Raw genomic sequence first — 72,089 nt, 5'->3', positions numbered from 1 at the left:
CAATGGAACAGAAGTTGACTTCGGAAGTTGTGGGAGCTTCATCACTGGAACCTTTCAACAAGAGACTGGACTACCACCTGTCAGAAATGGTGTAGGGTCTCCTGCTTGGGATGGGGGTGGGGGTTGGACTAGATGACCTACAGTACAAAGTCCCTTCCAACTCTCGTTAATCTGTTAATCATGTCAATGCTGAGTTTATAATTACATCTCCTCCACGAGATTGACTGGAGATAAGTAACAGGACAAAAGAAAAAAAAAAAGCAAGTATACACCAGTGAACTTGGATACTAATGATATATAAATACATGTAAGGGATCTTTCACTATCAAGGACTTTTTTCCCTTATGGATAATCTATTACAATCTGTGTACTTGTGATGGGCAGTGGGACATATTCAGCCATTTATCACTCTCGGTATAGATTTTTTTCTCCTTTGCTTATTCCTCTGCGCTGTAATGCTGACTTATTCTTTTCTATCATAGTGACGCCTGCCCAGATCATTGATAAGTCTCTTTTCCACCTCATCCATCTCGCAGATTGCCAATGACCTTTGTGTACTTTCCTTGTGCTGTTGAATGTTTTCTTCCCACACCTCTATCTGCTTGTGTTTTCTGATCTTTTTTCTCTTCTGATAGCTACTGACCAATCTGTCCACTGCCTCATGAGAAATGTCCATATTTCAATCTATTTTCATCCTTAGGTGAATTCTCTCTGACAAGTTGTTTTTCAGGCCTTACATTGTGAACATTTCTAGGATGGAGCAAGATTTCTCTTTTTCTCTCTCCCCGGTTCCTTCTGACACAAACAGATACACCCCAGACACGCAATATATTAACACAATGCCTTCCAAGCTTCTAGAATTGAAGAAAGAGCAGCAAAATAAGTTAGACAGAGAAGAAATAATTCAGGAAAGATAGCAGACATAATAAAATAGAAGAAAAACGTTGGATATATGATGGAGGCATGGGTGTCACAGCTAACAAAGTTCAAGGTCAGATTATCTATAGATCATATATTGCTCAGTTCTAGTTCACCTTCTACTTCATGGAGAAGCAAGTAAATAATATCTTTCCATCATGGGAAAACAAGACTGATGTCATCATACACAATCAGCTCAAGACTTTCTAGGTCTAGGAAAAAGCAAGATGATGCTTAAGTTACAACAAGGATGACAGAAATGTTGTTTCAAGACTGATCCAAGCAATAGCAATAGCACTTAAACCTATTTATGCTTGATACTGCTTCACATCCCTCTTTGAGTGGTTTACAGCATCAGCATATTGCCTCCAAAACTCGGGGTCCTCATTTGACCAACTTCCAAAGGATGGAAGGCAGAGTCAACCTTGAGCATGATATGATTGAACTCCAGACTGTGGGCAGAGTTAGCCTGTAATACTGCATTCTAACCACTGTGCCACCAGAAGACTTCTGCAATGAATAAAAGCACGAGATGAAATGTGGTTTTAGTTACCAAAGAAGGAGAATATTTCCACTGTTTACTAGCACTGATGATGTTACCTAGTTAGGATAGTGAAAAATCTGCAAGAAAACAAGTATGTTCAGTGGTTTTAGTTAGCCCACCTTGGCATGGTCTCCAAAACTGAGTAAATGAAGCTACAAGCTAACATAAAGGAAGACCTAGAAGTAGGCTCCATGGACAAAGGCAGTGCTGAGGACTTCCTTTGAATAGAAGAATAGTTTCTTTTTTCAGACGTACAATAAACCTTGAAACAACTGGCTTGGATGAGGACTGAAATGAGGAATTGATTGTACATCAGTATGAGACCATGCTCCATTCCATTGAGAACATCATGAGCTGTAAAGGGTTGTGACAATTATTCCCTGTTAACAAAAACTGAAATGGATACAGCTTCAATAACAGTTTATTATGGAATCTGCCAGAGAAGAATGAACTCCCTGATTAACGTAATGAACATTTAATAAAAAAGACATAAGATGACAGTCAGCCCCTGGAAATGCCTCTTCTGTCAGAGTATGCAACGTTAAGAAACAGATGCATAATCTCAGCTTTGAAATATTGGGAATGCATTCAAAATGAAGTAATTAATATCCTGTTCAACATGCAGCTTCCCCCCACCCTCCACCCAATAAGCACAATGCCAGCCATTATTCTGAATCTTGTCTTCAGTTTAAAACACATGTACAGGCAGAAGGCTCATCAGCAAGGACGCCTCCTCTCTGGTTTTGTGCAGAATTAGTTGTGGAAAAAGGGTTCAGGAAAAAAGTAATGTTCATTAGAAGTAAAATGAAGCATACAGCAGTTAGGTAATCCAGCTGATATGCATAAAGACAGTCTCAGCCATCTTATTTCTGAGAAGAATGAATATCATATACCAGGGGGTCCCTTCCTAACACCCTTGGGCATCAGTCTGCTCACAGACATATTGTCCTAGACCAAGTGTGTCAAATTCAAGGCCCAAAGGCCATATCTGGTCCACAAGGTGTTTAGATCTGGCACGTGGGGATAGTGAGGGGCCGGCTGTTGCCAACTTGGGCCGACCCAGCCCAGCCCACAACCAAAAGGAAACAGCTGACTCCAGGAAGCCAGAAGGAAGTTCAACCACTAAATCTCTCTGGTTCCTTTTCCTCAGCCCCAGGACCCAGATGCAGACTTTGTTCCTCACCATAGCTGGGGCTTTTTGTCCTGCAAAGTGGGGCTCACCTGGTGCCCTCACTCCAGCCTCACCCTGCCAAGGAAGGGGACAACAGCTGAGGCTATAACAAGTCTCTCCACCTGAAGTTCATTGGGTGACACCCTCCCCTCCGCCAGTGAGCCTGTTGCTGAATTTGTCAGGGATGCTCAAAGACTGCCCCAACTTTACCCTGGAATTTTAGGGTTGAAAAGCAGATGGACAGCATCATGTTTATAGGCATTAGTTGCACCTGCTGGAGAGCCTCCTCTCTCCACCCCCAGCTATCTCCTTTGGAGATTTCCTGATCCTGATGGCAGCCTCAGCAGAAATTTCATTTACGCCTCCATGTTCTCTAAACCACCAGTTTGCAACCGTTTTTTTAAAAAAATAATATAGTACTAGATGCAGATCCAGGGGTCATTCAGAAGTCTTCTCACTTAGCAATAGGTATATAGCGCTTAGACTTATATACCACTTCACGGTGCTTTATAGCACTCTCTAAGTGGCTATAGAGTCAGCATATTGTCCTCAACTGTCTCACTTTACCATCCTTGGAAGGATGGAAGGCTGTGTCAACTCTGAGTGGTGAGGACTGAACTGCTGGCACTCAGCAGAATTAGGCAATAACCACTGCACCACTCTTACCTAGAAAAAATGTTGAGATGATCAAAAGTATGAGAGAGAGATGAGAGAGAGAAATGAGAAGCAATGTCCCAAGTTAATTTTGTGTAAGTGTTTTGGTCTTCCCATGCTTGCTATGTCATGCTGGGAGCATGATCTTAAAATCCCATATTTTTCCACTAATCTAAATACAATTTGCAAAGCCATAACATACAACAACATTCAGTATCTCACTGACTTCTTTCTTATTTTCTCACTTCCTACATGTTTCCTTTTTTTAGGGCAGTGTGTCAAACAAAACAAAACAAAACAAAACCTTCATCTTTTTTTTCAAGAACTGGATTTCTTTAGGAAAGAAAGCACCCAACCTTTCCAATTTCATCTAATTATTATTTATCTGTTTTAATTTGCTGTCGTTGTTTTCAAATCTCTTAAGACATTGGAGACTTATGTCAGGGAAGAAGGAATATAAAATACTCTTAGCATGACTCTGTCTCAGCCTACATTGCAGACAATCAAATTTACCTAAAATAGTCTGTTGCTTTTAGTAATTTGGTCTCCATATCCTTAGCTGTTGAAGAAAATTCTAATTCCTTTTCAATCTTTGCCTTTGACCAGCTTTTCCCCCTTAAAAACAGTACTCTTTCTCTCTCCCCCTTCCTCCCCCCACTTTCTCTTCTTCTTCTCCCCCTCCCTCCCTCTTCATCCCTTTCTCTCTCTCCCTCTCCCCCCTGTCTCTGTGCCAGTGGTGGGATTCAATTTTTTTTACTACCAATTCTGTGGGCATGGCTTGATGGGTGTGGCGGGGGAAGATGCTGTAAAATCTCCAGTCAGAGGGGGAATTTGCTGGTTCTCCGAACTACTCAAAATTTCTGCAACCAGTTCTACAGAACTGGTCAGAATTTGCTGAATACCACCTCTGATGTGTGTGCGCGCAATGGTTTAATAAAGATGCTGGATCTGTCAGCTTTCCAGGTGACAAGTCTGGGTTTGAGCTCTGCGCTATAGGCTGAGCACCCATTCTTGCTCCAGCTCCTGCCCACCTATCAGTTCAAAAACATGTAAATATAACTAGATAAATAGTACCTCTTTGGTAACACTACTTCATGTGCCTTGGCATATACTCGTGCTGGCTACATGACCACAGAAATGGTCTTCAGATAATGCTGACTCCCTAGGTTAAAAAAATGAAGATGAGCACAGCCCCCTAGAATCAGAATATGACCAGCTACGGGAAACCTTTAGTTTTACCTTTTAAAAAACTTTTATATATCTTTCATTCATTGAAATGCTTTAAAAATCAATTTAAATAATTGTATAATATTAAATTTATCAAGACGTTAGAGTCGGCCACTCATTTATTTGGAGACTGTTCTAGAGACAACAGTAATGGATTTTCAAAGATAGTTCTACAGTGACTCAAATGCACATCTGGTGTTTCCTTTACAGGTCCCCATGGTTACTATTAGTCAACTTTGAAAACGAGGCAATCCAGGTTAAAAAACAAAACAGGAGCAGAGCAAGAACATGGTAAAATATGATTAGGAGTGGAAGGAGTTGATTGCTACTTTGAAAAAAGTCTTTGGTCATTTTCCAGTATGTTGGGTGAAGACGAAGCATATCGATCCCACCTTTTAGTAGGGACATGTAACTTTAGTTGGTCTGGAATTAATGCTAAGTTTTCAGAATTAGAAAAGATTCCTTCTGCAGCCAGAAGATTTTAAGCACCCTTTTTACTTTTTGATGCTCCCAGTCATCCTGGGGGTTGGAGCAGACAAGGGGTATTGGTAAGCCATAAGTAGTATAAAGAACATTGTGCATGCTACATATCTCCAATGTGAGACTAATAGAATAACAGAGTTGGAAGGTACCTTGGAGGTCTTCTAATCCAATCCACTGATCAAGCAAAAAGCTCTATACCATTCCAGACAAGTGGCTGTCCAGTCTTTTACTAAAAACCTCCATTGATGGAGCACCCACAATTTCTGGAGGCAAGCCAATCCATTGGTTGATTGTTTTCACCATTAGGAAATTTATCCTTAGGTCTAGATTGTTTCTCTCCTTGATTAGTTTCTATCCATTGTTTCTTGTCTTGCCTTCTGATGCTTTGGAAAATAGGTTCTTCTTTTTGGCAGTCCCTCAAACATGGGAACACTGCTATCCTGCCACCCTTAGTCCTTCTATTCATTAGTTTAAACATACCCAGTTCCCGAACTCTTTTAAGTCCAACCTTTTTATTCAATCTTCTTAGTTCAACGTTACCCATCCAGTAATCCCTCCATGTTCTGATATAAAAATGGAAATGATCCTTGTATCACTGATTCTGTTGATCTTTTTATCTCCTCATGTTGCTTTTTTTCCTTTTCCTTTTGGAATAAATGCTTTTTGATGGCTGCATTAATGTCTGTTTTATACATGTCTCAGGTATATTTATAATTTCATATATTTTAGATACTGTATGTTGTTTCATTTTCCCCCCATCCATCCTCTGACAAAAAGTTAGTTTCTTAAAATGAGTTGGGACTTTTGAAGTAATATTCCCCTCACCCTCATTTTATCTTTATTTAATTGGTTCATCTTATTGCTATTGTTTTGATTTTTGTATCTCTCCGTCCTTACGTTTGGTTGACTCCGAGACTCTTTTGAAGCCTTGCGTGGGTTTTAAGGCATTTAATTTATTCTGCACTGCTTCTTTCAATCTTCATTCAGTTATCATCAGGGGTGGATTTCTACCAGTTCTGTCCACCTCTGAAGAGCAGCAGACATAGAACTGGTTCTATGTCTGCGGATGGTTTTGCTCACCCACCCACCTGGGCTCTTACCTGACCTTTATTTCCTGATTTTTTCAACTTCAGCTGCCGTGCGAGGCACAGCTGCAGTTAGAAAAGCAGGAAAAAAGGCCTTTTTGAAAGGCTGCTTCTCTGCACGCAGCATGCTGATCACGATTTACAGGCATGCTCCGGCAGCGTGCAGTGAAGCACATCGTAAATGACTGAACCTCGTAAATGACTGAACTGGTAGTTAACCCTGTCGGATCCCACCCCTGGTTCTGAGGTAAGTCTTATCATGTTGCTTGCCTGTTAATGCTCCGAAGAGCTAACCATCAGCATGAACAAATGAATTAGAGCTTAACATCTTGTTAAAAAATACAAAAAGGAAAAAAAAAGCATTTAAGCAGTGACTGCAAGTGAAAGGAGGAGGCAAGGAACAATATGTAAACAATATCTGCGTTGAGTTTTGTTTTGTTCAATCCTGATCTTGAGATTTTCCTCAGTGAGGAATTCTGTACCGCACGTGGATCTTTCTCAGCAACAAAGAAGATCTCTCAAAGCACTAAATTGCTTCACTGTTGTTGACACCACATGATGGGCTTCTTCTGGACTGAAATTCAGTCTAGAAGAAAGATGTTTGCTAATTTACAGCCCTCCCTCTCCCAGGGAAACAATAACATCCAGACAGATATTCAGATAAAACAGATTTTAAAAATGACAAGAGCCATAGAGTATGTGGGTGGTTTGCCTCAAAGATACAAGACCAGGTAGATAAACTACATTTTTGGCTTTTGGACCAGTTTCAAGGAAACAAATATAATGAGGGGGAGGGAATGAAAAACCCAGAAAATACTTGATGTTACATTAATGCTGTGCAAACTTATGATTCTGAGAATATATGAATATGGAGTATGGAGAAAGATAGGCTTAAGTTTAGTGGGAAAAGCATGGACTGAACTTTCTTTCTTTCTTTTCTGTTCTTTTCTTTTCTTTCTTTCTTTCTTTCTTTCTTTCTTTCTTTCTTTCTTTCTTTCTTTCTTTCTTTCTTTCTTTCCTTCCTTCCTTCCTTCCTTCCTTCCTTCCTTCCTTCCTTCCTTCCTTCCTTCCTTCCTTCCATCCTTCCTGGTGATTGCAAAGTTTAGAAATATTTGAGCTCATCCACAAATCCATCTATCTTTCTTGGGAGCTTTGATAATATTGCATAAATTCCTGTGGTTCCTATTCTACTTAGAGGCTTCGGGAGACAAGTGGATGTTCCTCATAGTCGTTGCAATCAGGGCTTAGAAGAGCTGACAGCTGCAGTGAATTTCAGCCTTTTCCTCATCTTGGTTTAAATTTGTGATTTATTAATTTCATCATTTCCACCCTTCGAATGAATCCCATTCTATATGTTTCTTGAACAAGGAAAAACTCAAGGTCTCCAACCATATTGTACATTTTTAAAACTAGATACATTGTCCACAACCCATCTAGTAATGAACTAACAAATTTGACTTTGTGCTATAATTTGGGACACAAAGCTATGTCAGAATGGAAGTCCACCCTGCTAAACAGGCATTAAAGTACATTGGATTGGGCATATAAACTTCCTTAGAAAGCATATTGTGTAAACTTCCAAAATTACTGGGAAAAGAAACAGAAGACATTTCTCCGTCACAAAAAAATAAATAAATAAATCTGTTTCTTTTTTTCTTATAAATTAACTCTAAGTCTAACCTCATTATATAATTCCGCTGTGTTCAGCTGACTAATACTGGTGATGTTCTAAAGCACCTTTACAATATTTCAATGTTGTGGTTATGCCTTTCCTGTCTAGTGCCCTTTTCCCCTTGTGTGAGTTGCAGATGTGCCAAAAGGATGTTGCTAACCTGTGATTCCCTTTCTTTCTTTAACAAAAGAGCTCCCTGTGCCAGCTGGCAAATCTAGATGCTAGATATTACATCTAATTTAAGAGAAAAATCACACTTGAATAAGAGGAGCTGCCTGTGTGCTTGTAGCACCAATTCTCACACCAGGAAAGCTTTCTCTCTCCCTCTCTTTCTCTCGTGCATGTATAAAGCCTTTTCTTTCCACTATAATAATCTCTTCTGTGAGGTCTGCTAGTCAGAGTCCTTCTTGCCAAAAACTGGAGCAGAAAGGTAGAGGTTGGTTTTCATTCTCAAACAAGTTCTTTCTCACTCATGTCGACAGCTTTTCTCTGAGCTTGCTTTCTCTCTTGACCCTTCCTTGGCTAATTAAGACAAGAGAAACAGCATTTTGCAAGTGTTATTTTTTAATTGTGGGAAGTAAGAAACTCCTGTTGCTATATGGAAACTCATTCAAAGATCTCCACGAAATCTCACTCTCTGCTCTGCCAGCTCCTTGTCTAGTTCTACCCTGTTTCTAGCAGGAGAAGGGAATGAACGGTTACAACAGTTTCTTCCAAAAGGTTTTTGCAACAAAAAGCTCTTAGAAATGTTAAATAAAATATTTCATCTCAGAATGCATTGTGACTTACTTCTTAAAGAGTAGCTGGGAATGTTAATTGTCCAACAACACTTTGCTTCTTGCTAAACTGGTTGCTAGCAAACAACATATTATCATTTCTATAAGTGTGGTGTTTTTTTAAAAAAACAAACCACTCTAGACAGGAGGGAGAGAAAGTGATCATCAGAACAATGGTCTATTTGAAGTCCAGAAAAAGTAATTTTCTTTTATAAACCATGAATATTTTAGGATAGATTGATCGTGATGAAGTCTTTGGACTGGTCCACCATAATTCTTCTTCCTCTCTGTCAACAACAAGCCCACTCTCTTCCAGGAAAACTGCCCAAAAAAGTAATAATAAGAATACTCAGATGGTTTGGGAATGAACTTGGAAAAAAGTCCCCTCACCAATAGGAAGATGTAGTTCCTGGTGGATGGATGAATCATCTCACAGCCATTGGTTCTCTTGATCTAGGGATTGGATTAATATATTAATGTGGAGTCTGAGACCTTCAATCTTTCAATTGAAGGGGAGCATTGAGTTCAACCCCTACCTGATTCAAAAACCCTAATTAAACATCTCCCACATTCATGTGAATGCTTTCAGCAATTGAAAATCCATCACTTAGAATAGACTAAGAGAGTTGGAAGGGAGCTTAAAGGGTTTCTAACCCAACCCCCTGCTAAGGCAGGAAACCCTATACCATTTCAGACAAATGAATATCCAATCTCTTCTTAAAAACTTCCAGTGTTGGAGCATTTACAACTTCTGGAGACAGGTTGTTCCACTGATTAATTGTACTAACTGTGAGGAAATTTCTTCTTAATTCTAAGTTGCTTCTCTCCTTGATTAGTTTCTACCCATTGCTTTTTGTCCCGCTGTCGGGTGCTTTTGGAGAATAGATGGACTGTCTCTTCTTTGTGGCAGCCCCTGAGATATTGGAACACTGCTATCATTTCTTTCCTAGTCCTTATTTTCATCAAACTAGACATACCCAGTTCCAGCAACCATTCTCTATATGTTTTAGGCTCTAATTCCCTAACCATCTTTGTTGCTCTATTTAGGACATTCACTGTGATAATTTTTTTCCCATTTTTTTTTTTTTTGTAATCTGTCTTCCTAATGTAATTCTTCTGAATTGAGTGAGGTCTTCTAAAATTAGAAAGAAAACAAGACTTTAGCTTTTTTTTTTTTACCTGATATGATGTTAGACCATAGAATAATAGACTTGGAGGGACCAAATCTATTATTATAATCCACCCACCCCACCCCCCGGGGCTATTTCATCCTTCCTGTTATAGGACTAAAACTGAGATGATGGAATGACCTGTGAAAATAATGAGAAAGGATGTCATTGTGCATTACACCTTATGATGTGCCATATTCTCTATTCCATTATGGAATCCTGGTTGGAGCTGGTCACTTCCAGTCACCTTTTCCAAATCTTGTCTTTATCTTCTGGACAAAATAAGACATCTGCCAATTTCGTGTCCATGCCTTATATTAAGGTTCTCAGTTGCACCTTCAAATCCAGGCTAGTCTCTTTTTAGTCTTAAATTAATCATATTCAGAAGAACTATCCTTTATCTTTCAATTGTAATATCCAACCTTCTCACAAAACTTTCGACTTCTTCATTCTTACCTCATTTCCTTTTACACGGGAAACAAAGTTCTTCAGCATTCTCCAGCATTCTTAATCTGTTCCCATCTTGGGTGAATTTGTCTCCAGCAATCTGTTCTTGAGTAGGGAGAGAGAGAAAAATAACACAAAGAAATGAGTAAAAATGTGGTGAACTGATCAAGATCCGGCGCCAACAATATTTTTTAATTATTTGCACTTATAAAGTTCCTATGTTATAATTAACACATTGGCATTCATTTTATCTGTGATGGCACTACTAATAGCTACTAATTGGATTCAAAAAGTCTCTGCTGGTCAATTAGTTTTCTTTATGGCAGGTTGCAAATGCTGAACAGAAATGTTTTTTTTCTACCTTTTCCATCCCCTGCTGATCCATCAGACCAACTGTGCTTCCTTGAGTGGCCATTACAGTAAAAAAAAAAATATTTTCTTTTTGTGGAAAGTAGAGATCAAATGTTGGCTTAATCTACTGACAAAAGTATTTCTTCTCTTTATATCCATTTAGTCTATTTTCCCAAAACAATTTTTTCTTTGCATTCTGATTGCCTCTAAGTTTTGGATGGCATGTTTGAAATTGGCTGCTATCAGCACTAAAATTTCTGCTCCGCTGAACAAATCTCCAGTGGCCAATAGCATAGAGGTGACCACAATGACCACAATGAAGCCCAATATTTCTGTAACTAAATGAGACATTTACTCAGTGGGTTTTGCTCCATTTTACAACTTTTCTTGCCTCAGTTGTTAAGTGGATCACTACAATTGTTAATTTAGTAACATGGTTGTTAAGTGAATCTTCCCCATTGACTTTGCTTCCCAGAAGGTAACAAAAGGGGAACACAGTCATAAATATGAATCAGTTGACAAGGGGTCTGAATTTTTATCACATGATGATGGGGATACTGCAGTGGTAGTAAGTGTGAAAAATTGGCCCTAAGTCACTTTTTTCAGTCCTGTTGTAACCTTCAAATGGTCACTAAGCCAGCTGTTATAAGTCGAGGAACTGCCTGTAATTCAGGTGCAGGATCTTCTTTCAATCTAAAAGTTCTACATGAAGGGAAAATTTGGCAATATATTTTGTTCTTAAGAGCTCCTATATAGAAATAGCAATAGCACTTAGACTTATATACCACTTCACAGTGCTTTATAGCCCCCTCTAAGCAGTTTATAGAGTCAGCCTCTTGCCCCCAACAGTTTGGGTCCTCATTTTACCCACCTTGAAAGGATGGAAGGCTGAGTCAACCTTGAGCCTGATGAGATCTGAACTGCCAAATTGCAGGCAGCTGGCAGGCAGCAGAAGTAGTCTGCAGTACTCTAACCACTGCACCACCGTGGTTCTTAGCTACTATGAAGAGTATAGGCCCAATGAGTTGTTTCCTCTGATATTATTTGTTGAAGAACAATAGCTTTGTGATTTTGACTTAACCAGCCAAGATACAATGCCATCACTTAAAAATCTCAAAATTAATTTAAATGAGTGCTCTCTAGACCAAGAGACACGACCAATTTCTTAGCATTTTAAATTGATTTGTCTTGCAATGACCACTTATAATGCTACATTCTGTATACATAAGAAAGATAATATAATATAGTACCTGAACTATATTAATATCCAAACTTAGCTATGAGACCTATTGGATTGCTTTGAGTCAGCCTTTATCTCAAATTTCATACTAACTTCAATGGATGGAAAATATAGAAAGAAGTACCATGTAACAGGGGTGGTATTGTACAAGTTTGGCCTGGTTCAGGCAAACCGGTAGCTCCGACTATCATCTGTGAGCGAACTGATTTGCTCCGATGATCAGCTGCTGGGGCCTCCCACCTGCCCTGGCTCTATACTATACTGACCTTTATTTCCTGCTTTTCAACCTCAGTTGCTTCATGCGGCACAGTGAATTGCCGCACGTCAGCTGTTGAAGACACAGGGAGAGTGCAGGATTGCAGGAGGAGGTTAGTAGGAAACCCCCTGCATGTGCACAAAGTGTGTCCACCGAGCCCCACCCACAGAACCAGTGGTAAAAAAATTTGAAACCCACTACTGCCATGTAAGTTAACCTGAATGTGTGAAAGAAAGATAGTATGAATCAATAAATCATTAATTATTTTTTTCCCCAGGGTTAAAACACTGGAAGCTTTAAGTAAAAAGAAGATCAAGTGGTCTTTATAACATTATATATAACAAATATATAACATATATGAGCCTCAGTGGCACAGTGGTTAGAGTGCAGTACTGCAACCTACTCCTACTTCAATTTGACAGATCAAATCCCACCAGGCTCAAGGTTGACTCAGCCTTCCATCCTTCCGAGGTGGGTAAAATGAGGACCCAGATTGTTGGGAGCAATATGTTAACTCTATAAACCACTTTGAGAAGGCTGGAAAGCACTATAAAGCTGTATATAAGTCTAAGTGCTATTGCTATATTGATAAATTGGAAATTTTCATTGCAGTGTTGTCAGATGGAAGCAGTATGAGTGTTAATAGAGCCAGTCTATTTTAAGGGCTTCTTGATGGAGAGGCCAAATCCATTATGAGTCCACTACGTACTAGGGCCATTGGCTTGGATCTAGCTGCTTTTCTACTCTGTGAAAGCTATTTCCAAGTGAAATAAAGAGGCATACTGACAAGGAATTTGACGTGGTCTTTTTTCTCTCTCTCCAGAGGACATGAGTAGAGTCAAGGGAGTAAAAATACAGGATGGAAATTGAGAAACTTCCTGCATGACCTGTGAAGAAATAGACCAAGTTGTCCCATAAAGTGAAGAGTTTTCCTTTGCTAAGAGCTTCAAACAAAGGCTGGGTGGCCATCTACCAAAGATGCTATATTGTGAGCAGGAGGTTAGACTAGATGTCATCTTAGGTACCTTCCAACTCTATGATTCAAAGAAAGATTTGTCTCAGTGGGGCAGTTCATTTGTCATCTGCCTTTGCAATGTCATTGCATTTTATTGTTCTTTCATGGATTCCATATTTTCAACAGTGTATAATTTAAAACCTCACAGAAAATACAAAGGTTAGAGTTGTATTCCCAGATTTTAATAGAGAATTTACCTCTTCCATACAAAACCTCTTGCATTCTGACCCCCTAGATTTTTCTGTCCATTTCCAAACTGAAACTGCATCATCTTAGGGTGTTCACAGGTGTGACTCTTTACATAGACTTATATAACACCTTAAGCCACATTATGGCTGCTAAGATTCTGGTCCAGGAATTTTTTGTGTTCCAGTAGCTCTGGAACTCTAAAAAGTCACATCACTGAAAGTTCAACCTTGGAAACAAGGGGAGTGAGTAATCTTATTGTGCTGTGACCTATTTGATTCTTAAAAAGATAGTGGAATTTTTCCTCTCGATTGCAAAAGGCTCCTTGCAATTGTTAAGTGTGATGCATGAACCCAAACATGTGTTAACCATGATTTATACTACACTATGATGTATGACAGCCAAGAAGTGAAGGTGGAGTTATTTTTGTTTCCTTGGGCTGCAGGATAGATAAAGATAAATAAAGATGGACAGTGTGTTTGAGAAGTAAATAGGAGATTAATCTTAGGGAGGAAAGCAATGACATTCTTAGACAAGGTCGTGAAGGATATTTCTATCACAATAAGGATCGGAATCATTAAAGCATTTTAATGGAAACACATGACTATGAAAGATGGGCATTGAGAAAGAATAGGAGAGAGAGAGAGAGAAAAATGTCATCTTTTAATTATGTGTTTGGAGATGGTTGCTAAGAATCCCACGAAATTCCAGAACATGCAGGTTGATCTTTGATGAAATAAAGACTTATTGAAGTTTGAATAAACAAGCATCTTGGGCATATGTATCTTGGGCATATGGTAGGAGTGGATTATGGGGGGCAAATAAAGATGTTCTCAGAAGGGAAATACTGTAGAAGAACATAACGAGAATGGGTAAGAAAGATGAACAGATGGCTTATGTTGACTACTCAATGGTACCTAACTGACATCTAACTGATGATGAGTGAATTAGTTCATTCTGGCTTATTCAATCAGTTGTAGTTTAGCATAATGTTCAAACTCAGACAAAATATAGCAAGTCCAGGTATTTCAATTATTTCATTTTTTCCTATTATTTATATGGATTTTCTTTAGTGGCTGCTCCTGGTTGGAAACTTCTGCTTCACAGGAGTAAACTCATTTCTGTCAGAAGCAAATTCTGGTATAATTCTAGTAGATGTTTATGGAATTTACATGGAGCCCTCACATCTGGATTTTCTAGAGATGTGAAGATACAGCTTATTATAAGAATGATTTTAAAAAAAGATGTCCTACTGGCGAGAGACGGATGGAAGAAACATTTTATCTATCTCAGCCGCATCTTGAGGTGACGTACTTAATCACCACATTGCTCAAAAGAATGAAAGTTTAATGAAATGGAATGAAATAGGATGCTAACCAAGGCAAGATGATTCCAGTAAAACTCCCTGGCACACACACACACGTGTGTGTGTGTGTGCGCGCGTGCGCGCGCGCGTTCATTCTATGTTGTGGCCTGACAGCAGCCAGTGGAGCTGGCAGCAGATTTGGACAGTGAGGAGGTTGGGGAGGAGCATGGGCCAGTCCTGGAGTTTGGGGAAGGCTCTGATGAGTGCTCAGAGTCAGAGGCAGCGATGGGGCCTGGGCCATCTGACAGTTATCAACTGCCTTCAGAGTCAGACATCAGTGAGGCAGAAGAACAGCTAGAGCCTGTTCCCAGTGTGTGCATGCGCAGAGCTGTCAGGAGAAGGGAACAACTGAGGAACAAGGGCCGACTTGGGAGGAAAGACACAGGTGGGCTGTGAATGGCCCCTAGAGTATAAAAGAGGAATGGAAGGAGCGTGGAGCTTTGCAGGAACCAATCAATTCATTTGAGCATGTTTGCCAAGTATTGTGGCATCTGTGAGATATAGGCCTGGCCCCTCTGCAAGCCTGATAAAGGTTTATAATTGGGAACTATCTTAAAAGACTGTTGCCCAGGTTCTTTGTTGGAGAGGAAATTCATTGAAAATCCAATAAAAGAGGTTTATCGGGATGAGGACTCAGCTTCGTGTTGTTGGGGAAGGTCAGAACATTCTCAGATAATGCAGTCAGAACTACCCATGAGACCATTTTAGAGCTGGCATCAACACTCAAGAGCCCTTTAGTGGGTTCTGATTGGACTTAAATCAATTCAATTCAGGTTGAAATTGTCAATTCAGACCTGACTTGGATAAGAAAATCAAATCACTTGAACAAAACGGACAAAGAGCCATTTGTGAAACATTAAATTCTTTCAGTTGGGCAGTCCATTTCAAACTCGGGAAATTGATTCAATTAGGCATCAATTTTTTGAGGGGACAAGTTCTACTTTGCAGTTTTGATTAATATTTGTTATTTTCAAGGGAGGTCAAGGGTTGCTCCAAATCATTCCAAAGTCTTCTTGTGATCTGTGAACAGTTTGTTAACATTCTCTGCTGAAAGGAGAAACTTCAAGATGGGATTTTTATAATGCAGACTGATAGTGCCTAGAATGGCAGTAGCTTTGTTCTTTTCCAGGTCATGAATCATGTTATAAAAAACAGAAGTTGGTGTTGGCAAATGCTTCACTACTTGGATAATAACAGAGCTGATCAGCTACAAGTGCTACAAGGCAATTCTTCACAAAAATCTCTCTTTTTACCAAATACTGGAAATTAGCCAAACAGTAGTCCGTATAGCTTTTCATTGATTTCTGTGATAGCTTGTGCATGTTAGCCACAGTTCATATATTTTAAAAAATGGAAATTAGATATTCAATTATGAATGCACATTTTATGGAACTTATTTGTTTGACCAAATTGCTTTCTAAAAGCTTTCGTTTCTGAATCAACAGAGAGAATTATAGGTTGATTCAAAATATATGCGAGCAGTTTTTATGCCAATGTAAGGCAGTGTTTGGTTGAATATTCTAGTTTTACCCTAATAGAAATCCCTACTGCATGCATACACAATAGTGTTTTCTATGGAATGCACTGTATTTTTCTATGGAGTGTCCTATTTTCTTCCAGAAATTGCTCCTTTTCGGGGGGGAGTAGGTAGATGAGGGGATTGAGAAAGGTAGAAGATAGCTAAGACTAATCGATGATCTGGATAGACCAATTTCAAAACATGTTCTGAAGTTTACAAGTGGAATTATTTCCTTTAAGGTAAATTCCCCAATCACTGGCTGTAATCTATTTAGATATATTACTTCATGTACCAGAGGATGGAAACAGGGGAGCTGACATTTTTCCAGCATTGAAAACTTCAATATTTTATTTGCTTGTTTTGTCAAATGTAAATGATGTAAATTGTCCCTGTTCTTTACTACTAAGTTAGCAGTGCTCAACAAACGGATGTGTGGTTACTTTTATATTTTCTAACTTTTAAACAATAACCGAGGGTGATCTTTCGCTGTTTTTATAAGTACTGTAATGGGAAGAGATTTGGGGTAAATAACTTTCATTGTTTAAACAGGTAATTATCAGGCTTCTTAGTGATGTGATCCATTAATTAAATTTGTCCTGTTGACACTTTCTTTTCAAGGAGATTTGCTGTGTTTTGGGACATGCAGCAATCTTATTTCTTCCTAGTATTTTCCCACAAGGGCAAGGTCTGCTTTTGGGGAATCAATTCTAACACATTTGAAAAATTCTTCTTCAATTCACACACAAGCCTGTTTGTCATATTAATGTTCAGCATAGATACCATGTTCCTAAATGAATGGTTGTAATTCAAGAACTACCTGTATATAGAGTGACCTTGCAATAGAAACCAAGACAGAAATGAAGGAAAAGGAAAGGAATCAAGAACAACTAGTAGCTTCCAATATCTTTTCATAGGTTAGATAAATGAACACTGAAAACATGACAAGGAATGTTGGTTACATTAATCATCCACTTTTTTTTTTTCATTTCAGGACAGAAAAAAATGTTTTGCTTTCTGAAAATGCCAATTTAGCACATTCTGGTCTATGACTTAGTAGATGTATAAAAGTAAATCTTTTGGACAGAAAGTGGACTATAGAATTCCAGGTGTTGGCTGGTCCCAAATGGAGCTATTGAACCAGTGGTGGGATTCAGCCAGTTTGCATCACTTTGGGAGAACCGGTAGTTAACTTTCTGAGCAGATTGGTGAACTGGTTGTTGGAAGAACTCATTTGGACTGAGAACTGGTTGTTAAATGATTTGAATCCCACCACTATATGGAACACCAGAGAGTTCTATTTCCAGTACAGTGAGCTTTGTGTAACCCTATACTACTACTAACTATAATAAAAGATTGTGCCCTATAAAATTTGTTGCTCATATTGATTAAATGAGATGTGAATTTCTGATTTATTGTTAAGTGAAGCCCATGATCTGGAATGGTGATAGCTAGATGAAGGAACAATGTCCATTCTATCAAATTTAATTTTTATGTAAATGGAAAAAATGGGAATCATGTTTGTAGTTAAATTTAATAAAAAGGGGGTAAATCTATCTGTCTGTCTATCTATCTATCTATCTATCTATCTATCTATCTATCTATCTATCTATCTATCTATCTATCTATCTATATCTCTATCTATCTATCTATCTAGAAATCTGTTCCAAATGCAAAACTCAAGCAGAGGAGAGGAGTTTCAGTTTTAGTTTCCGAGCAGCAACCAGCTATAGTACAGAACAGTTGAGCTAAGCCATGCCCAGGCTCCTTGCTGTCTCCTTCTTGCTCACACAGCAAATACTGTTTCAGTTTCTATGTTTCATTCCAAATAGCTCTCAACTCTCTTATATACTGACAGGACACTAGCCAGATGAATACTGACGGATGCTGGTAGGCAGAGGCACAATTTGTTTTTCCTTATTTTCCTCCCAAAAACTAAGCCCAATCACATAGTTTCATCACAAAGCACGGGTGTAGAGCTAGTTTCTAAATATAACGGAAGATGTTTTAATATTAAATAATTAAATTAAATCAAATATTATTGAATTGAAGTATTAAATACTCAAAGAGAGATTCACAAACTGTGCAATAATGTTCTGAAGTTATAAATATTCCATAACACAGTAGGAAAACTGACCACTTTTGTACCTGATTTAAAACTTAATTAATTGGGTTTAACTTGGCACCAGAAAAATAATCAAAGCAAATTTAAAAATACTCACCCTATAGAAGAAAACATTTACAGTAAGTCTACACTGAAAATGTTATCAGAATATATATATATGGATCTTTGGTTGTTCGGGTTTTCTCCCGCGTAAGATTCGAAGTATCTAGGCAACGTTTCAATGAAGTCTCATTTATCATCTTCAGGCTTCTGTCTCCGGCTCTGTGCTTCTCAGAGTAATGTGAGATTGCAGCTGCTTCCTCCTTTTAACTGCCAGTGGGGTGGGACTTGATTGGGTGGGGGCTTGGCTGTGTTCTGATTGGGTGGGGTGTGTTCTCATTGGTAGGGGGTTTGGCTGTGTTCTGATTGGTTGGTGGGTTAGCCGTGTTCTGATTGGTTGGAGGCGTGTTCTGTTCAGGTGGGGGCTTGGTTGTGCTCAGGTTAGTCTTAGTTGCTGGGGATTTGAGCTGGTGAGTTGTGATCTTGCTGTTTGGCTTCTAGTTCGTGGTCCTGCTGCATCTTCATAGTGGGTGTCGGTTTGCTTCATGTATGGCTCAGAGGGGTTTGAAGTGGGTAGTGATGCAGCTGCAGTGCAGCTTTTGGTCCATGGTCGTGTCTCATTTTCTGAATGGGTGGGAGTCTGTTTTCTATATGGAAGTGTGGTGGTGGCATCTTGTGTGGCTCTCATGGGTGTGGGTCTGGTGTCCTTCTTCATGTTAGGTACTCGTCTGTTCATGAGGGCGGGTTTCCAAATGGCTGGAAGGCGGGAGGTGTCATCTCGTTTGTTCATGCTGTGTGGGCGTTTTTCTATCTCTATGGCTTCTCTGATTATTCTGCTGTTGAAGTGTTCGGTTTTGGCGATAGTTCTGGTATTTTTAAAATCAATTTCATGTCCTGTGGCTTTGAGGTGTTGGATCAGAGAAGAGGTCGTTTCTTCTTTTTTGATTGAGTTCTTATGTTCTTCAATGCGTGCACTTATTCTTCTGTTAGTTTGTCCAATGTATGTGGTAGGGCAGGCAGTGCAGGGGATTTCGTATACTCCTTGGTTTTCTAATTCGATTTTGTCTTTGGGGTTTCTTAGGATGGTGGATATTTTTCTGTTTGTGCAGAATGCTGTTTTGATGTTGTGTTTTTGGAGGATCTTGCTAATTTTGTCTGTATATATATATGTGTGTGTGTGTGTGTGTGTGTGTGTGTGTGTGTGTGTGTGTAATGGGCAACCCCCTATATTAGGGTTCAGCAACCCATGGCTCTGGAGCCGCATGTGACTCTTTCATCCCTCTGCTGCAGCTCCCTGCCATACAAAATATGTATCACAACCACCAATGTGCGACACCCTCCGGCACATGATTTATTGAGCTTTTCAAACCCGGTAGGCCAACCATGGATAAATCCAAGAAAATAAAAGTTTCAGAAGAAAACAGAATGTTTTATTCAACTACATATTTTGTTTTGTGGCTGTTCAGGAAACAGTCAAGCATAGGAAGAGTTTTGTGGCTCTTGGTGGGTTTTTTTTTTCCCTGTGGGAAATGGGTCCAAATGGCTCTTTGAGTGTTTAAGATTGCCAACCCCTGTCCTATAAGTTAAATGTTTTGGAATATGCATATCAGTTAGTTTCTGTTGGTGCCAAACATTTCTCTGGTTGCTTTTTTTTTTTTTTAGATATTTTTAAATGGCTAGTAGAGTACACAAGAAATACAACATAACCACATTTATTCACATAATGAAAGTTGTTGACTACTCTTTTTGCCTATATACAAATACAACTTTTGCAAATATTACCTTTTTCCATATCCCAAGGGCCCAAAATCATATAGTCTTACAATTAAATGAAGTAAGTACGGTTATATAGATTGGAGAAAAAAGAAATCCAATTTAAGTGATAATTGCTCCCATATATAATGTTATGTGGATCTTGTTACATATCTATAACAAAAATTACTTTCTTGCAGATGAAAGGGGAAAAAAATATACATCGACACTGTTGGAGGGGGGGATATTGGCAGGATCATTTTACTTGAATTGGTATTTGAGCTTGTTGTTCTGCAAATGCCGCTGTTAAGACTATTTTTCATCATTTTTGTCTTCTGCTGTAACTCTGATAAACACTCAGACTAACACCTAGGAATATTTTTATGTCCCTACTTCTCCAAATTGCATAGGTGTTCTTTTTCTTAAATTAAAAGGGGATTTTAATATTTTGTTAAGTGTGTGAAATATGCAGAGTTAATAATATTACTTAAATAGCTCTTTAAGATGTAAACTTTTAGTTTGGATTGCCATATATTTCGACACTATCTCCACCTTCACCTCTATATTAGAAAGGTAGATGGAAATTCATGCTAATTCAATATCAACATCAAATGCAGCTCCTGGCAGTGATAGTCATGGACTGCAACATAGTGTTGTTGTTTTTTTAAGAATAGACTCTCCAAAATTACTAAGATAGCAATAACAATAGCCCTTAGACTTATATATTGTTTCACAGTGCTTTTACAGCCTTCTCTAAGCAGTTTACAGAGTCAGCATATTGCCCCCAACAATCTGAGTCCTCATTTTACCAACCTCAAAAAGATGGAGGGCTGAGTCAACCTTGAGCCTGGTGAGATTCAAACTATCAAACTGCAGGCAGCCGGCAGGCAGCAGAAGTAAACTGCAGTACAGCATTCTAACCACTGTGCCACCATGGCCCTTGATACAGCAAATATTTCATAACATTTCTTTGGAAAAGGGAATTTTCCATAGGCCCCCTTCAACTGCAGTCTATTTCTGTAGGCTAAAAGTCCCTCCAGCCAAAATGTTAATTGCCATTAGTGTTTTGCACTCTCAGTCTTTCTCTCTGAGTCACATGGATTGAAAACTATGGAAGCACCACCAGATTTTGGGGTAGAAGATAGAATGAGAAGGTAGCACAGGAGAAATCTCTACCTTGATTTTTGGCTCTTGATAAGACTGATGATCAAGGAACTGATCTAAAAGTTTCTATCCATTTTTTTTCCCTCTCCAAAGCACCAGAAGGCAAGAGAAGAAATAATAGATGACAACTAATCAAGGAGAAAACTGATCTAGAAGTAAAGAAAATTTCCTAACAGTGATAACAGTTAACCAGCCTTGCCTTCAGAAGTTGTAAGCGCTCCATCACTGGAAGCTTTTAAGAAGAAACTAGACTGCCACTTGTCTGGAATGTTATAGGGCTGAGATGGCGAACCTATAGCATGCGTGCCAGAGGTGGCACACAGAGCCCTCTCTATGGCCATGTGAGCCATCACCAGCTACTCTTTCTGGTGCCAGCTGGTCTTCGTGGGTGCTGGAGTGCCAGAAAACAGCCTGAAAATGCCCCCCAAAACAGCCTGAAAATGGACCTAAAAAACAGTCCAAAAAATGGCCTGGAAAAGGCTGAAAGGTGGTCTGAAAATGCTTGAAAAACAGCCTGAAAATAGCCCTAAAAATGGCCAAAACAACAGCCCAAAATGACCCAAAAATGGTAAACAAAAAATTTGGTGCCATTTTTTGGGCCCAAAACAGCCTGAAAATGGTCCCCCCCACCCCCCTACCCCCAACAACAACAAAAAAAAAACAGGCATCAGATAGCTGATCTTTGGGTTTCTGGCACTCCAGAATGCATGCACATCAGTGGTGGGGTTCATTTTTTTTTTACTACCAGTTCTGTGGGCATAGTTTGGGGGCATGGCAGGGAAGGGTACTGTAAAATCTGCAGTCAGAGGTGATATTTGCTGGTTCTCTGAACTACTCAAAATTTCTGCTACCAGTTCTCCAGAACTAGGCAGAACCTGCTGAACTACCACCTCTGATACACATGAATGTGTGTTCCGCTTTGGGCACTCAGTGCCAAAAAGGTCCACCATCCCTGATATAGGGTCTCCTTCTTAAACAGGGGATTGGACTAGAAGATCTTCAAAATTCCTTCTGACCCTGTTATTCTGTTAAAAGGCACAAAGCATTGAGAGATCAGGATTATTATTTTTTTTGCATTACATCTTAATTAGCAGATATGCTGGAAAATGTTCAAGTAGATTTAGTAGGGTTAACAAAGAACATGCTTCTTCCAGCCTCCAGGAGCAGATATTGAGTGAGGCTGCACATATTGTATGTTGTTTCTCTTGGATCAAAGGGTAATTCCTCAGTGCTACAATAGCAACACCTGTTACCTATATTTCATTCTCCATCTTTGTGATTTTTGTACGGAAAAAAAAAAAACCTATATGAAAGCAATATTATAACTGCTAGAGTTTAGTTGGGTTAGCAAATCTCTTACAGATCAGGATAACAAGCCTCTTCACAAACTCGCAGGGGAGACCATTCATTTTGATCTACCTTAAAATATACTGTATGTATGTATGTATGTATGTATGTATGTGTGTGTATATATATACAATCAGAACACAGCCAAGCCCCACCCAATCAAGTCCCACCCCACTGGCATTAAAGGAGGAAGCAGCTGCATATTATATAGAAGCACAGAGCGGAGAAGAGCCTAAGATGATGAATGAGACTATATATATTTGAATACGAGAAACCCAACAACCAAGATATATATATATATATATATATATATATATATATATATATATATATATATATATATATATTCTTTCACGGATTATGGCATTCGATCTTTGTTTGGGTATTTTCCACGTCATTGTAGTTGTGCTTTTAAAGTTGTTAGCAACGTTTCGGTAGAATCTCATCTGCCATCATCAGGCTTCTGTATGAGTCGGGCTTCTGATTCATCTGTGAGTCAGACCACTGTAAAAGTCTGACTCACGGATGAACACTATACAGAAGCCTGATGATGGCAGATGAGATTCTGCCGAAATGTTGCTACAACTTTAAAAGCACAACTACAATGACGTGGGAAAATACCCGAACAAGCCGAATGCCATATATATATATATATGGATTTATTTTGCACCCTCTTGGGGGTGAGTCTCATTTGTAGATATCACAAATTATGTTGGTGATGTCTAACCCCTCCTCCCATTTAACAGGGACCTATGAAGATCATCTTCCAAGTAAAAAGCTAATATTCTTTCAAAAAAACAAAGAGGTCCATAGAGATTACTCCATTCACTCACTGTGACGTCTACAGCAGAGATGGTCCTAAAACTGATATATGGAATGCATCATCCAAGGTTGAAATTGGATTGATATCCTGGGATTTGAAAGGGGGGAACCTCAAGAATATTTCCTTGGAGGTAAATCCCACTGACCGATGTAAAATTTGCTTGTCACAGAATTAAGAAATAATATTTTGTTGAGGAGGAAATGTTGGATCATTGCTTCTTACTCTCTATCACACACACATTGCCGAGATTTAGTTTGAAACTATTACCTTTATGATTTGCTTAGTTTTATTGAATCAACAGGTTTCTGTAGCCTTCTTCGTGGGCTGGAGAAGCCTCACAAGATTTGGTATACTCGGCTGGGGTGATTTGGTAGCAAGCAGCTCTTTTGCTATTTACCTTTCTGTGAAAACACTGGTGACAATTGAGTTAATTCGTCTGACTTTTCCAAAGAGAGACCTCTATTAGCTCATGTCCTTTCTGAAGAAGTGCAGCTTGTAAATGTAGTGGTAAATACCAGGTCATCTGAGAATTGCACCTGAATAGGTGTGCCAAATAACCAATCATATATTTATTGAAAAGTCCGACAATGGAAATGGTTTTGGATTATTTCCCTTGATGATTGGCAGAATTCAATCATTGAGTCCAGGGAGGGGGGAAAAAAGAATGTTTTCCGGCCAGACTCCAACAGTGCCATAAGATAATGAAAGCTATTTGCCAGAGAGAATATGCAGATAATTTCTTTAGCTAACCAGTAATCATACTCTGATTCATAGGCAAAAAAAAAAAAAAAATGCTAGTGACAAGACTCAAAAGAGGTTTCTATCGAAGCAGAATGTTATATTCTTGCTAGAATATTCTGTCTTCTTCAAAAACTGAGCCATAACCCACTAGAAAGTTAAACATATTTAAAATAAGATATCGCCATGGGCTTAAGCAAGCTTGGACTGCTCTGCAGAATTATGCAACCAAATTCAAATAGTTAGGTTTGCCACCATGCCTATCCAAGGCCAATATTTCTTTGGGGAAATGACTGTATCAGCAAAACTATTCTGAAGAAATTCTGGATGCAAGAAATTGTGGGTGCTCCATTATTGGAGACAACCGTTTGTCTGAAATGATATAGGATCTTGTAGGAAGAAAAAAATTGGTCCAGTTCTAAACCAGAAGAAAGACTCTGGAAATGGAAATAGAGGCCTGGCTGGTTGGCTGGAAAGAAAGTCTATTTGGTTTCCAGAAATTTCAGTGACAGAAGCATGTTTCTGGGATGGCTGACAAAATGGCTGAGTGAGTGGGTGGATCTTTATAGGTTTCTGGGATTATGTGATTGAGATGTTTCAGGGGTTATGTAATGTAGTGAGCTTTGTGACTTTTATTATTTCAATTGTGATGGGTTAATCCTATTACGTCCTAAAGGTGTCCTGGCCTTAGAATTTGAGCAGGGGGAATATAAATTCTTAATCCCATCAACTGGACCTGTGACTGAAGTTGTTTTGTTTATGGATTGTCCCAGTCTTTCTGAATGGATACAAAATCTGCACGCCTAAAGTTTATGCTTCTTAGTTTGAAGCTGTTTTCTTATGGCGGGAAGACTGGGGCAGCATTCTGCCTTTGTTAAAAATTTTCACCATTTCTACTTTGGGGTAGTATTGTATCTTTTAATATCCCCTAAAATATTTCATTCTCGGGGGCAGGTCGGCTTCCTTGAGCCTGTTTGCTTGGATGGAGAATTGGACTGGAGGACCTCCAGGCTCCCTTCCAACTCTATTATTCTGTTGTGTTTTTTTTTTCTTTCTATCATTAAGTATATCTATCTATCAAGCCACAAGAAAGTTTGGAAGGGTATAAGATCTCCTTCCATGGGTATGCATATTCCAAAACATTTAACTTATAGGACAGGGGTTGGCAATCTTAAACACTCAAAGATCCCTTCCCATCCTCTTATTCTATGTTCTAAATCAGCGGTCTCCAATTTGTGGGCCGTGGCCCACTGGTGGGCCACTGGAAAATTTTGGTGGGCCGCAGAGAAATCTCACCCCCAGAGCACCACCCCCCCCAAAGCAGTTAATCCAGGCTGTGCAGAAACACAAGGCGGCACCACCCACATGGCCCACAGGAGCCCTCCCCGCCCACTCACTCCTTACCTGGTAAACTTGCCTACTAAGTTGCTATTTTTCCTTTTTCTGACCATCATCTGTTCTGTTGTGCCGGGAGATTTAGATTAGCTAGGAAGCAGGAAATGGTTGGATTTCTTTCTTTCTAGCTAGTCTTTAGATCTTTGGCTCTGCTTTTAAGCACTGCCAAACCTCCCTTAAGACTGAAGGTTCTATTATTCACGTCAAGTAACTTTTATGTGGCAGACTGAGCTAGCCGATGGCAGATAGATAGATCACTGAATGATTCTGTGAGCAACTCAATCTGCCTGCCAGCTTTGCCTGATTTTGGATAAAAAATGCTCTTTTTTATATTAAAAATTCAAGATTTACACACATGGTGTGTTGTGAGTTAATTTTGTAAGTTTGCTTGCAAGCCAGTTTTATGTGACAGACTGAGCTAGCCAATGGCAGATAGATAGATCTCTGAATGAATCTGTGATTCTGTGAGCAACTCAATCTACCTGCCTGCTTTGCCTGATTTTGGGTAAAATATGCTCTTTTTATATAAAAAAATCAATATATATATAAAAATATTTATAATATTTACGTACAAACCATGCCCAGCCAGTCATATGACTATCAAGCCACACCCACAAATTAGGCCATGTCCACAGAACTGATTAGTGGGCCCTGGGATTTAAAATTAAGAGTTTGGTGGTCCCTGAGGTTCAAAAGGTTGGAGATCCCTGTTCTAAATCATGTTCTAAATATTTGTATAACGGTCAGATCTCAGAGTTGAGCCTTTTACTTTGCAAGAAGGTTACTCCGAGCCATTTTTAGAAAGAAAACACAGATCTAAACTAAAGGTTTAGGATTGACTGAGAAGTTTCTTTGGTTCTGCTTTCATAAAGACCTTTCCTAAACAGAGATGGCCACAGAATGATCCCAAAAGGACCATCATCTCCCAAATCTTTTTGTTTGTTTTACAAATGCCTTTGTGACATCATAAAGAACATATATTTGGATGGAGCTTGCTTTCAACACTTGCCTCCTAGAGCTTGCTTTCAACACTTGCCTCCTAGAGAAACTTGTATCCAAACTTTGCAAACATTTTCATAAAGGGCCTCAAAAGCATTTTTATAATTTAAAAAAAAATGAAATGAGGGAGAAGGCAAAGCAAATGCATTTAGTTCTATAGTAAAAGCATTTGGGGGTACAGCATAAAAATGGCACAGAATAGCTTATAGAGAAAAAATAATATATCTGATATTGTAATTACCATAGTTTAGTGGAGATTTTATTTGAATGATAGGACCACTTTCAAGCTGAAATCCTTGTGTGTGTTTTTTTTGTTCTATCCAATTTATTTCTGCAAGATTATTTTGAGGATAAAAGTTTCCCTCTCTTTTTTTTTTTCATTTGTAAATGTGTAGAAAGAATTTCTAAACTCCTTAGGGGATGTAGAAGTGTAAATCAATAATAAAAAAACTCAATATGTTGCTGAAAATGTAAAGTCATATAAATTACACAATTACCCTACAGAGGAGATTAAAACTAAAAGATGTTATTAAAAGAATGGGCAGCTAAAAAGGGTCAATTTTTTCATTCAGAGTAAGCCCTACAATTCACGCATGCTAAGCGCTCTATCATAGTAGCACAGGAATAACTTGGAAGGCATGAAGATACAGAGTCTAAATCAGTGTTGGTATGCTGCTGTCAGTTTGCACCGGTTCTAGCGATCTGGTAGCACTGGTCAGCAGTTGGCCACATCCACCTGCCCGCACCCTTTTCTATCCTATATTTCCTTTGTTTGTAGCTTAGCTGATAGGCACAGCAAACCGGTAGTAAAATATTTTGAATTCCACCACTAGTCTAAATGAAACTTTGAGACTGAAGTAGTAATTGTGTGTCTGTGTGTGATGGATACACACATGGTTTGGCCTCCCACTGGAAGTCTAAATATACAAGACTATGTGACAGTTGCAGTTCCTGATAAACACAACAACTCATTTCCAATTCATGGGTTCACTCAAATGTGTCTTTAACATGTCATCTGTGGTACGAATGTGTCCTGTTCTGCTTGACAAGTAATGCATTTTGGTACTTAGATAAAGTACTATCTAAGTTGTTCCTTTACCACAAACATTAAAAAAAAAAAAGATAGCATCTATAAAAATGATAAAAAAAATAACAAAGCGAGTATTATTTCCTACAATATGTATTTAGATTTTTTTTCTTCTGTTAATGCATGCAAATATAATAGCAATACTTAATATTTATTTAACACATTTATTTATTAAAGTTGTAGCTGAATTAATTTGGGAGGAGGAAGGGGGGATACAGGACAGGGATATTGGCAGTAGAAGAAACAGGGATATTGGTTAGACGGTAAGATATCAACTGGGTATCTAATAGCAATACTTAATATTTACTTAACACATATTTATTAAAGTTGTAGCTGAATTAATTTGGGAGGAAGGGGGAGGTGGAGAAGGAGGAGAAGGTTATAGGAGACAGGACAGGGATATTGGCAGTAGAAGAAACAGGGTTATTGGGTGGACGGTCAGATGTCAACTTGGCATCCATTTATGCATAATGTATATTCAGTTCTTTCAGCAATATTCAGTGATTATTCTTAAGGGAGAGAGGATGTTGGGAACCACAGTCTGATATTTTTCATGTCAAGATCCAGCCCATTTATATATGTCTCCAGCTTTTATTCTAATGGCAAGATAAAGTATGCAATTTCTGTATCATGTGATGGACAATTCATTCTTTGATGTCTTCATACTTGGATGGGGAAAAAAGTCTGATTAGACTGTTGGGACCAATACGTTACGATCAGCAAGAAGGTTTATGTGTTTTGAATCGGCAGTTCCCTTTATAGCATCTACACACATTTATGAAAATAATTTGCAAACCTTCAAGTGACCTTTCTTAAGAGGAAGTTCTTTCCAGGTTAAAAAAAAAAAAGTTCATACTCTAATGTACAGTGGTGGGATTCAAATAATTTAACAACCAGTTCTCTGCCCTAATGATCAGCAGCATTAGGCCTCCTGCAGCATCTTGGGAACAAAAATCCCCGTGACCCATTTTGAGCCTAGTAAGCCTCCCTGCACTTACATGGGAGCCAAAATAGGGCATGTGGGGACTCCTGGAAGGGGAATAGGAAAGCCCAATGGAAAGCCTACCAATTAATGTTACTTTCAGAAGTTCAGGAGGTATCAGATCACTACCACAGGCTTTCCAGTTGTTTAATTGATTGATTAATTTAAGAGTTTCCAGGTGAAGACTGGTCGCCAGAGAGGTGGGGAGGGGTGGAGCCAGCCAGAGGTGGTATTTTCCAGTTCTCTGAACCAGTCAAAATTTCCACTACCAGTATGCCAGAACCGGTCTGAACCAGTTGAGTACCATCTCTGATAATGTAGCTTTTCAAATAGACTCGGCACAGAATGTCTAAATGATAACGATAGATTTGGGTTTCTTTCTTTTTAACGTTAACCTTTGTTGGCTCTCTGCTAATTTTTAGCATGCTTTCAATAGAAATGTTAAACACCACTTGATAGAAATGGGAAGGTAATTATTCTACTGAGATTGGACAAGCGATAACAAGTCACGAAAGGTGAAAAATGTGCAGAGTTGCCATTTGTGAGAGTTGGGGGTGGGGTCTTCCCTGCCATCTTGTAAAGCAGCGAATTGCAGCTGAGAGAAAAGGAATGAGATGGCTTGTTAGGATTGCTCCAAAGAAAGTTCAGCTGAGTCAGTGAGAACCCTCAACAGCTGCCAGATGTTTCTACACAGAAAGGGGAAAAAGGCTGAAGTGTATTTCAAATGTTGTTTTAGAAAAGATCTAGTGGCAATCTAATAATAGGAGCCTTAGTTTATGAGGATTTTTCTCACTCTATTTAGAGGAATAACAGAGTTGGAAGGGACCTGGGAGGTCTTCTAGTCCAGGCGTCACCAACCTTTTGGACCTCAGGGACCACCAAACTCATAATTTTAACTCCCACAGACCACTAATATGAATTTTGACTGAGGGTGGCTTGCTTACGTTGGTGGGAAAGTTGGTCCCATACTCCAGAGCTGCTGTAGTCACAGGATTGGCCCTTTGGTCATCCTGGAGCAGCTGCTCCAGTCCCTGGCAGGACAGTGTACCCGGGTGGAGGAGCAGCTGCTCCGGGATGACCAAAGGGCCAATCCTGTGACTACGGCAGCTCTGGAGTATGGGACCAACTTTCCCACCAACGTCAGCAACCCATTGCCATTGGTCTTAACATCCAGTTCCAGCTCACATGGCCAAAGGGTGGAGGCCCGCAGGTGGGCAGGCCATCTGGGTGACACAGGCTTGTGTTCCTGTGCAGCCTGGATTAATTGCTTTGGGAGGAATGCTTTGAAGGGGGAACAGTTCTCTGCGGACCACCAAAATTTTCTCACGGACCACCAGTGGTCCCCCAGACCCCTGGTTGGTGACCACTGTTCTAGTCCAAACACCCGCACAAGCAGGAGTACCTATACCAATTTTGATAAGTGGCTGTCCAGTCTCTTCTTGAAAGCCTCCAATGATGGGGCACCCACGAGTTCTGAAGATAAGCTGTTCATTTTGTATTTGTTGAAATGTCCACAGTGTGTTGGCCAAGGCAAGATGTCCTGTGGTGAGTTGGCCATGGTGAGTTGACCACAGCAAGTTGTCACATTGCATTCTGCAGGAACAAAGCAAGTAGTTCAATCCACCTTCTGGGATTCATTCTAATGGACAAATGTGAGTTTTGATGAGCAGACATGTTTTGTTTTTCTTGGTCTTGCAGAGCCTTTAAAAGGCTGTCCAGCCATGAAATCTTGGACATTTTGTGTTTCTGTTTGTTTTGTTTTCTGGTTCAGTTATTGAAGATGAAATCCTGACTATTGCTTTGGCTTTAACTAAGCACAATTGACAGCTCTACTAAGTTTGCCTTTCTAGACAAAATGATCTAAAGAATTCTAAAACTGTTTCTTCCTAGTACAAGTTCAGAAAGAAAAAGGGAAGAATTTATGAATCACAGAGGGTGATTTCATCTTCTGAACAAAAGATCTTATTACCACTGTGGTGAAAGCAGAGGAAGAGGTTGAAATCCATAAACATTTGAGCTAATGAATCCATAAATGATTCAGCTATTGAAGCTGAAATCAGGGCTTTCTATCTCCTAGAATTTAAGTTTTCCTACTAGAGAACCACAAGAAAAATAGTTCAAAGTGTAGCCATGACTGTACAGAGACAGTGCATCTTGACAACTTCTGTAATTGATAGTTTTCTATGTGCCATTCCTTTCCAATTGAAGATATTCAGGCTTTTCTTAGATAATCATAATCATAATAGAAATCTGAAAATTGAAGTTGAGTGATCATGAAGGAAGAAATCAATGGTTGTACCAATAGTAATAGGAGCTCTTTGAGCAATACCCAAAGGCTTGCCTAGATACATGGAAATTTTGAATTTATCAGACCTGAATATTCTGACTTTGAAAACAACAACAACAACAAATAAAAACACCTTACTTGCATTGGTGGGCTGCTACCAGTTTGGACTGGTTCTAGTCCAAACTAGTCCTAGTTTCAGTGAGCAGTTGGCTCTGCCCACCTGCCATTGCTCTTTCCTATCCTATATATCCTTGTTTTTTTAGTTCAGCTGTTTCGCACTTCTCAGCGGATTGCCACGCCTCAGCTGTTTTACTCACCAGCACTGACATAGAAGGTAAGTTTTTAAGCTTAAAATGAGTGCTCACCAAACCGGTTGTGAAACTTGTTGCAGCCCACCATTGCTTTCTTGGAACTGCCTATATACTCAGACATTACCTTAACAGCTCTTAGGTCCTTGGTTAGGACTTGGAACTGTTAAGCTTTTACCAGTCCCAGACTGTGAATCAAATTAAAGATTAAATCTATAAATAGCAATAACAATAACAGGAAGGAGTAAACATTTTCTGCTATTGCTTTTTGTTATTTTTTAAGAGCCACAACTTAAAAAAAAATGGGGAAAAAAACACACCAAGAAATTCTGATGAATAAAAGATAAAAAATGTAAAGAAATGGACTTCGGTCAATCTTCATGTATTATTCAATGCTCTTGTGTGTGCACGCAAGTATCTAGATATGCCTTAATTAGCTACCTTGGGCAGGAAAGACCTGGTTTAGAATGCTGAAAATAATAGCTTTCAGAGAGGTAAATATGGGATCAGATTGGTGAGTGCAAGGTGACAAACACCTGGTTTCATTTCAGACACATTCCTATATATTATTTAATTGCACATGGTGAAACAAGTCAATAACAGCTGAGCATTTTGAAATCCCATTGCACTTTACTAATTCATTTACACAAAGAAGGCAGTTAATCTCTTCCTGGAGTGCACTGAAGAAAAACCTGTTTTTCCATATCAGTATCTGCATCTCTCTCTCTCTCTCTCTCTGAAAAAAAACCCTCTTAGAATTCTTTCACATTCGGCCATTTTAATCTTTGCTGAATTGGGAATGAAGTGATGTGTTCTGTATGCATTGCTCCACAATGGGACAACTCAACATGGATGATCTGCTCTGGCTAACTCACCTCCACCGTATTGACAACCACTAGCCCTGCCTCACTTACCATTGCCAATTTGCCACAGGGCAATTCAACGTGGAATAACTCAAGAGAGGGGCAAGTAGAATTGCAGCTCACCCCAGCCTTGAGGACTTCTAATCTGAGAAGTTTCAAATCTAAAGCAAGACAAAACCTTCTGCAATTCATCTGTCCCTCTCTTCAGTTATCCTGCATTGAAATGTCCTGTGGTGAATTGTCTCTTGGCAAGTTGGCCAGGGAAAGATGTCCTAGACACCACTGTTTCAACTAATTCAAGGTTACAAACAAACAATACAAGAATTTTAAGATGATAGATAGATGATGGATAGATAGATAGATAGATAGATAGATAGATAGATAGATAGATAGATAGATAGATAGACAGACAGACAGACAGACAGATAGTATTGGGAGAAATATCCATCTGGTTCAGTTCCAAGCGAGGAGGAAGGCACTAAAACATGGAGGCTGATTGGAAAGATGGTTTAATGATGAAGCAGAAGCCTTGAGCACATGGTTCTCTAGTGCAACTGAACACATGGAGTTGAAAGTATTTTTATACCTTCTTTTGGGCTTTGAACTTGAGTTTCCTGTTCCTGTGCAAGAACATGTATTCTATTGGCTGTTGTCAGACTCCCATGGGCCCCTGTAGGGATGTTTGTTTGAGCTTAAGTTTGGTTGAAGTTTAGACTGATGTGATGTCCCCAGGTGATTGTGCAATGTAGTGAGCTCTGCTACTAAGTGGGTTAATCCTATTGTGTCTTGGAGGGTCATGTCTTAACCCCATCACCCTGAAGCTGTAGGTCTTTTGTAGATAAGCTGGATCAGTCTTTAATGGGCACAAAATATCTGCTGAGGGAAAGGAGCTGAGGCTCTGAGTTTCTGTCTCCCTTAAGATTTTTATTTCTTTTTAGGAAATAAAGTTTCTTTTTAGGAAATAAACTTGCCAAGAGACAACTCACCACAGGACAATTCAATGCAGGATAACTGAAGAGAGGGACAGATGAATTACAGAAGGTCTTGTCTTGCTTTAGATTTTTATCCTGCCTTTTTAATATTTCTCAAAATATTCATTCTTCTAGGAGTGGGGTAGCTTCCCACAATAGATGGATGGATGGATAGATGGATGGATGGATAGAGATACAATTGCATAACACACATATACATACATACATATATACACATAAAAACAAACTAAACAACCACCTTTGTTTTCTTGTCTCTTTATTTAACTATGAGCTAACATTCAAGCTTTCCAGAAGCAGAAAAGGAATGTGCTGTTATTATGTATTGTAGCATTACATTAGGCAGGGGTGGGATTCTTCCAGTTCGCACCTATTCACTAGAACCGGGTGTTAACATTGTAAGCAGTTCGCAGAACCGGTTGTTAGAAGAAATTACTGGCCCAATCCTGTAAGGAAGACAGGAAGGAAACATTCTGGTGTTGCTTACAGGAACTGCCTCTCCATTAACCCTTATTACATTCTTGGCAGGACTAGACTTCCTGTCTCTGGAACTTCTCTGGAGTTTTTTCCCCCTTCCTTTGCTGGTACTTTGCTTGTGTGGAGTGTCCATTTAAAGTTACAATGGCACTGAAAAAAAGTGACTTATGACCATTTTTCACACTTATGACTGTTGCAGCATACCCACAGTCATGAGAAGCCAGGCGAGGAAATGTGTGCCTCAATATGAGCGATATTAAGTTGGCCACACCCAGCCAATAACATGACTACCAAGCCACACCCACCAACTAAGCCACACCCACAGAACCGGTTGTTAAAAAATTTTGAATCCCACCCCTGACATTAGGCCTTTCATGTCAAATATCTAATGATAAATATTTAGGCAAGTGAAACTGAAGTTTCAGCTCACTTCGCAAAGAATAGATAAACTTTTGATTTAACAGAAGTTTGACTTAGTATTTTACTTCCAGAGTTGGACCAAAATTTATGTAAAAAATATACTTCAATGAAATCATTTGTTTCTCTTATTTAAAACATTCATCAAAACAGCATCCATCAACATTTATTCCATGATATTTTTAACAATATATTTCAGGGACCCCTTTGACTTTATATTTTAACTTCAAACCTTTATGTTTTAACCAAATGTTTAAACTTCAAATCCTTCTGAACCTTCATATTTATTTTTTGTAGTAAGAAAAAAATTCACAAAAGTTATAAAAGTTACTTTATGTTTTAATACCCCCTGTGTTATGGTTTAGAACTTGTGGTGTTATGAAAAGATGTCATTCTTTTCAAACTGTTAAATAACTAAAGCATCTTGGTTTTCTGGACTTTATGTATTGATCTACTGATCTTTATAAGGATTTTGAGATGGTTGACTGTAATTTAATATCTGTTCATGGTTATTTTCTTACCATGCTGCTCTATATGATGTTGCCACTATGTGTGATGTTTGAAATGTTTGAAAGTTTATATTTCTTGACAAAAGTAGGGGGTGGGAATGGATGGAAACTATTGATTTTTGTAATGTTGTTCCCAGAATTATTTAACTTTTGAGATAAATTGATGTCAAAAGTATAACACACTGTACAAGGTGGACAAGATGGTATACTAAGAAACAACTACCATAATTAAACATATATATAGTGAAATATTAAATGATGACATTCTGCCAATACACATTGCCATATTGATAGAAAACAATGTTTTGAAGGTATGGAATTTCTAATTTGGGGGAGGTTAACAGGTTATTAAAAGAATATTTGTAGATCTTCTCTAAGTATAGAATTTAAGATTATGTTCTTTTGATATGCTATTGCACTTATTCTAATATGTAAATATTTTCCATTAACTCTCATTTTGTAAAAAAAATAAAGATTACAAAAGAAATAAAAACTAATACAACTTGCAGAATAAAAATAAAACATAGTGCATAAAATAAAAACAAAAATTAAAATGAGGGAAAAAAAAAGAGAAAATATATAAAGAAATATATTTCCTCCATCACAACAAGCAGAAACAGTTTTGATAACTTATCAGCTCTTAACTATAAACAAAATCTTAAAAGTGTTTTCATTCATTCCTAGTTAGCACAAGCCCATTAAGGACTACCAGGGATAACTACATTGTATTAAACTTGATCAAATGAGCCAGCTCTTTATTATTTCCATATACTTTTAAAATTTTTGATTTCTGATCCCTTTAAACAACGTCCTTGAGCTTAATTTCTTTCCATCTTATCTTTTTTATTTACTTCCAGCAAATCCTTCAAAGCTTTTCTTTTATAAATTCATTTTAAAAAAAGGTTATCCGATTTTTTTCTGGTTTGATTCCTATATGTTTTTCAAACATTGAGACATCAACTGGTTTCATTTGTATATTCACATATCAGATTTTATTATATCTTTCTGATAACTTATGTTTAAATCCACATTCAAATTAATTTCTTATCTGATATAACTTGTTCCTGTTCTGTAATAACATTAACAAACCATCCACTAGACATTCAATCTGTCGGGCATTCTTAAAATTAATTTCTGAGTTCATAGTTCATAAAGCTCCAAAAAAAAAATATCAACTGTTACAATGTTTTGCTTCATTCTGTACTAAGCATGTCAAATCTAAGTAGTCTATTCCTTTAATTGTAAACTTTGGTTTCTTCTGGTTCCCTCTGGTGGTCCAAAATTCAAAATTACACTTTAACATCCCCCCCCCCCCCAAAAAAAAAGAACAAAACAACCATAGTTTTCTCTGGGAAGGTGTATTAAAATTAATTTCAAATTCTTATTTGAAATCTGTCTGGATAATATTTATGTTTCCAAAAACACCCCTTGGCCATTTAATAATATTTTTTTCCAAAATTCTTAAACTCATAGTTAAAGCTTCTTTCATGAGTAAAGACACTTATCTAGTAAATATGATATGTGTCTTTATAGTCAAAAGCAGTAAAAATAAAGTGATTAAGAATTGAAACTTGGTCAAGCTTTATTTCCCATAAAGGTTGTATTACAGCTGTAAATGTCAATGGAATTCCTTGACTCTCAGCAGCTCATAAATCAACCACAAAAACCTTGATTTCTGTAGCCTACTCATGCAAAGCAGATGTTCGAAATGCATATGTGCTATCTCACAATCACTCCTGCCTCTGGAGAGATTTTGCCAGCCACAATTCAATATCTGACCACAACCTCTGTACTAAATGTCATCCCATTCAGAAAAGGTATGTGTAGCCTGTAAAAAGCCTCATCTGAAATTGCTGGTTCCATTAACTTTCAGAAAGTTACAAACCTAGACATGTGACAACAGCACTTTAATAAGTCCATTTCTATTCTTCCATTCTGGGGGGGAAATTGCTAATCTTTAAAGCTTTGAATGTAAAGCTTAGAATAACTCAAGGAAAGTGGCTTTAAATGTGATAAATATTTTCTCTGATATTGATTGATACATTTACCGTGTTTCTCCAACAATACGGCCTCCACCAATAGGAAGGCCCAGCATGATTTACAGACATGAAGTGAAATTAAGCCCCGACCCCAAAATTTAGGCCTATTCAAACCATGCTTTTCCTCGCCATTTCTCACATTGTTTGTTAGAACTACACGAGGTGAAGAGAAATGGGAGGAGGAGGGGGGGGAATGGGGAGAAAACTTGCCTTTAGGAGTGCCCTGCATGTAGCCTAGGCTAGAATACCCTGATAGCCGATAGAAGCTCTCTGAAGACAGAGTCCCCAGCCACTTCAGGGCATATCGTGGCTACCTGTATCCCCTCGCCTTTAGGGCAGTCTCTTTTGGAAAATGGAAGCTCCCCAAATGCAGTCACCAGCCACTTTGATTGGCTGGTAGAAGCGGCCTCGGGGCAAGCGCACACAAACACACTCCCCTCACTGCAAGGCCACTTCTTTCAGCAGACGAAAGCTCCCTTGAAGGCAGAGTCCCCAGCCACTTCAGGGCAAGGCGTGGCACACACATACTCCCCTCACTGCGAGGCCGCTTCTACTGGCCGATTGAAGTAGCTGGTGACTGCATTTGGGGAGCTTACATTGCCCGAAAGAGACTGCCTAATGGCAAGGGTACACGGGCAGCCACGCCTCGCCCCGAAGTTGGTATGCCTTGGCTGCATGGAAATCCAAACTAGTTTTCACATAAAGCTATTTATCATCTCTTTCCCTTCAGGTTTAGCTGCCCTTAGAAATAACATGGTTAGAATTAAGTGGATGGTCAGGGATCTAAGCAGCATGGTTGAATGAACTCACCTGCTTCCTGGTTCCTTGCTTGCAACTAAACTGTAAGAGGCTGGAGGCTAAAACGTATGAAGAATGGTTGCAAGAATTGAGTATGTCTAGTTTAATGAAAGGAGGGACTAGGGTAACGTGGTAGCAATATTCCAATATATCAGGGACTGCCACAAAGAAAGGAGGGGAGTCAACCTCCAGGACTCACTGGAGAAGAGCTGGGAATGATTGAGGGCAAAAGAAAAAGGGGACGTCAGAGAATGAGGTGGCTGGATGGAGTCACTGAAGCAGTGGGAGTGAGCTTAAATAGACTCCGGGGGAATGGTAGAAGGCCTGGAGGAATGTTGTCCATGGGGTCGTGATGGGTCGGATACCACTTTGTGACTAACAACAACAGCAAATGGTCCTGTAATGAGAAGAATCTGTTCCATCTAAATTTGGGAATTGGCCTTTATGCCAAGAATGGATTCTTATAGAAATTGTGTACAAATTATTATGATTCTGTTCCTTGGATAGTTAATCCTCAGACCATTCAGGCAATGAAAAACCACTTCTGTCCTATTGCAAAGGAATCCATCGCATGGAAGCCTTGTAGTTATCCTGAGTCGTGTTTGACTATTGGACACGTTACTATTTACCATTAAAGTATTTCCAGGTAGTCAAATCTGATAATGGAGCTTCTTTGATATTCATTTATATTGTCTGCCTAAAGGTCAAATCTGTCACAATGATGAATAGAGAGGGCTAATTATCTTCATCTATAACACCTGGTTCTCATATCAACATCTTTGCAATGGAGGTCAAGTAAACAATCCAGCCATTCTTGAGAGACAAGACACAATCCTACTACTACGGTACACACATTCTTTGAATGCAATGTTTTTTTACAAGATAACTTAGCTTCCAAATCCAAATGGGGTCTACGCCGTCATACCTTTATCTGAAAATTTCTATGAATGCATACATTCACCCCCGCAGTGCTACTGTTCATCTGGAAAATATTATTTGGATCACTGTCTCAAAGTTGGAAACATGTAAGCAAAATCGATGTGAATAAACAAAGGATCCTTAAAAATGAGATACCAAATCTATCAGCTCAATTAAGTATTAAGTATCCTGCCATTAAAGAGATTCATATGAAGATCAATGCATTGATTAACCAGCCATCTGTGCAAACTTTTCAATAGGCAAAAATGATCAAATCATCCCCTTTTCAGGAGCTTGCTGGCAGTGAAATTTTTCAGCAGCTGGATCTCTCTAAAAGAGCTTGTAGGGAAGGCAGCCAATCAATAACAGAAATTATCCAGTTTTGAAAGATTAGTATGTATGAATAACTATTTCAAGGTCTGTCTAAGAAAGATATTGAAACAAGAGGGGAAGCATCTGCCTGAAAGTTGCACTTGGCTCTTTCTCTCTCACACACTCTCTTCCCCCTCCCTGTGTGTGTGTGTGTGTGTGTGTAGAGAGAGAGAGCACTAAGGCTTATTAAGAAGCTCTGCTTATCAGAGCTTAGCTTTTTACAAGTTTCATTAAAAATGCTAATGAAGAATCTAAAAGAAAAATAATATGATGCCAATCTTGTGGCATATCTTGAATTCGTTTTGAAAGACGTAAGTGGAATGAAAGAGTTAAAAGTGTTACCATGTAATACACTGAAGGAGTTAGAAAAGAGAAATATTAACAACCCTGCATTGTATATTATACGTAGATCTCTGTATCTATGTCTGTATCTATATATGATATGGTTTTCCAGATCTAATCTATAGTGTATCTAAGAGGAGAATGGTGTACAATACTTATTATATAGAATGGGATAACTTTCTGTGGACACCCCGTTATAGCCGCCTCATCACGGGGACATTTTGCTGCAAGCCTGGGCTTTCCACTCTAGTTTCCAAACCTGGTCAGGCTTAACCGGGGGCAAAAGGCCAGTCTGCACTTTCCAGTACTCCCTTCCCCTGCGAAAGGCAGAGTAAATGGGAGTTGGCCAATGCAAAGTGTCCAGCGACAAGGTGGCCATGGCGAGATAGCCACAGTAAGTTGCATTAGAAGTGTTGATGAATCAGGATAGGGATCCATAGAACTGTAGCAATTTCAGCAAAGTTGGTTCTCTATTAGTCCTGCAAAAACCTGTAGCATACTGACCAAAAGTAGTGGCTTCCTTGAAACTGCTGCTAATTGAACAACCCTTTAACACAGGGGTGTCAAACTCGAGGCCCACAGACTGAATCTGGCTTGTGGAGGTGCTCAGATCTGGTCTGCAGGGCTGCCTTGGAAATAGTGAAGCCCACAGTGCCTCTGCCAGAGAAAATGGAGCTCGTGAGGGCCATGTGTAGACCTCTGGCCTCCATTTTTGGCTGTGATGGCCTCCTGCAGGTCTCTTCCAGCAAAAATGGAGCCCAGGACTTCCTGGGCTCTGTTTTTGCTGGCAGAGGACTGCAGGATGTCAAGATAGCCATGCCCACCCTGGCCATGCCCACCCCAGCCACACCCACTCACCCCCTTCCCGAGGTCAAACACAACCCTGATGTGGCCCTCAATGATATCAAGTTTGACACCCCTGCTTTAACATGATGCAGGCAACTGTCCTTAGGTACAAGATGTTAGGTCTCATAATGTTTGCTTGCCTGCCTTTTCAAAATGAAACTCTGAAAAATTAAGGGGCTGGACTGGTGCCTTTCTGTGTGAATCACTTCAGAAGGCCTCTCATCACTGGGTGTAGGGACTGCTAGAAAGAAACTTTTAAAAACACGTTGTCTTCTCCATCTTGATGTCACAGAAGAGGCAGCTTAGTCTTCAAGAGATGGCATTGAATTGAACGGGTAGGAAAATGGAACGCCAACATCAGCACAAATGCATGCCCTTTGTCTTTAAAGAAACTGGTGGATGGAATGATAGCTTCAGTGAGTTTCACAGAAGAAGGGTTTTACTGCTTTGAAGTCACAAGTTAAAATTAGGAAGGGAGAAAAGAGCAAAAAGAGAGAAAGAGTTCTGCATGACGTATTTCCCCAAATCCAGCACCATTTTGCTTGCTTACTACACACTTACTTTAAAAATACCTTTCAGGAAGAGCACTATAAGTGAAAGGGTAAATGCTGAGTTGTCAGGGTCCCTTTTGTAGACAGATTTTTATGAAATATTGCAGAAGATTATGATTGACTATGACCTTTTATGCAAGATTAGTGCCCTGTCCGATAACTTTTTCACTCATAAGAAAATTGATCTTGGAATTTATATCCAAATAATTCAAACTTCTTTGTTTTCTATTTGTCTCCCTCTGTCTCAAAAGCTTGTGCTCATCTAGTGAAGAGAAGGACCAGGGGAGACATGATAGCAATGTTCCAATACTTGAGGGGCTACCATGGAGAGGAGGGGGACAACCTATTTTCCAAGGCACCAAAGGCCAGACATGGAATAATGGGTGGAAACTGATCAAGGAGCGTTTCAACCTGGGAATAAGGAAAAGAATTTTTAACTGAGAATGATCAACCAATGGAATAGTTTGTCTTTGGAAGTTGTGGGAGCTTCATCACTGGAAGCTTTCAATAAGAAACTTGACTACCATCTATCAAACATGGTGTAGGGTCGCCTACTTGGGAACGGGGTTGGACTACCTACAAGGTCCCTTCCAACTCGGTTTATCTGTATTTATTTTTCTATTTTTGACATGGCTTTTATTAAATGAATATGTGTAGTTGAAGAAGTGCATATTAGAAGCATATTTCTAGATACTAACTAGCTCTATACCCGTGCTTCACTATGAAATGATGTGATCAGGCTTAGTTTGGGGGGAGGAAAATAAGGGGAAAAAATGTGCCTCTGCCTTAGCATCCATCGCTATTCATCTGGCTAGCATCCTCTCAGTTTGTGAGAGAGTTGAGGGCTGTTGTATTTGCTATGTGAGCAAGAAGGAGACAGCAAGGAACCTGGGCATGGCTTAACTCAACTGTTTTGTACTAAAACTGCTTGCTGCTGTGAAACTGAAACTCATCTCCTCTGCTTGTGTTTTGCATTTGGAACAGGTATTCAGGTGGGAAGGGGGAGCAGTTAATAACAATATAGGAAATACTAATGCTCTGATGTTCATTTTGAAAAAAAAATCTTTTCTTATTTTAAAAACAAACTTTATTGATTATACAACTAAAATTTCAAACAAACACACACACAACACACAGAAGAAAAAGAAAAAGAAAAGAACAACTAAAAACTAGCAATTCTATTATTGACAGTCTACGGTTCCTTGTTTGTTATCAATATTGGTGACATATCTACAAATACATCTTATTCCGAGTATATAATTACTACCTCTTTTACATTTTACAGTATTTACTAATATATTTTCTATTTTTGTTCTATCCAGTCATACCAGCATTCCCAGCTTCTATAATATTCTGATGTCTCTTTTTCCTTAAGTGCTAAGGTTAATTTATCCATCTCTGCACAGGCCGTTATTTTCTGAATGACCATTTCCTCTGTTGGAATGTCTGCTTGTTTCCAACACTGTGCAAGAGTTATTCTGGCTGCAGTAAGTATGCGCAATATTATATATTTGACTTTTTTTAGAAAATTGTCTATTAAATATCCCCAGTAAGAAGAATTCTGGTTTTAATTAAATTTGTTCCGCCGTTATTTCCTCTAACAATTTTTTTTTTTAATTCTGTGCCAGTATTTTTGGGCTTCAGTGCAGGACCAACACATGTGAAAGAATGTTCCGTGTTTCTTTTTACATTTCCAGCAATTTGGATTTATGTTAGGAGACATCTTCACTATTTTCGAAGGACAGAGATGCCATCTATAAAACATTTTATAGGCATTTTCTTTATATGTTGCTGATTTTGTAATTTAATTATTCCTTGTCCAGACCTTTTCCCATTCTAATAATGTAATGCTACATCCTATGTTTTCACTCCAAGCTAGCATGTTGCCTTTGACTACTTCCTCTTCTAATTCTGTCTCTAATAATTAAAAAGTTTAGTTATATTTTTTTAAAATCTGGGCCTAATAGGATTTTATCTAATTGTTGTGGCTTAGTATAAATTTCAATTTTTTTTCTTATCCTGACTGTATCTATTTTGAATTTGTAGATAAGCCCACCAGTCTACTTGTAGCCCTTGTTCTTGGAGATCTTGCCATGATTTTAAAGTTCCTTGTGCATCAAGAATGTCTTTGTAACATTTTTTTTTATTATTTGTAATCCCATTATCCTTTCCAATTTTAATTTCTGTTTTTCTGTTAGATTTTAGTTATTAATTTCGTTCTTCCCCTATTGATTTTAGTCCTGCAACTTTCCCAAATTGATCTAACTCTTTCAGTTGCCTCTTGAAAAATCACCTTTGGGGCAACCATCACCTGGATGACTGAGAATCTCCATAGACACCAACCAAGGAACTTTATTACAGTCATTAACCAATTCAAAAGAAAAAAGAAAAATATGATTGCTAATCATCTAATAAATTTGATAAATATGATGTCATGTTGACCTTTAGCATGTTATTTGAATGTTTTGCATACTATGGTGGCTTCTTACATGCTTCCAACCAGAGATGTACGAAGATGGGTCAAAATGTTAAGATGGCTACCATCATTTTTGTTACATGCTTAGCATGCATAACACATCTTTTTAAAAGACAGCTTTTTGATCACATAATTGTACCTACTGTTCTGATTTTTTTAAGCCCCACCAGCGCACCTCTGACTTCTGCCTGTTTTATTATGTAATTATTATTTTTTTATATTAGTGAAATGTTTTTAAGACAGTATATTCAATATTTTCCATAAATCTAATTTTCTAATTTTCCCTCTCTTTTTAAAATATCCATAAGGAGAAGAAAAACAAAACTGAACCAATTACGGAAACAATTTTTCCTCTTGATTTTAACCAAACAATGTGTTTCAAAATAACCAATAGTTTTATTGGATTTTTCCCAGAATATTTATTTGATACCTCCCACCTTTCATTGATTGACTGTCACAACCTGAAAGGGGGAAAAAAAGAGCATAGCTTTTAAAATGAAGCTTGTCTTAACCAAGCTTGTCTTAACCAAGTTCCCTAAAACAAAGCAAAAAGAGATTCACAAAATCAGAGGGGTCATGAAATTATTATTATTCTGCAAAATAATTGCTTTCTGAGCATTATCAAAGAAATGGCGATAGTGTTATTTTTTTTCACCAGCTGAAAGCTTAAAGAGTGCTCTAGAAGCTTTCCCATATTATGTTTCCACCGATTTTCTGAAGTATATTTGAAGACAATTTTCATCCCCTAGCAAGCAACTTATAGATAATTCCTCCTTGGGGGGGTGGGTGGGGTGGGGGAGATAGTCATGGAGACATGTATGACAAAGGCATGCACTTAAGATATGTGTGGGCTCAGCAGGTCTTGTAAAACTGCTCTCAGCATCTCAAAGCAATTTGCTTTGGAAAAAGGCAATGTTTGTCAGTTGTTCCTCTCACACATTTTTCATGTGTTATTTCAATTTCTTCTCCCAAAGCTTGCTTCTTTCTTCCTTTCTTTCTTTCTTTCTTTCTTTCTTTCTTTCTTTCTTTCTTTCTTTCTTTCTTTCTTTCTTTCTTTCCTCCCTCCCTCCCTCCCTCCCTCCCGCCCTCCCTCCCTCCCTCCCTTCCTTCCTTCCTTCCTTCCTTCCTTCCTTCCTTTCCTTCCTTCCTTCCTTTCTTTCTTTCTTTCTTTCTTTCTTTCTTTCTTTCTTTCTTTCTTTCTTTCTTTCTTCCCCTCCATTGAAAAAGTATAGGTTTTGCGATGTTTTTCCCTCCCTCCTTTCTGACAATACTTCCTTCCCAAGATATACCAGCCAATCATGAGAAAATGAATTTCTCTATATTCAGCCATAAAAAAAAAAAAAAAAAAACAGCAAAATATTATGAAAAGAATCGACAAAATAGAATTAATGATGTGCAATCTTTGGATAGCTCTGAGAAAGAAGTGAACATTCTGAGAATATTCGCAAATTGTTCTGAAGAACAGTTATTAGATATTCTCCTTCTGTACCAAGGGTAAGACACATAAATAGAGAAAGGGCACAAATCAAATATTATACCAAGAGTGTCATGCCCCATTGGAGTCTGAATCTGAGGAAGAAGACAAATAGCCATCAGGGAACGGGGTGAGTGGTTCCATTGGCTGTGGAGGAAACTGGGGAAGGGCAAAATCAGGCTGAGCAGAGCAGGGAAGAGGTAGAATATGGGAGAGGGGGTTCAGAGGAAGAACAAGGCCCACCCCCCTCTTCATCCTAGGGCATGCAGGGAAGAATGGAGAAAAGAGCAAAGTGGGTTGCATGTCTTATGAGGGAGGAGAGGGCCCTGATTCCCTTCAAAAGGCACACCTGGGAAGGGAGTTTAAAAGAGACCCAGTTGGGAGGGGCGTTTGTCGGGAACAAACGTTGAATGTTTGCTGCTGTTATCTCAGTGTTTTCTTTTCTGTGGGAAAGGGGTCCAATAGGCTCTTTGAATGTTTTAGGTTGCAGAACCCTAGCTGGGTAATGAAATATCTGCAAAACAAAAAACAAAAAACAACCAAACTCAGCACTAAGGAGGTCTCAGATCCTCTTTCCCTGGAAATATGCTCTTAGAGAGTTGAGATCAACAGAAATAACTCAAATGGAGTAGCATGTCTTATGTTAAGAGGGACAAATTCCCTTCCCCATAAACATTTGACTTGCTACTTAAACTTAAAGCTGCTGTACCTAGGAGAGAGAAGGGTTCATATTCTTAAATATTTCACTCCAGTACCATCTGAAGTTTTCCTGGGTTAAAAGTTCCTTCTCTGTGGTGATGCCAGTGTTAACTCTGAGATGATACTGTCTGCATTCTGAAAGAATTTCTAAAAGACCTTTAAGGAGGAAACAACTAATTTTCTGAGCCACAAAAATATTCCAGAGTATTTCAATGTTCTCTTATTACCCCAAATTGCAAAATAAGAAGACAAGGGATTTTGATATAGTCAAATTATAACTATAGCTCCCTCTTTGCAAATAATAATGTAACAATATAATAATATAATATAATACAATAAAGTAAATATAAAATATAAAATAATATAAAATGAAATAATAATAAAGCAAAACAATACAATAATAAAATACAATAATGAAATATAATAATAATAATAATAATAATAATAATAATAATAATAATAATAATAATAATAATAATAATAATAATAAAAAAAAAATACAGGCACTGTAGTCCTTGATTTACAACAATTTATTTAGTTGATCATTCAAAGTTACAACATCACTGAAAAAATTGACTTATGACCATTTTTCATATTTACGACCATTGCAGCATCACCAGTGTCACATGATCAAAACCTAGATGCTTGGCAACTGACTCGTATTTTTGACAGTTGCAATATCCCAAGGTTGCAGTATCCCAAGCAGTTATGATGGTTGCAGTATCAGCTTCTGTAGCCTTCTGACCAGCAAACTAATTAGGGAAGCCAGATTCACTTAACAACCATATTACTAATTTAACAACTGCAGTGATTCACTTAGCAACTGCGGCACAAAAGGCCATAATATGAGGTAAAAACTCACCAAACAAATCACTCACATAGCAACAGAAATTTTGGACTCAATTGTGATCATAAATTGAGGTCTACTACCACCCATGTAACCCTCGGGAAAAAACATCTCATTTTATAAATATATTTTGTATAAAATTAAGAATGGAAGGAGAAACCTGAGGAGGGAACTACTAGTAGTATTTATGGTAAATGGAGAAAAGTATCAAACATGTTTGTTCTGGGATACTATGAAAATGTCTGCTCCAAAGATTCATGTAGCAGACAATTTTAATTAGATTGGAGAATGGGAGTGAGATTTAGAAGGCTAAATTAAATTATCTTCATTTAGTTGTCTACCCAATAATGTATTCATTTATGATTATTTACTGCAAATGTCATTTTGCTTTGGCTGACATTAAGCAACTCAAGACATACAATATGCAATAAATAAACTACAATAATTGGAAAATGATCAGAATTTAAGTGTTTTTGTTTGTGTAAAATAAAGTATTATACAGTATATAATATTCAGATAGATATAGATAGATATAGATGTTACAGATATTATAGATATAGATGATATAGATACTATTAGCTACCCAATCAAAATAAATCAGATTACAGACATCATAAATGAGTTTAGAAGATGGCGGGCGGGGTTGCTTATAATTTTTTGGGTACAAACTCTGTAGAATTATTAAGTGAAAGGTTGAAGTAAATATTCATGAAAGCATGAGATGTTTATTAATGTTTAAAAAAAGATACTTGCTTTCAGCCAGAAAAGAAGTATTTAAAACCAATAGAATTAAATGGTGTAAATAGATCAAGAAAACTTTTAAACCATCAGAGAACCAAAGGCAGCATGGTGGAATAACTCATTACAAGCCCTATTTAACACAGTTTTGGTGCAGTAACCATGCACAGAAAAACAGACTGGAAATTTTCATCTAGCTAGTTATGGCAGTAATGGGACAGAAGTTGTACGCTAATGATCTTGTATAGATTCCTTGCCAGGGGAAAAAAAGAGTTGCTAGAAAATGTTCTTTGAAAAAGTCCTTGATGTTACATTATTTGGATAATGAATAATTACCACAAAGCTTATTGTATGTCCTATACCAAATTTTGTCCTAAAAATCTTAACAATTAACTATAGAGTCTGGGATTTATCTTACTTCGAAATGAAGAGCTCCAAATAAGAGTATGTAACACTACATATAATTATATATATCTATATAGTGTTATATCTAAAGTGCTATATATAATGTGTTATATCTAAAGTGTTATAAATCTATATCTATATATATCTATCTATCTATCTATCTATCTATCTATCTATCTATCTATCTATCTATCTATCTATCTATCTATCTATCTATCTATCTATCTATCTATCTATCTATCTATCTATATCTATCTATCTATCTATCTATCTATCTATCTATATCTATCTATATCTATCTATCTATCTATCTATCTATCTATCTATCTATCTATCTATCTATAATGCTTTAACCTCTGAAGAATCAATTTGATTGAAAACATTGCCAAAAGATAAAGCAATAATCACAGTGATGAATTAAATGAAACAATTATCAAAATCATTCTGATTCCATTTGTCTTATTTTGGAAGGTATTTTCTGCTGCTGTTTAAAAGATGGATATGTATTAGACTTCCAGGTCTAAATGTTACATCAGATCAGTTTGATCCAGATTTCACAACTGACTTAGAAATACGTTTCTACAGAAATTGTACAAAGGGATTCAGTGACAACTTATGTGATGTGACAATACAAAAAACCTCTTCAAATTACACAAGAAATTCAGTTGATTCACCTTTGGGTTAAATTGGTAAGCACAATATAGTCATTGCTTAAACTTGACTGTAGTGTTGTGTGGAGTAGAGTAGAGTTGACTAGAGTAGAGTAATGCATTGAAGTGCAGTCTGATATGGAGTGGTATGCTGTACTGCAGTATAGTATAGTATACACTCTATACCTAAAATTCAGCATCAATCTTTACTTCAGCAACTGGCAGGACAAAGCCAACCATGATTGACCTCAAAAGTTTTGCAGGATTTATATTCAAAAGGAAGACCACCACCAGAGTTACTGCTTGGAACAAAAACTTTTTTAAAAATAAGAAAAAAATGACAAACTACTTCCACAATGTTGTCAAGCTATATGGTACAACAAGCAATCCAGCTTCAGAGGAAGGCATCTCTATCATAGACAACTGCTTTTGAGTTATGTAGAAAATTACATTAAATAATCCAAATTCTTCATATTTAGAGATGCAAAATACCCAGCCGAGATGCTTGTTTTGTTTTGTTTTAATCTGTAGGTTTTTTTAACCTCTAATCCTAACTTTTAACAGAGCTAGTCCTTGAGGAAACAATCAAAGCTTTTTATTTTGATTGTTGCTAATATTGTACATAATGTATTCATGAGGCATTGATCTATGGAAATATGAAGGGATTTTCAATGGCCAGAGCTAAGTTTTTCCTCCTTCCCACCCTGTTTAAGACACCAGCCCTATTCAGAGTACAGGTGAAGAATCTGAGCTAAAATCAGGGTCATTCTCTGTTTACATGTTTATCCTGATTCCCAGTATCTTGTACATATAGGGTCCTTGAACCCCAAATTTATTTATTTATTTACCTATTCTTGCAGTTCTGAGGTAAAACATTTCTCTCTGCAGCCTTATTCCTTTCCAAAGGATAGATTTAAGGGAAGTAGCCCGGAACTGTGAAAACTTGGGCTCTTGAGATCCTTGTCTATATATTAAAATGAAGCCTCTACCAAATAGAAGTATAGTTTTATTTAGGTAAATATTTTTTTTTTATGTGGGGAATACTCTTAGAGGCTGTTAGAGACACCTTAACCTACTCTTTTATAAAATGAAGACTCCATCTAGGAGGGAGTGAAATAGAAAGGTCTCAGATTACTTTAAAAGCATTAGTTAATTAAACTTCTAAAAGACCCTTTGGAAATAAATGGAGTTCTGTCCAGGTAGATTGAAGCAAATTGCTTTACTTTAACAATCTATGCATTTTAATTTGCTGAAAGCCTAGCTAGAGGTCAAGGAGTAAATTGGTGTAGAGGTAGAATTCAGGAGCCAGAATCTGCCACTATAATGCCATTAGCTTTCAGCAGAGGTTGTTTAACTTAACACAACTGATGATACAGCTTTCACAGTCCCTGCTCCTATTTCTTGCTATTTCAAGAAGTCTCTGTTGTCCATGCTACACTATTCATTTATTTTTTATTCATTTATTTATTTTATTTGGTTTGTCAATTGCTTACAAGATAATAGGTATAAGTAAAAACATAGTTGTGAATACATGGATACATATAAGAAAAATAAAAAAAATAAAAGAAACAATAGGACAGGGACGGTAGGCACATTGGTGCGCTTATGCACGCCCCCTACAGGTCTCTTAGGAAAGGGGTGAGGTCAATAGTAGAAAGTCTAAGGTTCAAGTTTTTGGGGTTTGGAGAAGAAACCACAGAGTCAGGTAGAGTATTCCAGACATTGATCACTCTGTTGCTGAAGTTGTATTTCTTGCAATCAAGTTTGGTGCAATTAACCTTGAGTTTGTATCAATTGTTTGCTCTTGTAATTGTTATGGTTGAAGTTGAAGTATTCATTGACAGGTAGGACATTGCAATGTATGATTTTATATACTTTACTTAGATCAAAGTATCGGATCAAAGGCGGCATAGTTCTAGATTTTCTAGGTCTATAATTTCAAGTCTGGTGGCATAAGGTATTCTACAATGAGTAGAGGAGTGGAGAACTCTTCTTGTGAAATATTTCTGGACTTTCTCAAATGTGGTAATATCAGATACGTAATGTAGTTTCCAGAATGATGAGCTGTATTTGAGTATTGGTCTAGCAAATGTTTTGTATGCTCTAGTTAGTAGTGTAATATTACTAGAGAAAAAGCTACATAAGATTAGGTTAACAATTCTTAATGCCCTTTTGGCTATGTAGTTACAGTGGGCTCTAGCACTTAGATCATTACAGAAGAGTACTCCAAGATCCTTGACAGAGTTTGGATCATCAACAAGGTCTTGACTATTCAGCCTGTATTTTATTTACTTATTTTTTTTTGCCAATATGTAAGACAGAGCATTTATTTGTTGAGATTTGAAGTTGCCATTTGTTTGACCATTCTGATACACAGTCAAGGTCTTTTTGAAGGGTAGCAGTATTGTCTGTGGTGTTGAATAGTTTTACATCATCAGCGAAGAGAACTCAGTTGCTCTTGATATGATCACAGAGGTCATTTATGTAGAGTATGAAAAGAGTTGGCCCTAGAACACTGCCTTGGGGGACACTGCTGTTGACAGGTACAGAATTTGATTGGACACTCCCAATTTTGACCATTTGTTGTCTGTTTGACAAAAATGCTTCTATCCAGTTATGCAGGTGTCCAGAGATACCATAAGATTCAAGATAATTAGAACCTAGCAAGACTTTAATAGAAGCATCCCATGATTCTGAATGGTCATTTCTTACTTTAGCATTGCCAGAATCACCAGAAATAAACAAACACACACACACTCACAATCTGTAGAAATTCTCAGTCATCCAGGTCATGGTTGTCTCAAAGGTGCTTTTTCAGGAAACAACAGGATTCTCCTGTTTTTTCTTTGAAGTCTCCTTTCTTATCCAAGAAGCTTCTTCAGATCTGACAAGACAGTGAAGAATGGAAGGGTTGATATTCCTTGCAGACAGCTGGCTATTTACATCCTTTTTAGAGCAGGGGCTCTCCAAACTTAGCAAATTTAAGACTTGTGGACTTCAACTCCCAGAATTCTCCAGCCAACTGGCTGGAGAATTCTGGGAGTTAAAATCCACAAGTCTTAAATTTGCCAAGTTTGGAGAGCCCTATTTTAGAGGGCTGTTGAAGCACTTGGTGGTTTATCTGTGTCCTCAGGGCCACCTGAGTAGTTCTCTTGGTTCCTGTAGCTTGCATTTTTCTCTTCTTCTCTGGAAATCCATTCCTACTCCCACATCATTCTCACAAACATTTACACACACACATTTTTGTTGTTGTTCAATTGCTAAGTCATGGCCAACTCTTCACAATCGTTTGGGCATAGCACAGCAGAATCCTCTTTCTCCATTATATCCCAGAGTTTGTCCAAATTCATGTTTATTGCATTTGTGACACTATCTAACCATCTCATCCTCTGCTTTTCTTTTTACCTTCAGTGTTTCCCAACATCTGAGTTTATTCCAAAAGTCTTCTCTTCTTATTAGATGGTCAAAGTATTTGAGCTTCAGTCTCATTTTGGTGGCCAAAATACTTGAGCTTCAGATACATATATACATATAGGCATACATATATACACATTACACACAGAGAAAAAGACAAACATATGTACTGCATACACAAACATATTTTCTCATGGTACAAAGTTTAATATATAATAAATAAATGCTAAGAAATAAAAATTAAGCTTTATTCCATGGCTAAGCATTGTATTCACCATGAGCAAAGAAGAAGATCTCATCACAGCCATATGTCCCATGTTACAATGGACAAAAGATATAATGTTCTTCCTAAACTCAAAATGAACACAAGCAAAAAAGCCTTCTGATATTTTTTTCAAATTATTATTTTATGTATGAAATTTTAAATTTCAGTTTTCAAAATAAAATATTATAAATAGATAGATAGATAGATAGATAGATAGATAGATAGATAGATAGATAGATATCCCCCCACAACAGCAACGTAGAAACTTGGCGTTATTTTCATTCTAGATCTCAGTTCAGACCTCAGCATGAAAGCTTCTAAAATGGCTGAGGATCAACAAGCACCCTGGATGGGACGGTTTCATTTTTTCCTCTTCAGCCCATCCCACCTGGGAAAATCCCTCTCCCCAAATGGCCAAGAAAGTGGCAAAATTGAGACTTTGGTTTGGTGCATAACAGTGAAGCATGATTTTAATTTGCAAATAAATCTGAGGGATTCATTAACTAAGCAGTCACTGACTAAATAACTAAGGAAAGAAGCAATCTAGAACTAAGGAAAAATTTCCTGATAGTAAGAACAATCAACCAGTGGAACAGCTTGCCTTCAAAAATTGTGGATGTCCATCAATGGAGGCTTTTAAGAAGAGACTGGTCAGCCACTTGTCTGGAATGGTATAGGGCCATGAGGGTGAACCTATGGCACACGTTCTAGAAGTGGCATACAGAGCTATTTCTCTGCATGCACGCTGGCCAACAGTTCATTGGGCACATAGGAGTGCCAGAAACCAGAAGAGCAGCTCCCAACACACATCCGCGCACCAGCAAGCTGGTCTTCACACATGCATATGTGTTAGAAACCGAACGACAAAGCAACCAGCATGCACATGCACACTGGGAAGCTGAGCTTCCGGTTTCTGGTGGTCCCCCACATGGGTGCCAGGAAGCTGCTCTTCTGGTTTCCAGAAAGCACAATCCTGTCTCAGCACTCGGTACTGAAAAGGTTTGCCACCACTGGTATAGGGTCTCCTGCTTGAGCAGGGGGTTGGACTAGAAGACCTCCAAAGTCCCTTCCAACTGTTCTTCTGTTATTATTGCTTGCTCAGGGCAATTTAATTTGTACCTTTGAACCCCTGGTTTTCTTTGTCAATGGTAGGATCTGTGCTTAGTGATTTCTGTTTTTTAGAAGCAAACATTAAGAATAATTAATAAAACTGTGCTATTTATAGCTGTCTGTCTGATAATTCTTGAAATTAACATTCTCTAATTAGTGATTGACAGGGCTAAATTTGTTATACAGGAAGTAGAGTGCTTTTTCCCCCCCATTGTTGTAGGATATAATGAAAACTCCATCAAATGTTCTCTATGTAACAAATACGCTCATCATGACTGCTTGGGAGTACCCGAGCAAATGATTCAATACCTAGAATCATCCAATGAGTTTCTATATCTCCGCAAATCATGCAGACCCAAACTGGATCTGTTGGAAAGAGTTGATACCATTGAAACACGAATAACATCCCTTGACAACATAGTAGCATCCCTGGACACCTTAAAAGAAAGATTATCCAACCTTGAAATAAAAGAAACAACATAAAAACCTGAACATCCAATAGCTACAAACTACATCTCTACCCAACAACCACAACCCAATCCACAACCCAATCCACAAAAAAACATAAGCCAGAAAAATAATGAGATCCCAATCCTCATCAGAGAAGCTGTTGAGCGTGAACGGAAACGTCCAAACGCCATCTTATTTGATCTAGAGGACATCAATGATAATGATGACATCACAACTATCCAAAACATCATCAGTGATTATCAAGCATCAACCATCTCCCCTGATGAAATACTTGACATTTCCCGTGTTGACCAAGAGCTCAAAAACAGAATTGGCTCTGTGGCCCCACGCTTCTGCAGGGTCATTTGCAAAAAATGAATCAAATGTAAATTCATTTATACTATAAATTCACTCATCAAAACCAACACCAACCATAAGAACCTCCGTTGTCACCCTGACCTTACCATACAGCAACGTGCCTGCTCCTGTGTACTCCACACTGAACTCAAAAAATGTCTAGACAATGGAGAGAAGGACCTGTACATTGACTACCATGCTGACTGTATCAAAAGTAAATCACACAACCCGCAACTCAGCTTTAACCTTCAACCACAACCCTACCTCAACCAATCCACCATCACCCAAGACTAGGCACGCATGCCCCTAACTACCTCAATTCCAACTACTGCTGGCCTTAAATGCAAGCTACTCAATGCAAGAAGCCTTGCAAATAAAATACCTGAATTTCTCCTCTTACTAAATAAGGCTAAATTTGATGTCATATTTGTCTGTTCAACACATCTCTCCCTGACTCCATGACTACAGTAAGAGACTATCATGTTTACCGATCAGATCATGAAATTCGTAGAGGAGGTGGTGTTGCTATCTTCTATAAAAAGTCCTTACATCTAAAAAACATCCAAGTTACCCAGGAGCTTGCTCTTCCTGAGACCATCAACTGTGAACTATCCTTAAATATCACATTTCAATTCTTACTATGTTACAGAGCACCTGATTAAGACATCGAACATGTAAACAAGCTAAATACACTACTAACATGGGCAGCATCCTGCCCACACGCTTTTATCTTTCTTGATGACTTCAATCTACCTCATATTGACTCGACCCTAAATTAATGTACAACTGAACCCATACACGCAACCTTCTGCAATGCTGTTATAAATCTGGAACAACTAGTAACCAACAACACTAGACTAAACAACTGCCTCGATCTTATCTTCTGCAATAGTTTGAATTTAATTCACGGAGTACAAACTAAAGAACCCTTTTAAAGCAGTGAACACAATATGATTGACTTTTGTCTCAACATACGCCCACACAAAAATCATCACAATGACAAAATCCCCAATTATAACTTCAAAAAAGGCAACTATGATCTTATAGACAATGATCTCTCATCCCTTGATTGGCAAGCTCTATTCACTGGATGCAATACTGTTGAAGACCATTACAACATATTTTTACTTGAAGTCAAAAGAGTCATCAAACTATATGTACCAACAACTCCTAAAACAACAACAACAACAACAAAACAACAACAACAACACAAATTACCCATAACAACAAAGAAACTTCAATCCAAAAAGAGATCACTCTGGCAGAAAAACAAATCTGGTCATGTTGCCAATTTCAAAAGCTGATACAAAAATTTATGCTATCAGATAAAGACTGAATGCACCAATTATCACATTAAACAAGAGGAAAACCTTCTATGCACCAATTCCACCCGCGCTTTTTACAATTTTGTAAACAACAAACTAAAAGACTCAAGGTCCATCCCACCCCTGAAAGGACCTAATGGCAAAGACTGCAACAATGGCACCATCAAAGCAAACCTATTTAACACATTCTTTGGCTCAGTATTTGTAAACAGCAATGGATCAAGCCCAGTACTTCCTAGTCAAACCACAGACAACTACAATGATCTAATACATATCGATTTTACAGAAGGCAATGTTATAAAAGCACTGCGCAATCTAAAACCATCTCTATCTATTGGACCGGATGGAATATGTGCCTACTTTTTTAAAAAGCTATCCACTGCCATAGCTGAAACTCTAAGCATAATCTTTGAAAAATCTTTCAGGACCAGCTCCTTGCCACAACTATGGTCACCAGCCACAGTCATCCCCATCTTCAAAGAGGGAGACCCCAGCCTAGTTGAAAATTACAGACCAATCTCTTTATGCTGCATCACCTATAAAGTCATGGAATCAATTGTTAACCAATCCATCATCATCCATTAGAAATAAACAATCTACTCTCCAATAAACAATTTGATTTCAGGAAAAAACTATCCTGTAATCTGCAACTCTTACACTGCAAAAACATATGGAGTACACAACTCAATCAGGGCAAAGCAATAGACGCAATCTACATAGACTTCTGTAAAGCCTTTGATTCAGTGGTACATGACAAACTACTCCTAAAACTAAAATATTATGTTATCTCTGGACAACTGCATAACTGGATAGAAGCATTCCTATCAAACAGACAACAAATGGTCAAAATTGGGAGCATCCTATCAAATTCTGTACCTGTCAACAGTGGTGTCCCCCAAGGCAGTGTTCTAGGGCCAACTCTTTTCATACTCTACATAAATGACCTCTGTGATCATATCAAGAGCAACTGCATTCTCTTCACTGATGATGTAAAACTATTCAACACCACAGACAATACTGCTACCCTTCAAAAAGACCTTGACTGTGTATCAGAATGGTCAAACAAATGGCAACTTCAAATCTCAACAAATAAATGCTCTGTCTTACATATTGGCAAGAAAAAATCAGTAAATAAAATGCAGGCTGAATAGTCAAGACCTTGTTGATTATCCAAACTCTGTCAAGGATCTTGGAGTACTCATCTGTAATGATCTAAGTGCTAGAGCCCACTGTAACTACATAGCCAAAAAGGCATTAAGAGTTGTTAACCTAATCCTACATAGCTTTTTCTCTGGTAATATCACACTACTAACTAGAGCATACAAAACATTTGCTAGACCAATACTCGAATACAGCTCATCAGTCCGGAACCCACATTACGTATCTGATATTAGCACAGTTGAGAAAGTCCAGAAATATTTCACAGGAAGAGTTCTCCACTCCTCTACTCCTTGTAGAATACCTTATGCCACCAGACTTGAAATTCTAGACCTAGAAAACCTTGAATTACGCCGTCTTCGGTCTAATTTAAGTATGGTGTATAAAATCATACATTGCAATGTCCTACCTGTCAATGAATACTTCAGCTTCAACCATAACAACATGAGAGCACACAATAGATACAAACTCAAGGTTAACCGCACCAAACTTGATTGCAGGAAATACGACTTCAGCAACAGAGTGGTCAATGTCTGGAATAGTCTACCTGACTCTGTAGTTTCTTCTCCAAACCCCAAAAACGTTAACCTTAGACTTTCTACTATTGACCTCACCCCTTTCCTAAGAGGTCTGTAGGGGACATGCATAAGCACACCAACGTGCCTACCATCCCTGTCCTATTGTTTCTTTTATTTTTTTTATTTTTCTTATATGTATCCATGTATTCATAACTATGTTTTTACTTATACCTATTATCTTGTAAGCAATTGACAAATCAAATAAATAAATAAATAAAAAATAAAATAAAAATATTTTTTTCTTTCCTCAGTCAGTGTTATATGGAATGCATTTAAACACCTTCCAATTTCAAAATGCTCAAAAAGACTCAAAAGACTCAGCACAGTATATTTGTGTATTTTGGAGGGAAACCAACCTTGCACTTTCATTCAAAAATCAATTAAACAGCTTCAAGTCTCTTTAAAGGGCACCCAAATATTAATGACATTGTAAAAGAAAGTCTGGCAATGGGAGGGAATTACTGAAATTCAGTCCTTTTGGTTTATACTTCTGACTCTCGTGATCTTTTTATGGGCAACAACTCTCTTGACAAATACTCTCTGTTTCTCCTGACAGATAAAAATTTGCAAGAAGGGAAGGAGATGACTCATACCTGTGCTTATAAATATAGTTCTATAATGAAGAAAGGAGACTTCAGGTAACCCCGATTAACCATCTGGGACTACATAAGGCATTTAGGAAAGGGGAAAAAAAAGAGAAAGTTATCTAAAGTCTGTGATTTTGCAAGCTTGTTTTTTTTTTTTTTGCTCACCTTTTCCTTTGGAACATTCAAACTGTGTGTATATGAGAGCATGAGTACTTGTGTAAGGTCATTAATGAGGAAGTACTGGAGAACATAACACCAGGCATGTCACTGGAAGGCAAAAATCACAATGTTGGCCATATCATGCAGGGGAATTCACTGAAGAAAGCAATTATGCTTGGAAGAGTTAGCAGTAAACCAAATCATCAAGAACATGGCGGCTGGACGCCATCAAAGCTGACACCAGCCAGAGAATAGAAAAATTGAAAGAAGTAGTACAAGATTGCAATATGTGAAGAGACCTGGCTCATAGAATCACCAAGACTTATACGTGACAGAATGGGTAACATCATCATTATCATCATCATCATCATCTACTTAGTCATAAGAAGCCATGTTCTACCATCAATTTTTCCATCTTAAATTATGAGAACATTTCTGTGCATTTGTCTCACTCGTCTTGCAGAAGCTGATGGTCATTGTCTCCTTTCAGGAAACCTTTCCTGAGACATCCTCATAGTCTTCCAACAAACTACATGACACCTACATGATAGCAGTTTTCCAATATTTGAGGGACTGCCACAAAGAAAAGGCGATCAACCTATTTTCCAAAAGATCAGAAGACAAGACAAGAAGAAACAATAGATGGGAACTAATCAAGGAGGGAAACAACCTAGAATTAAGGAAAATTTTTCTGAAAGTGAAAACAATCAAACTTGCTTTCAGAGGTTGTGGGTGCTCCAACACTGGAGGCTTTTAAGAAGAGACTGGACAGCCATTTGTCTGAAAGGGTATAGAGCAGAGGTCTACACACTTGGCAACTTTAAGATTTGTAGACTTCAATTCCCAGAATTCTCCAGCCAACTTTGCTGGCTGAAGAATTCTGGGAGTTGAAGTCCATAAAGTCTTAAAGTTGCTAAGTTTGGGGACCCCTGTTATAGTCTCCTGATCGAGCAGGGAGTTGGACTAGAAGACCTCCATGGTTCCTTCTGTCTCTGTTATTTTGTCTGTAGATTGTATCTAGCTTCCAGGTTAGCTAAGGTCAGTGATGTGCTAGGTTCACTTGAAAGCAAAAGTATATCAATCAATCACGGAATACCCACAACGTCTGAAGATGAGCTGTTCCACTGGTTAATTGTCCTCACTGTTAGGAAGACTCTCCTTAATTCCAGGTTGCTTCTCTCTTTGATTAGTTTCCATCCGTTGTTTCTTGTCTTGCCTTGTGGTGCTATACTTCATGGATATTCATAGGAACGTAAATTGTCTAAAGGACGATACAACAAAGAGTAAACTGGGTGTCACCCAAAGCAGAATATGCTAATAAAGATGGATTTAAAATGCAAATCCAGAAACCTAGCATGTACAAGGAAAGTCTGCTTATCAGTAGTTTCAAATGTTTTAGAATGTTTTACTAATACTAGCCTCTAGTAAAATTGTGCTTTATTTTGTTGGAAAGTTTTTGACAGCTGGGTTAATTGAGTTAATTATTGCCTTGCTAAAATGGGGCTTAGCCTGGTAGATGGAGGAAAAGGTGATGACTGACAATTTGCAAGGGTTCATTGAAGAAATGAGCCCATTATTGGTCATCAGCCTGCATCTAATTTTAATATTAATTTACCAAATTTTACTTCCTCTGGAAATCAGATGAAGAGAATCAATATTTTGTACTTTTTCCCCCTGAATTTTGGAAAACATATCTCCAAGTAACAAATATGTACATTTTTTTTTTCTAGGATGAAAGTGAGAAATTGAGAAAGTTCACTAAGGTCAGAGAAATTATAATATGAAAGGCACATGGGAAAATGCACACATCGTGAAAAATATGCACAGAAATGCATTTTCAAGCTGACTTTCCAAATTTTGCCTGTTGGCTCAGAAAGGCGTCTGAACAAATTGTTAGGAAAAGAAAACTGTGCAGCATGACAAATTCATTCATCCTTAAGTACGTCTGGGATACATAAAATGGACCTAGTAAATACTCTGTATAATACTATTATACCATATTGTCTAACACTCTTCTGGAAGGCACTGAAGACCTGGTTCTGCCAGTGGGCCTGGGGAACCCAGAGTGGGATGGAGCCCATCAAATGGCTCGTGTGCTCTGCTGTCGTCGGGGAAGGGGGAGAAAGTTGGGGGTGGTTGTAATTGTTTTTTCTGCTGTCCTAATTACTCTCTGAAGTCTGTGTCTGTCCTGTTGGGTTGCAGAACCAAACCAGATCACTATAGAGGGGCAGATGACAGACTCAATAATTCCTCTGTAGAACTACATCAGCAGCTCCTTAGGCAGTTTGAGCTTTCTGAGTTGGAGCAGAAAGAACATAAAAGGAGGCAAAACTTATTTAACATTGTCTTGCTTAGCCACAGAAAATGTTGGGTTCATTTGAAGTCATAAGTTGAGGACCATCTGTATATACTTTCCATAGTTAGTTAATCTGAAAGCTTCTTTTTCTCATTGTCTTTTGGTGAGTGTGAAGGTCATGTTCATTTGCAATATAGAATAACATGACCTAGATAGCAAGATATTTTTAGATTAAATCAAAACCCAATTTTATCTTGAACATCTTTAATTACCTGTTTCAAATTTTCTATTCCCTGATTAATGACCTGTTGCTTTATCCATACATAAATTTATTTTGTGAGGCTTTTCCATATCCTCAGGCCTACAATAAGCAAATAGGTCTCAGCTACAAAACGAGAAACAATTTTATGGCTCCAAGAGCAGTCCAACAAAGTTGTTTGTTTACAAGTCCCTCAAAGTTAAATGGACTTCAGCTCATCATTGAGATCAGTGGGGCGACAAATCTAGTTATGTAGATGATGATGTGGAAATATGTACAGGTGTGCCAACTATAAAAATGGGTTGCAGATAAACTGTTCATCATGTCCACTTTGATTCTTCCCATCAGCAATATTGAGAAAGTTTGCCATTGACTTTTCTTAAGGTTATTGTTCATCACTCTGGGATTTGAGTCTTGTATTCAAGTACTAACCGAGTGGTGCGGTAGCCTAGAGTTGGAGCTCTTACCTCACAATCAGGAGGCTGTGAGTTCAATCCTAGGTAGAGGCAAACATTTCTCTCTCTGAGCACAATGATAATATATCTGCTGAACTAAACTCCACATTGGTGACAGGAAGGGCATCCAGCGAGTAAACATTCAGCTCCATTCAGTTGCCCAGCCTCCACCCCACAAGAGATTATGAGGTTATTAAAAGTAGGTGATGATTCAAGTACTAACCTGGTCCAGATTAGTTTTCAAGACCATACAGATCTGAAGACTTGTGGAGAAATTTACTCTGCATTCTCTACTTTATATTGAAGTAAAGCCATAAATATTTTTCTCTCCTTCCAGAAAAGCAACAGCTGTCAAAGTCATTGTCTTGAAACTTTGAAAGGATGTGATCTCCTCAATGTTTGAAAAGCAGTCCTTTGGTTGTGGCATCACAATAAGTGTAGTCCACCTCTAAAGGATCTTCAGCAGGTGCAATTCTTGAGATCCACTTACTTTGTGGGAGAAAACATGAATACCATGAAACATAATTTTATCTACCCAGTACCAGTATTATGTACATTATATTATATACATTATTTAAAAAAAAATGTGTTCAAAATGTATAAGTTTTCTGTTTTCCAAAAAATTGTACATTGCTTTATGTACAATTTTCCTCTATGTGACATTTAGATTACAGATTAACAGAGTTGGAAGGGATCTTGTAGGTCATCTAGTCCAATCCCCCACCCAAGCAGGAGACTCTACACCATTTCTGACAAATGGCAATCCAGTCTCTTCTTGAAAGCTTCCAGTGATGAAGCTCCCACAACTTAAGAAGACAACTTCTGTTCCATTAGTTGATTGTTCTCACTGTCAGAAAATTTATCCTTATTTCCAGGTTTAATCTCTCCATGTTCAGTTTCCATCCATTATTCCTTGTCTGGCCTACAGGTGCCTTGGAAAATAGCTTGACCCCTTCCTCTCTGTGGCAGCTCCTCAAATATTGGAATACTGCTATCATGTCTCCCCTGGCCCTTCTCTTCACTAGACTAGTCACGCCCAGTTTCTGTAACCATTCTTCATATGTTTTAGTCTCCAGACCCATTTATTTAGTTGTTCGTTTGTTTGCTTATTCATTTATGGCAGATGCTTGCTGTTTCTCTGCAAAGCTATAGAATACATTCAAATTATTGCATGTGTTTTAATAAAATCAGGACATCCGCAGACTTTGAACACCATAGAAAAAAAGTACTCCTTGAAATGTGTTTGAACATTAGTAGCTCAGATTGGTAGCTAGGCTGTTACTTTGAGCTCAGAGCTTGGAAATTTGGTTGCAAAAGTATTAATATTTTGCTTTGAATACGAGCTTGGGTAGCTTGGGTTAGAATAGATGAGTTTCCCTTATATAGCAATAGTATATACTTGTATACTGTTTCACAGTGCTTTACAGCCCTCTCTAAGCATATTACAGAGTCAGCATATTGCCCCGTCCCCACAACAATCTGGGCCCTTATTTTACCCACCTCAGAAGGATGGAAGGCTGAGTCAACCTTAAGCCTGGTGAGGTTTGAACTGCCAAATTGTAGGCAGCAGGCAGTCAGCAGAAGTAGCCTGCAGTACTGCACTCTAACCACTGTGCCACCTTGGTTCATATGCACAACAAGCCATCCTTCACTCTGCCATTTTCCCCCTCCCAAATTCACAAGCAGCCCTAAGAATGCAGGCTCCATTGACTCGTGCTTGTAAGTAGGCAACAGTCACTAAACACAATAGAATTGCTCTTACTTCCCCCTAATGACAAATTCATTATGTTGCCTATGCTCTCCAATTAATGAAGTTAATGAGTTTTATTGCACAAAAGTTGCCTGCTCATGCTAGCTAGCCTCAGCAATGCTTATTAATAAACCAACTAAGTGCTACAATGGATTTTTTCTGGCTAGGATTAAAAATAAAGGTGACAATTATTGTCACAGAACAAAGGATATGGCATTAATAGGATACCAACCCAATTCCACAAGAGGCGCCCAATGACTTCTATGCAAACACAACCCCACCCAAAACCCCACAACCTTTGCATTTTACCACCTCACAGAGCCCTATTTTTTTTCTCCATGTAATATCTGACCACCACAAATTACTGTGGTCTACAATATCCTGGACAGATGAACTGGAAATGCCCTTAAAGCAGATGCACTAGACTTTTGGGAGCCCACAAACCACTGAAGATTGATTTATGCAACCATTATGGTCCAGTTGAGTTAGGTCATATGAAAATTGAACAGCAAGGGAGTAAATTGTACCAGGATCTACAGGTACTGCATTGCTTAAGAAAATTGCTGCAGTTATTAAGACAGGTGAAGGAATAACATATTAAGCAGTAGGTTGCATTCACCACATTTATAATCCTCCAAATGAAGAGAAGTTTCTTAAATAATACATGCTCTGCTGCTTAGTTGCATGGATAAAAATGCTTTCAGATTTTTAATGGTGCAAAGTTCATCAACTTTGTGTGTGTGTGTGCATATGTGTTTGTGTGAGTGGGAGGGAGATTGATGGGAATAGTTGCCACTGTACAGTAGACTTGGAAAAAAAAAGAGATCACACTTCAGAATCAAATATGCAAATGGATGAAGTTTGTTTGTTGAAATGTGATTAAAAATACAGTATCTGTAAGACGGTATTTTGAGCCTGGGAGCTGGGAATAATTAATCTTTTTGTGATTTTTTTTTTTTTTTTTTGCAGCACAAACAGACGTGTTTGGCTTCCTAATTTTTATTATCCAGAACATCATGAAAAGAAGAGTTGCAAAAGAGAAGAGCTGAACTCACCAAACACAAAGAACGTGATTCACAGCTTCCTGAATGCAGTGTGTTTTCTGTTGAATTGGCTTAGAATTAATCCTGAACTAACGCAGCCTGTTGTTTTCCATTTTGCACGTGGACATTCATATGTGCTCACCCATTTCTTTCTGTGTAAAACACCAAGTGGTTGTTATTGTTTACCAAATATGAACATAGTTTCACTTTGGATATCTCAAGACATGTCCTATCAATTGCTTCCATGTGACACTGGTATTGCTTTTGTTAACAGCACAAATTGTGATTTTTGTGGGGGTGGGTGGGGAGTAGGAATAAAGGCAAAAGACAACTAAGTCTAAAGAGGGGAGAGGTCACTCCCCCAGTTTCTCATGAGGGATACCTTGGAGTTCAATATCGCCACCTTTCTGTTTAACATCTAGGTGAAGCCACTGGGTCAAGTGATCCATTGGCCCAGGTTCTGGTGTTGTTGGTGATATCCAACTCTACATCTCTACCTTGGATTATGCAAATAAAGCTGTCAAGGTACCAGTCATGTTTGGGTCTGGAGGGCAATGACTAGTATGTGGGTGCTCATTGATGAAAAGAAATGATCTGCTGTAGCATTGTTTTATCCCTAGTTTGAAGAACATTCAAAATGAATTGGCTTAATGTAAGATCAGATTCCCTAGTGCAGGGGTCAGCAAACTTAAACACTCAAAGAACCATATGGACCCATTTCCCACAGAAAAAAAAACACTGGGGGCTACAGAACCCTTTTGACATCTAAAAATGAAGATAACACTGCACTGTTTGCTAATTTCTCACCACATATTAAGCATACTGGTAAACCAGTTTCATCAGCAGTGAAAGCAAACGAATCTGCCTACATACATTAAATGTTCTGTTTTCATCTGAAACTTTTCTTTTCTTGGATTTATCCATGGTTGGCCGACCAGGGGTTGAAAAACTCAATAAATTGTGTGCTGGCAGGTGTCGCACATTGGTGGTTGTGACACATATTTTGAGTGACAGGGAGCCACACCAGAGGGATGAAAGAGCCATATGCATCCCCAGAGTTTTGGGTTGCTGATCCCTGCCCTAGTGGAATTTTTTCTTCTAATCTGTGAATGGCCTAATGGCAGACTTAAATTTGTGATGTTATATTCTCCTCCTCCCCCCTCCTGCCTTCTTCTTCTTCTGAGTATAGATCAAACATTAAGCAGGCAGAATAAGGCCACTTTCTTAGAGGTTGGATCCTTCAGTCATATCCTCCTTTAAAGCTATTCCTTGCTCGACGGTCTACTTTCTCCATCTTTCAATTTGGCTTTGTTCTTCTGCATCCTGAAGCATGTTTGTTCTTGTCATAAAGCTGCTCCTAAATATGAGTCTGCAGGCTTGGGACATATGTCTATTCAGAAGATTTCTGTTCTGACCAAGGCTTCCTGAGACTGTAATTAAGCACTTGCTTAGTTAAAACAACTCTTGTTTTATTTCAATGCTGGGAATTATATTCATTCCTAGCCTGTAATGAGCCCCCAAAAGTCCCTTCGAGATAAGCACCTACCTTTCTCTCCTTTGAATTGCTACCAATAACGAAAGTGCCAAATGAACTATAAAAAAACAACCAAAGTACAAAGTCCACATAGAGGTTCAAGGATTAATCCGAACAGAGAAAACAACTTTGCTTCCTGCAAAGGTTTCTCTACCTTTGTCTGTCTTTTATACCTTATGGGAGGGGCAATCACCTCCCAGCCTTACTCCCTGAGTCACCCCTTTTGTCTCAGCTGCTCTTGCCTTCTAGCAGCTTTGTGCATCTACACATTGGGAACAGGCTCCCCTTGTTCTTCTGCCTCACTGCTGCCAGACTCTGGAGGCTCTGGAGTCAGCACCCCACTTCCAGATGGTCCTGGCCCCATCTCTGCATCAGACACAGGACCCTCATCTGAGTCCTCCCCAGACTCCCAGACTGGTCCCCATTCGTCCCCACTGTCTGATTCCACTGCCGTCTGCACAGGCTGCTGGTGAACCACAACAATGTCAAAGATCATTCTCTTGCTTAGTTCTCTCGGCACCATCAAGTTCCATATTTGGAGATTTACAGAGTGTCAACCCTGAAGTGAGCCTGGCTAAAGCCATCTTGGAGGCTCTAGGGTTGCCACACAATGGTGGGAGGGGGAAAATAGTTAGATGGGGTTTTGTAGCTGAAACAATAACATTTTCCTGTGGGAACCAAGGACATTCACACAGGTGACTTGGTCAGAGGAGGAGCCAATAGCCAAGTGACTGGCCAGCACTTGGATTGGATAGCAGGATCAGTGACCTGAGGGGCAGGATGGGGAAATTTTTATTTTTAATCAGCTGAAAGTTGCGAGAAAATTTAGAGTCTGCTTTCACCCGTTGTGCCAATATGATGTATCCAATAAACTGTTCTTTGAGGGACTCGCCTGCCTCTGAGTTTTGTTTCCTATGGGTGCATTACTTAGAACACTGACACAGAGTTTTCATCAATGATAAGGCATTTTTGATTCTGGCAAAATATTATCAAATCTACAACTCATCAGCATACATTTTACAGTTTACCAAAGAGTAGTAGTAACAATCAAACAATAAAATAAAACTATTAAGGATAAAATAAACAGCAGTTTTCTCTATACTTTCACATTGTTTATACGTTGAATCCTCTCCAGGAAGCCCCAACCATATCCTTCAACAATAGGTTACATATCTTGCTCAGTTTTCTTGAAAAAGTCAATATATGAGTTGTTTGGCCTGAAATTTGAACATTAAGGGCAAATGACAGAGTGAGAGGTAAAACCAGTGCTGAAATTAAGCACATTTTGTCTGTCCCTAACTAGAATAGATAATGAGATATAGAGACATTTATTGCCTATAAAGAACTCTGGAAGGAGCATAGTATTTAATTATTTACTTCACTGTTGATTAGAGAATGCAGAGTATGACTTGTAATTGAGGCACTTAAATCTTTATCCCTGGCATTGTATGACACAATGATTTGTGCTGCTAAAATATCCCAGATTGAAAAAGAAGAAGAAAGAAAGAGTGTTCAGAACTGTTGTTTTTTTTTTAATTTAAATGGAAGCCATTTGAGGACTGGATGTGAATTTTCATTGTGAGAAATGCATTGGGTATAATACTAATGCAATATTCTTTGTTCCGTGATCACAATTGTGGGCCTTCTTTTCCTCACCCAAACAGAGCAATTATATGTTAAGTTGTTTTTTTAAAAAAATTAATAAACACTGCCAGCACTAACCAGATGATGCAAAATTGAAAAGAATACAACTTTTGTGGAACAAATTTCATTAACTGCCTTAATTGAAGAACATAGGCAAGATAATGAATTTTGTCATTGGGGGGTGGTGTGGGAGTCAGAACAATTCCATTGTATTTCGAGAGTGTTATCTACATATAATAGTAGTCAATGAAAGTTACATTTGGCATGCGCATAGATGAAACCTTGGAATGTCTAGAAGTCCATTTTCAAGTGAAACATGATTCACAAGCACATTTACATATTTAAGAGCTGGCCTTAATGGGAAAGATGCTTCTCTCAGCCATATATGTAGCTATTTTAACCTTGCTTATGAAGATGTGATTTTTTAAATGATATACATAGTTTTAATTTAATGCCACTGATTACTATGACAATTCTCTGGGCTTAGATTGAAAAAGTCCTTTGATTTGTAAGAAATGTAATTTGGGATGTGAAAAAGAAGGGAAGGAAGGGAAGGGAAGGGGAGGCAAGGGAAGGGGAGGGGAGGCAAGGCGAGGTGAGGCGAGGCAAGATGAGGCGAGGCGAGGCGAGGCAAGGAAAAGAAAAGAAAGGAAAGGAAAGGAAAGGAAAGGAAAGGAAAGGAAAGGAAAGGAAAGGAAAGGAAAGGAAAGGAAAGGAAAAGGAAGATAGAAGAAAGGGAAGTTCAAAAGAGAGAGAAAAGACTGGGTTAGTTAAAGAAAAACATGTTGGTGTGAAATGTGCACAAAGTAAACTCCTAACAATAATGAAAGGTAACTAATGGTTGGGTGTTTCAATGCTGCTTTACTGAAGGAGAAAACAAGACAAGAAAACTCCATTAGGGTCATTCCTCCACCCTTTCTCCCTTCCTGAAGGTTTTGGAAGAGCCACTCTCTACAGCTTCCAAAAACACAAGATCTGTTTATCCTTAAAAATCACAAAAACAAATTATGTGATGGATAACAGATGGAAAATGGAACAGGGATACAGGGAAGGAGAGATTCTATCTACTTAAGGACATAGCCTACATCACATTTCTTTCTAAGAGACTAGAGATTGCACCAATGTTGATGACAAAGTACATTCAACTTGCATCAAACATCTTTACCTGCACAAATCCATTCTTTCAAAGAATGGTGCCACAGCAAGACAAATACCATAGCAGCTTTTGCTGATAATGCAAGGTGCAATATAAATCTAACAAATACATAAATGGCATACCATGTAATCCATTCCTAGCCTAGGCAGAAAACACAGAGCAGAGCAGTAGAATAGAATATAGAATAGAATTCTTTATTGGCAAAGTGTGATTGGACACACAAGGAATCTGTCTTGGTGCATATGCTCTCAGTGTACATAAAAGAAAAGAGACATTCATCAAGAGTCAAGAATCATAAGGTACAACACTTAATTCCAACATTTATTTTAGTCATAGGCTACAATAAGCAATCAAATCATACTAGGAAACAGTCAACTAAAAATCGTTAGGATATAAGCAACAAGGTTACAGTCACACAGTCATAAGTGGGAGGAGATGGGTGAAAGGAAGGATGGGAAAATTAATAGTAATAGTAATGCAGACTTAGTAAATAGTTGGACAGTGTTGAGGGAATTATTTGTTGAGTGATGGCATTTGGGAAAAAAACTGTCCTTGTGTCTAGTTGTTGGTGTGCAGTGCTCTATAGTGCTGTTTTGAGGAGTTGAAACAGTTTATGTCTGGGATGTGAGGAGTCTGTAAATATTTTCACAACCCTCTTTTTGACTCGTGTAGTATATAGGTCCTCTATGGAAGGCAGGTTGGTAGTAATTGTTTTTTCTGCTATCCTAATTAATCTCTGAAATGTGTGTCTGTCTTGTCAGTAGTGGATTTATCACAGATGTAGTAATGTGGTAGAAAAGATGCAGAATAAAATAACAGTTGAAAGACTCATACATTATAATACATCATAATATCACAGTATAAAATAAGGAGACTTTAAACTCAAGGGTGTGTAACAGAATCATTACCCTTATTCATTTATACTGACTGGAAAATGTTTATTTAATTTAAATCAATTTCATTGGGACCCATTAAAAAGAAGCATTTTTCAAGCTTTTAAAATGTTAAGTAGTTGAATTCCTTTATTATTTTTTAAAAAATATTTATTGAATTTCAAAATAAAACATTAAAATACAACGTAATGTGAAAGGGAAAAGGAAATAATGGAATATTGGAAGAAGTTATAAATTTTAAAAGGTTAAGTGATCGAATTTCTTTATTTATTTTTAAAAAAATCTTTAAATTTCAAAAGCAAATATTAAAAAGCAAAGTAACATGAAAGGGAAAAAAAATAATGGAATAAGCTAAAAAGTGACTAAAAATACATCAAACAAATATATAACAAATAGTGACCTCCAATATTTTTCAGTAGAGAGACAATAAAACTACAACAAGCTCTTTCTAAGCTTAAATGAATAATAAAAGGTAAAGATATCCCTGCGGATTTTATTCCACTAGTTGTAGCCAACTTTAGACAGCGATGCTCATTTCTGTTTCTTTAAGTCATTGAGCCTGTGCTATCTGAAGATGTTTCTGTGATCATATGGTCAACATGACATCACAATACAGTGTAAAGTATAGAGCAAAACACAGAATGCTGTTACCTTCCCACCAAAATGGTACCTATTTATCTACTTGCATTTACATGCTTTCAAACTGGTAGGTTGGAAAAAGCTGTGGCAAGTGATGGGACCTCACTCTGTCATGCAGTGGTAGGACTCAAAATGCCAGAGCACAGACCTTCTCCAGTGTCTACTCGGTCACTGGGCTTCCTAAATAAATAACACTGTTATTTAAAATACCATAAGATATTAATTCTCAGCATCCTAAAAAAAAAAAAATCTTCTCTTAAATTTTAATCTAAGGTAAAGTATCTTTCTTTCTAATCTAAGGTAAAGTACATTGTTAAATACTGTATATACTAGTGATAAGATTCCAAGAGTAATCCTGGTGAGAGTTTGTTCCACACAACCAGAATTAGAAGTGAAAAAGGAGTTTAGTGAAGTGGTTTTTCTCACCTCGACAGGAACTACCAACCTTGATTCTATAAGCAGACTTGATAGGATATTGCAAATATGCTATCTGCCCTATGATATTCAATATGCTCTGACTATGAACTCTGCAAGTGATGGAGTCTTTTACAATAGGAGTATTCCTTGTTGAGGTTTCCAGCTGCTCTGTTCTTTATTTGATTCTGTCCAATTTGCAGCCATGTTGATATAAGTTGTCAACAAGCTTCAGATCAGTTTCTATCAAGAAAGGTTCACTAAACAGGACTTTGGAAGCAAAACAAGTAGTTCAAAAATGGGCTTTTTATGTTACATTTGTAACATGATTTGCCAGGTGTTTCCCTCTCTTTTTTTCAATAGATAAAAATGTTATTTATGGTCCAAGAACAAATGCAATAAAACAATGACATACAATACAATCACTACCAGCCGATTTAAAAAAAAATTCTGAGAAATTATTATTTTCACTGTGATGGATTCTGTTTTGGATTCTGAACTATGTTACTAATATGATTGTGTTCTTCTATACTTTCCCTTCTTCTGATGGTTCATTTTAATGTAATAAAATAACAATCCAAAATGATAAGCAATGTTAGCTAATGTGGGACGATGGGATGGTTTAAATTTAAAAATCTTCAGTTCTCTGAAATTTTTAGTGATTCCCCCCTGTTCTTACGAACATAGTTTTCTTACAGAACTGGCTGGCTTTTAATTTTTCTTCTGTAAAAGGGCAGAGGGCATTACAGAACTTAGATAAATTCCACAAATAATATCTCCTTATTCATCAGAGACACCATGGAACGTGAACAGAAACGTCCAAATGCCATCTTATTTGGTCTCGAAGACACCGATGAATCAGATGACATCACCAAAGTTCGTGATATCATAAGCAACTCTAATACAACAAACATCTCTTCTGAAGATATCATTGAAATAACCAGACATGGACATGGGTACAGATACAGTGACAGCTCTGTGGCCCCAAGATTTTGTAGAGTTGTATGCAAAAATGAGTCCAGCAAACGCATATTCATTCATACAATAAATGCCATTGCAAAAACCAATCCCAACCACAAAAAACTTTGCTCAAGACCAGACTTATCCATACTGCAAAGAATCTGCTCCCATGAACTCCACACAGAACTCAAAAACTGTCTAGACAATGGAGAAAAGGACCTGTGCATTGACTACAGAGCTGATTGCATCGAAAGAAAGTCACACAACCCACAACTCCGCATCCAACCCCACCCCATCCAATCCAACATCAAGAGCAACTGAGTTCTCTTGGCTGATGATGCAAAGCTATTCAATATCACAGACAATACTGCTACCCTTCAAAAAGACCTCGACTATGTATCAGAATGTCAAACAAATGGCAACTTCAAATCTCAACAAATAAATCCCCTGTCTTACATATTGGCAAAAAAAAAAAAAATCTGAAAATAAAATACAGGCTGAATAGTCAAGACCTTGTTGGTGATCCAAACTCTGTCAAGGATCTTGGAGTACTCATCTCAAATGACCTAAGTGCTAGAGCCCATTGTAACTACATAGCCAAAAAGGCATTAAGGGTTGTTAATCTAATCCTACGTAGCTTCTTCTCTGGTAATATCACACTACTAACTAGAGCATACAAAACATTTACTAGACCAATACTCGAATACAGCTCATCAGTCTAAGCCACATTACGTATCCAATATTAACACAGTTGAGAAAGTCCAGGAATATTTCACAGGAAGAGTTCTCCACTCCTCTACTCGTTGCAGAATACCTTATGCCACCAGACTTGAAATTCTAGATTTAGAAAACCTTGAATTATGCTGTCTTCGGTCCAATCTAAGTATAGTATATAAAATCATATGTTGCAATGTCCTACCTGTCGATGAATACTTCAGCTTCAACCATAACAATACAAGAGCACACAACAGATACAACCCAAGGTTAATCACACCAAACTTCATTGCAGGAAATACGACTTCAGCAACAGAGTGGTCAATGTCTGGAATACTCTACCTGACTCTGTGGTTTCTTCCCCAAACCCCAAAACTTTAACCGTAGACTGTCTACTATTGACTTCACCGCTTTCCTAAGAGGTCTGTAGGGGGCGTGCATAAGCACACCAACGTGTCTAACATCCCTGTCCTATTGTTTCTTTTATATATTTTTTATTTTTCGTATATGTATCCATGTATTCATAACCATGTTTTTACTTATACCTATTATCTTGTAAGCAATTGACAAAAATAAATAAATAAATAAATAAAATAAAATAGAAGATTCCCTTAGATTCCCTTTGCTTCCCTAGGAACACCATAAAAGCAGCTGAAACAGAACAATTGCTGCATAAATAACTTAGTTTGCAACAGATGCAAATTATCACTTAGATGATTAACAAGCAACCTTATCATTTAGAGCACGGAAAGGATAATTTGCAAGGTATAAAGGTACTAATAGATGTCATGCACTATGTATGGGAATTTGTCTAGGGTAGGAAACAAAGATTTCACTCACTTTATTCTTGAATAGGAGGGAGGGAGGGAGGGAGGGAGGGGGAGGGAGAGGAGGGAGGGAGGAAGGAAAGAAGGAAGGAAGGAAGGGAGGAAGGAAAAAAAGCAAGCCAAAAATAACTCAAGGCTAGGAAGGTGAGAAGCCAACAATTAATAATCACCAGTTAGTTTTCCTGAGCTTAATCAATCTTTCTAGCATTTGGTAGGAATCAGATCAGTTCTTTTAAATTCTATAACTTGATTCATCTATTTAAGCATTAGCATTAGTAGCCTGAACAATTGGATGGCAAAGGAGCTTTGCAACTATACACTTTATTTTGGATTTTGCCTTTGCCACATTCGAGGGAAATAATAGAGCTTGCTATGCTTTGTATTTGTTTGTTTGTTTATGCATTCATTATGTTTACAGTATACGCTGTCTGATTCCCAGTGACAATTCTGGGAGCAGTTTTTGTTGGTCTTGTTGTTGTTACCCTTCTGCAAACTTGAACGTTTTCCCAAGGTTACTGAAACATCCTTCTAGTATTGGGAAACTGCAGCCTAAATTTGCTTTCTGCCACA

The 72,089-nt window shown here is 38.1% G+C and overlaps 1 long non-coding RNA gene across 1 annotated transcript; it reads left to right on the top strand.

Moving 5' to 3' along the window:
* The first annotated feature begins 31,079 nt into the window (after positions 1–31,079).
* LOC148125184 (uncharacterized) lies at positions 31,080–65,158 on the top strand. Its single transcript, XR_015744513.1, has 4 exons — positions 31,080–31,148; positions 41,650–41,730; positions 47,468–47,571; positions 62,665–65,158. It is a non-coding gene; the product is annotated as an uncharacterized LOC148125184 (long non-coding RNA).
* Positions 65,159–72,089: the final 6,931 nt, after the last annotated feature.

This window comes from Pseudonaja textilis, chromosome 8 (genome assembly GCF_049901715.1).
Source record: "Pseudonaja textilis isolate UNSWEBS1 chromosome 8, rPseTex1.2, whole genome shotgun sequence".
NCBI classification, from domain to species: domain Eukaryota; kingdom Metazoa; phylum Chordata; class Lepidosauria; order Squamata; family Elapidae; genus Pseudonaja; species Pseudonaja textilis.
This window is presented reverse-complemented; position numbering and strand designations above follow the sequence as displayed.